The sequence below is a fragment of the Cinclus cinclus genome, chromosome 24 (assembly GCF_963662255.1).
Source record: "Cinclus cinclus chromosome 24, bCinCin1.1, whole genome shotgun sequence".
NCBI lineage: Eukaryota > Metazoa > Chordata > Aves > Passeriformes > Cinclidae > Cinclus > Cinclus cinclus.
This window is the reverse complement of record NC_085069.1, coordinates 3,660,535-3,731,240: the sequence shown is the minus strand read 5'-3', so window position 1 is coordinate 3,731,240 and position 70,706 is coordinate 3,660,535. Positions and strand designations below refer to the sequence as shown.

The following is a 70,706-nucleotide window of genomic DNA, read 5'->3' as shown; positions in this document are numbered from 1 at the left end:
GGTATAATATTCTTTGCAGAAGCTTGACATCTTTGATTTTAATCACATCTTATTTTGTACCAAAAAAATTATTATAACAGAAAATGCTGTCTCATACTTTTAATTTTTTAAATTTCAAATGCATTACAAAAAGAATGCATTGTTTTTTGTCATATTGCTTTATTGGCATTAAAGTTTCTCCCCTAGTCATATATGCTAGACTCCTTACAGCAGCATTCCTAGAGAATTGCACAACTGTGTATATTATGAAAGAAGTGATGAAGAGGGGAAACCCAAGTAAAAAAGCAGTGGGGATAAGAAAAGTGTAATTCATAAAACAAAAAAACAAACAAAAAGCCCGCAACCAAACAAAAAAAATGGTAAAATATAGTTCAGTAAAATGAAAGTAAGCATTAAAAACCTGGGAAGTTTCAGTCTGGTAAACCACCAGGCCCAATACATTCTTGATTGATTATGCAAAATTTGTGAGTTCTCAAGTTTGTGGACAACACTAAATCAGAGGGAGTAGACAATGTGCCAAAGGGCCCCCATGTTTTAATGAATCCAGAGGAAGGCTGGATGAGTTCCTTGAACAGAGAGCCCAGCTCTAGGTGTCCAAACCAGGTGGGATTCAGCTGCCTCTTCATGGCTTGATTTTGGGGGAGCTGCATCCATGGATTCACACTTGCCCATATTAAGTGTCTGGAATCTGAGCCTGAAGGATGGTTTCTATCAAAATGGAAATTAGCACTTCTAGGGCAGGGATCTTGTGCTTCAGAAGGAGTCTTTGCAGATGAGTGCTGTCCTCATGGCCTGGAATAGCAGGCATGCAGAAGAACTTACAGGACTGAGTCCCCTCCAGGGGAAGCTGCGTGTTCCTGGTCTCTGCTGGGGAAGAAAGGCTGGTGGTACCTTGGACAGGATGAGAAAGCAGAGAGTCAATGATAAAAACAAAAATCAACCTCTCCTTCACTTCCTTTCTGACTGAAACTGTAAAACAAAGCTCAGAGAACTCACATTTGTGGGATCAGTATGGTGACGAGGATTTGCAAATCTCAGCTGTTTCAAGAGAGGTGTTTAGCCCTCAAGTTACCTGAAGATCTATGAACCCTGAGGCTCTGTGAATGATTTCATTTGCCCGTGACTACTTGCACCGAACAAAATGAGTCTGCTTTACAACAGAGCTTGGTCTCAGCTGATGCTAGAAATCTGACTGTGCAGTTGCCTCTTGAAGCAAGGTGCTCACTTTGAGAGAAAGTGTACAGGTGAAAAACTTGTCCTAATTCCTCCAATTGGAACAGATCTTCAGTATTGTTCCAGAAAACTCTGAATTACCCCACCTGATCTGATTTCAGGCTCCAGAGCACTGAATGGGAAAGCCTTACTGTGACAGACAGGAGAGCCAGGGGAGAATCAAACCAACCATGGTGCAGAATAAACACAACTAAATCCAGTGCAGAGTTCCAGCTCTGTGCCAGGATCCTTGTGCTGGTCTGGAGCACAGAGGTGCGGGACGGAAACATGAAAACACACGCTTGGGCTCACAGGAATATCCAGAGACAATTAATCATCCTTTCAGAATTTCACAGAAGAGGTTAAAAGTGTCCACACCTTGCTTATTTTCATCTTTTGAATGGAAAAGGGGATTTTGAATTTAGCTTTCTGTAAATGCTTTCATTGTATCTGCTTAAGTATAGCTGGAAGAAACCTGACTCCGTCTGGCAATAGAAGTATATGCTACTTGGGAATAATTGTCATAGGTTAAACACCCAGCAGATTGCACCAGTGATTCCTGCTGTCACTAGAATAGCCAGCCCGTGGAATTTTGTGACTCTCATGCCCTTGGTGCTCCAGAAAACATTGTAAACTCTAGATTGGCAGTAAATTGGCAGTAAAAACAAAATAAAATAAAACACAAAAACAAAAAGGCAGAAAAGACTGTAGTTCTTAAATCTGAGTAAGTCTTTTGTTTTGCACTGCACGTCTAGACATAATGCGGTGAAAAATTAGTTTTTCTAGATAGAAAGTTTTACATCTAGGTATTTCTAATACGTACTACATCTTTACAAGGGATATGCTAGACACTGAGCTCTCATTTTAAAATAGTGCAGTAAAGCATGCTAAATTCTCCAAACCAATAATTGCCATTTCAGATTTTGTCTGAATCAGGTTTTATTCTTTGCCCAGCCAGTGCCCTCTCTGCTCTTTGTCTTTCTTTCCATCTTCCTCTGTCCTTTCTCTCTGTCTGTCTAACTAGCTCTTTTTTGACATCACTTCCTTGCATTCCTTGGGCTTTCTCCTCTGTCTCCCACTGCTGCAGCTCTCCTTTCTCAGCGGAAGGTCCCAATGCTTTTGTCTGCCTCAGGCTCTGCAGCCACCCAGCCCGGGGCTGTTCACACCCTGCTTTGTGCCAGCCTTCTCAAGCCCCTCGGTACGGTTCTGTTTGCCAGCACTGCCGTGCCCTGCTCCTCAGCACCTCCCAGCCGGGCCCCTGTGTCCGCCTGAGCCCGGCACTCAGCTGCGCTTCTCCAGCCCTCGGCAGCTCCCGCCTCCCTGCTCCCCCTCTCTGCTGTGCTCACACCCGGCAGAGCAGCACAGATCCGCCCCGTGCCCCAGCCCTGGCTCGGGGCCCGCCAGGAGCCTCCACCCTGCTCCTCACCTGCACCAGGTGTGCTGTCACCTGAGCAATGGCCAAACAACCGGGAGCCTGCAGCAGCCACTCATTCCCTGACACTGCAGCTGATGCCTCCATGGGCTTCCTAAAAGCACAGGCCACACAAAGCCAAGGGAATCAAAAGCAGATATATCTACTGAATAAATAAATTCCATACATCAGTATCAATATCAATATCGATATCAATATCAATATCAATATCAATATCAATATCAATATCAATATTTATTGAAGGGCCTTCAGGAACATTTCAGGCAGACAAAGCCTCCCAGGGGCTACACTCCAAAATGGACCGTGGGTCACGGGTTCTCATCCTTTTCTAAGTTTGGTCCATTTGCCTATTGGAGGTTTATTTCCAATGACAGCTTCGGGTAATGAAGTCATTTACCTTCAGTTTGTTCACCCCCAACTCACTTTTGTTTCCATTTCCTGGGGCCTGAGGCAGTGAGGGGTCCTTGATTGCCAGGCCTGGGCAGGAATTGCTGTGTCTGAGCAGAATGGGGAAGCAGCAGCTCACACTGTGCATGGAGTTTGGAGTCACACGCAGAAGAATGGCAGGATTGCAAATCTGTGAGAAATACAAAAGCTACAATCCTGAGGCATCAGGGGTGAATAGCAACCAGCTGCCTCTTTGGAGCCCGAGGAACAGCAACTGCCTGCCGCAAGGCCCAAAAGCTTGTTGGTCAAATGCAGCAGGAACAAAAGTGCCTCCAGCCATCCTGAGTGGGAATGTGGCTAAAGCTGTGTCGGATCCAAGGCAGCCTGGAGGAAGGAGTGAATGTGAAGCTGCTGAAGAGCTGCCCAGGAGAGGCTGGGGCCCTGGCAGCCAAGGCTCACCCAGTGCAGCCTCTGGGGGTCCCTTTGGTGGGGCCAGCCCAGGGTCAGCCTGTGGGTGCACCTTGGGGGCACACCAAACTCACTGGAAAGGACCCTCTGAGAGCTTGGGTGCCTTGCACAGGAGTCTCACAGGCACAGGCCAGTGGAAGAACAGAGTGCAGTGGAACAGAAATGCCCGGCAGCCTGAGGGCCAGACACAAGTGTGACCTGGCTTGTGACAGCTCTGGGCAGGGCTCTGCTCACTGGGCTCTGTGCTCTGGGGAAGGAGTTCACTGATCCTTCACTCAGGGGAGGCCCTGCCAGCCAGTGAACCCCTGTGCATCAGAGGACAGGGGGAGTCCCAGTGACTGCCACCTGGGAGAGGAGCCATTTGGTTCCAGGGCCCAGGAGCCATGTGCTTCTGTGACCTCAAGGGGATCCATCCCTGTGTGCCCCCATGTCACTGAGGGGCAGCGATGTGGCACCTCTCCAGTGATTGTGACTCACCTGCCCAGGGCTCAGTATCCTGAGAGCAGGCTAACGTGTCAGCAGGTCTTCAGGATAGCTCAGCTTAGTCCTGTGCTACGCACCTCTCTGCCTTTCAAGCAGATTTATTCTTTACTGTCCCCTTCAGCTTTTGTCCTCTCACAGGTAATTATGATTTGACTCTTGGGATAGATCATAGAGGAAGGAGAGAAAAGTCTAGGCTGCTTATACCTTCCTAGCTGAAGGCTGAGCTGTTGCCCCTTCGTAGGCTGTCCACATACAGGCTAGGCTGGAGTTCTTCTTTGCTGATTCTCTTTTCTTTACTATAGCCTAGGATAGGTAAGTAAGGGGTGAGTGCAGTCTGAGGGGCTGGGCTCAGCCCAGAGGGGCAAAAAGCCCACCTTGGATACTGCAGGAAGGAGTGGGACAGAAGGAGAGCAGCAAAGGCTGTAGTTAAGTTAGTGGCTGAAAGCTGGTCACTCCTGCAGAGGAGGGAAAAGCCAGAGAGCTCTGCTGTTGATGCTGTGACAGCAGCAGGGCCTCCTCAGAGAAGGTAACATGCACTGGAGCACTTCAGAAGGACCTTTGAAGCTCCTGGGGCTCTGTCACTGATCACAAAGGGCTGAGCCTGCAGTTCAGCAGCTGGCTCAAGCACCACTGAAACTCTTGATGGCAAATGCTGTTCTTTCCATAGGTTGTATTTCTTTGGAGTTTTTATTCCTTTGGTGAGATGTAGTCATTTCTTTGCAATCAGGTGAGGGGATTGATGCTGATCCCTTCCTGGAGCACGTCCTTGGTCATCCAGAGCTTTGCCCACTGCTCCTGAGAGGGACGATGGCCACAACAGGGAACAATTCCTGTGAGTACCAGCTTCACTGGCAGCTTTGGACTTTGTGACTCCCCACAGACAGCTGACATGACTGGTGCTCAGATCCCAGAATGATGTGCTCACAAGCTAGAGTGAAGTCTGGGATGTTTGCTGAGAATAGCCAGACTGACCCAGGTTGTTTAGTCCCAGGAAAACACCTTTTGTCATGATGAAGAAGACTTTGAAACATCATTGCTCATAGGGAGGTCTGACAGGTCCTTGAGTTGCCTTTTGTGCTCAGTACTTGCTTGTTTTCAAGAAGTTCCAGTCAGTTAGAATCAGGGAAAGCTTGACCTGATAATCCAGTCTAGAGCTCTGGTGAGAAGGGAAGGTACCCTGAGGCCCAGAAATCAGAGCTGGGGCTTGTTGGACTCTTGGCAAAGTAAGCAGGGGAACAGACTTTTCCAAATCAGGAAATTCCAATGGCAGTGCTAGGCTTCCCCTGATAGTGAGTTGAAGGTTTGAGCTGGTTGTCCTGACATCTTGTGTAGAAAACGCAAAGTTTAAATATGCTTTCTTTCCTCGCCTCATCTCTTTCCAAATGGAATTTCTCTGCAGTCATCGCCGAGGGAATAGCTCCTCCAAAAAGGATCCTCTTCCCACCAGAGAAGATTTGCATGGTCTGGCAGCAGAGACAGAGTGCTGGAGCAGGCCTCTTCAATGTGGGCAACACGTGCTTCCTCAACGCTGTCCTGCAGTGCCTGACCTACACCCCCCCACTGGCCAACTACCTGCTGTCCCAAGAGCACAGCCAGGCCTGTGAGTGCTTTTAGGAGCATCTCCTGAAAATCTCTTCATCAAGTCCCAGATTCCCAGAATGTAAAATTTGTTTTCAGACAACAGCAGCCCTTTGTCAGCCCCATGAGTCTGTACTCTTTGAACACTGGAGCCTAGAACCCACTTGTCCTAGCCTGCTGCCTTACCCTTAATGAAAACACCTCTTTCTCCCTGGCAGTCTTTATTCCTGCAAGTTAAACCCTCTGTGCTTATTGCACAGAAAGCTCTTGGTTTGCCATCCCTCTCTGAACATTTTCTGCACACTAAAATGCCCTGGGACCATTGGGACTTTGGGAGGAGTGGAGTATTGGAGTGGAGTGGCAGTGCAAGAGGAGGAGTATCCCACTGCTGTGGATGTTTTGCTAACCTAAGGACCTTCCCTGTGTCCCTCTTCAGGTCACCAGCAGGGTTTCTGCATGATGTGCATCATGGAAGCACACGTGAACAAGGTCCTGCGTTCCCCTGTCAGTGCCATCCTGCCTTTGGCTGTCCTCAAGGTTTTCAAACGTAAGTCGTACCAGGTGCTTGAACAGGTTTCCTTCCCTCCTTCTATGAGAGAACTGAAACCTTCTTTCTTAGGCATAGGAGAACATTTGGAGCCCGGCAGGGAGGAAGATGCCCATGACTTCTTGTGCTGTACTGTCAATGCCATGCAGACAGCTTGTCTGAGTGAAAGCAGCGAGTAAGCACAAGCAAATCACCCTCACAAAGTTCTGAGCCCTTTGCACTGCTTGGTGTGCTCCCATCAAGGGAAACCTAAACCCTGGGCTTTCAGGCCAAGCAAAACTCTTGCCGGAGATAATGCTCTGTCTTCCCACTTGTTTCCAGCTTGGACCTCTCATCTCAATCCACTACCATTGTCTCTCAAATCTTTGGAGGCTTTCTGAGATCCAGAGGTATGTTTCCTCAACTCTTACTCTCTTTGACATTGCCTGTGTCCTTCTGTCTGCCTGTGCCTGACAGTTGGTCTGCTGGGACAGGTACAATGTGTAAATGGGCAGTGTCAGTCAGCTTCCCATTGCTGAGCATTTGGATTTTTCCTTCCAGTCACCTGCGTCAGCTGCAAAGCCGTTTCTGACTCCTACGAGGCCTTCCTGGATATCCCTTTAGATATCAGAGTAAGAAGCTTTTGCAGTTGTGCTTCAAGACATGCCAAGGCCCTTGCAGCTTTCCAGAGTCAGCACATTTGTCTTAAAAATGTGTGCTGTGAGCACAAGAGATCTTGGTGGTGGGTGGGAAGGGGAATGGATGGTGTCCTCCTGCAGAGGCCATGGCACTGGTCTCTCTGTAGGTGCTGTCTTTAAGCTGGTCGAGCAGCATTATCCTCTCTGCACCCTCACTATATCCTCATCCTCCTTTGCTTTGCCCTCCCCTAACACTTGTCTGGCTCCCAGGCCGATGGGTTGGGTTGTTTGCACCACTGATGCCCCTGCATAGTGTCATGAGTTGATGTGAGTGGTGTGGTGGTACGGGGAGGGAGCTCTTGATGGCTCCGGGAGCCTCTGGGACACAGGGAGATGTTCAGCATCCCACTCTCTTTCTGTCTCCTTCTGGACAGCTTCATGGTGGGTCTCTTCAGCATCAGCTGCAGGGGTTTGCTTGTCAGCTCGTGGGAGTTGTTTGGGTGAGGCAATTTCCTGCAGCTCAGTGTGCTCATTTGTCACTCTTGCAGACAGCCTCGACCCTCACTGCAGCTCTGGAGGACTTTGTGAGACCCGAGCACCTGGATGGTGAAAACTGCTACAAATGTAACACGTAAGATGATTACTAAGCACATATTACCAGGAGATCCTGTGTGAGGGAGTTGCATGTCATTGAGCAGAAGTCATCTTCTCATGGAGCTTTGCTGCACACAGAGGAGATGCAGCTTCTTTAAAATAGAGCAGGGAATAGCCTTAGAATAGCAAAAGCTGTGTGAGACAGGACAGGTTGCCTGGCCACCCTGGGGGAGGATTGGGTGCATTTCAGCACTGGGTTCTGTGCTTGGTTTCAAGGTGTAAGAAGAATGTTGCTGCCTTCAAGAAGTTCACAGTCCATTGCGCACCCAAGGTTCTCACGGTGTGTCTAAAAAGGTTTGACTGTTTCACCGGTAGGAAGATCAGCAAGGTTTGTACACAGCCGGTGTGCAGCTTTCTCTTCCTGGAGCAGATTTCCCTGAGCTTGTGCCAAGGCACTGGTGTTGGGTTAGTCATGTTCCCTTCTGGGGAGAGAATTCCCTTGGGAAGACAGGCAAGCGCTCTTCTCCAGCAGAGCTGCTTTGGCCAAGAACAGTTTCCTGCCACTCAAAGCATTACACCTTTGTGATGGTGTGCTTTATGGAAAACCAGCTGCTTGTGAGCCCCAAAGATGTATTTACACACCTCTGGCCCCTGGATGTGGCAGGCTATTCTGTGTCATAGGTCAGGGTCACTTCTGAGCCCTGCTGGTGTCTGTGCAGGTTGTGAAGTACCCCGAGTACCTGGATCTTCGCCCGTACATGTCCCAGGCAGAGGGAGAACCCCTCCGTTACTCCTTGTATGCTGTCCTGGTGCACAGTGGGGTCAGCTGTCATACAGGACACTATTTCTGCTACACAAAGGTAATCAGCAATGTCCTTCATTCCTTCCTTCCTTCCTTCCTTCCTTCCTTCCTTCCTTCCTTCCTTCCTTCCTTCCTTCCTGCCTTCCTTCCTTCCTTGCCAATGGGGAAAATGTGTGTGGGGAAGAGAAACTTTACTGTCGGTGTTACTGACAGCCAAGGTTTTGGGGCAGGAGATGTCTTGAGGGGCTGGACTGGATTTGTTTTGACATACTCTTTGTTAGGTAGTTTTCTGCCTGTGTTTTTGGTGAGAAACCATGCAGAGATCCTTGTCCTTTTTTTTTCACAGGCCAGCAATGGGCTGTGGTACCTGATGGATGATGAGTCTGTGGAGCTTCGTTGCCTTGACACAGCTCTCAGGCAGCAAGCCTACCTGCTGTTTTATGCCAGGTAATAAGCAGCATTCAGATGCGTTCAGAAGATGTTTCCTTTTCCCTGTCTATTGGTTTGCTTCTCATAGTGCAGAGAATGCAGAGATTTCTCACCAAAGGCAATTACTACCAGCTTCATTCAGTGCTGTGGAACCTGTGCTGCCCCAAGTCTGTCCTTCAGGCGGCTGCCCTGATGTAGCCTGCTACTTGCCTGCTCTGTGATGCTAGACTTTTGTAGAAAAGAGTGAGGGAACTTAAAGGGACCTGCCAGGAAAGATGGGGAGGGAGCCTTTATCAGGAAGGGTTGGACAGGATGAAGGGTATCAGTTTTCAGCTGACCCATTATGGCAGGTTTCCATGAGATATTAGGAAGAAATGCTTGAGTGGAAGGGTGGTGAGAGCATGGAACAGGCTGCCCAAAGAAGCTGTGGGTGCCCCATCCTTGGAGGTTTTCAAGGCCAGGGTGGACAGGGCTTGCAGAGGCCTTGTCTATTGTGAGGTATTCCTGTCCATGACAGCGGGGTGGCACAAAATGAGCATTAAGATCCCTTCCAACCCAAGCAAGCGTGTGAATTTTCACATGAGGGTCTAGAAGGTATAAAGATGAGGTTTATCTGAGATCGGAGTAGACTTGGTGAGAAGACTCTAGCTAAAATTTCCATTAGTGGCCTTGGTTAAATCTTCTCTCTGTCATACAAACCTCTCCAAGGAAATGAGCGAATCCCAGAGAGGGCTGCAAAAACAGCCCCAAACTGAGACCATTCTTTTCTTTTCTCCAGGTGTTCGGATCTGAAATTTGGAGAAAGGGCTTCTTCCTCACTGGCACCACCGTATGCCCCTTCCTTCCTTCCTCAGTGGGCAGCCAGCAGCGAGCAGGTGGCTCCTGTTGGCCCACAGGGCTTGCCTGGCAGCACGAAGGTAACTCTGGGGAGGAGGGTCAGTGCACTAGAGGAGCAGTGGATCTCCTTCTAGCATCTCAGCATTTCTCCTTTTCCCCCTCTCAACATGCAGCACTCTTCACAGCCACAGTGCTGCCTCTTCTCCAAGCACCCCGGCTGCCTCCATCCCATTTGTGCCCCTTTGGCCCTTTGGCCTTGGCAGCCCTCCAGAAGAGCCTTTAGGAGGCTCAGAAAGGCCCCCTCCCAGAACTCCTGGGAGTTCCCCACTGACTCTGGTCCTTTCAGGAGAGAAGGGCAGGAACTCTCCACAGCTCTCTTTGCAGGACATGGCCCTGGGCATGGAAGGCACTGGCAGGGAGCAGGACCGGAGCAGATCCCCGCTGTCGGGCAGGGATGGCCACAGCTGCTCTGGGGTCAGCACGGACTGGGACCACACAGCAGGGAGGAGAACGGGCCCTCCGAGTTTTGGCGCCACTGCCAGGGATGGTGAAGCTTCAGGACCTTCCAACAGGAGCTTGCAGTGTGCTCCTGGCCCCGGGGTTGCTCAGGAGCAGGTCCTGCTGAGGCGGAGGGACATGAGCAGATCCGTGCAGGGCAGCTACAACCTCTGCAGCCCCTCTGTGCAGCACAAAGACTACGAGCCCTCAGCGAGGAAAAGGAGGAGGCTGACAACAAATTCCCCATGTTTTGATGAAATCCCTGTGGATAGAGCAGCTCCAGGGCCCCCCAGCTCCCGCTTGAAGCAGGCTCCCAAGCTCGGGGCTGCTCGGAGGCAAACCCGAGCGAGGTGCAGAGAGCAGAGGAGATCCCCACGGCGGGGCTCTGACCTGCACGGCCGCTTTGTGCAGTGCACAGACGAGCAGCACCCCTCTGTGAGCAAGAGGAAGAGGAGGAGAACAAGTTCTCCCCATTGTGACAGAGCCCCAGGGGATAATGCAGCTTCAGGGCCCTCCAACACCAGCTTCAAGCAGGCTCCTGTGCTCAGGGCTGCTCAGGAGCAATCCCAAGCGAGGCTGAGGGAGCGGAGGAGATCCCCAGAGCTGGGCTATGATCTCCACAGCCGGTTTGTGCAGCACGCAGCCCAGCGCCCTTCGGCGAGGAAGAGGAGGGTGCCCATGGCCTAGAGGGGCACGTCTGAGAAGAGCTCGGGGCACTCTGGGAGTGCTGCAGTCAGATTTTGGCCCTGGCTGAAGCAGAAGGGAAGATGAGCATTGAGTTTGTTAGCACAGGTTTCCTTGTTTTCTTCTCAAAGATGAAGAAGCAGTTGGTTTATATGGTGGATGATGCTTGTGACTAGAGTAATAGGCTTTAATTAGAATTCTTCATTCCACAGTGTAGATAGTTTTTGCTGCTAATATAGGTCAGTAGTTGAAATCAATATTGAAGCAATTTTTTAATTAAAGCTAGAAAAATAAATGTTAAGTACAGACTGATATTACCCTTGCCAATGTCTCTTTTTCTCAGTCTCAAGGTGAAATCTTGCTGGGTGTCCCCACTCAAAGGAGGAATCTCCAGCCACATTCTGAGAAGGGGAAGGGGGGTTAGACATCTGTCCTGTTGAAGAGTGGGGCTTTTCCAGAGTGAAGTGATGGACTGTGAGTGTCACAGTGCTCAGGGAGCTGTGCCAGCTGGGGCAGGATGCTCTGCCTGAGCAGGGATACAGCAGCTCCAGCTGTGTCCTGTCTACACCTTAGCAGGAATGGCTTGAGCAAGGAGGGCCTCCTGTTTGTAGTGTTAAAGAATGCTGAGACCAGCTTGACCAAACTATCATGTCACCACTGTCACTGAAAACATCAGGATAAATTAAGCTCTCTAATGCTACTTTTAGTGTCAGGAAGCACACATTCCTTTCTTAGAGTGCCCTTCTGGGCAACTCCTCCCACTTTATATTCCAGGCATGATGCTGTGTGGTGTGGATGTCCCTCTGGGCAGTTCAGGTCACCTGTCCCAGCTGTGCTCTCTGCCAGTTTCTTTTGTGAGCCTCCTCACAGGCAGAGCAGAAGATGAGAAAACAAAATGTCCCTGACTCAGGACAAACGTGACTGAGCAAAACCCCAAACTTCAGCGTATTATCAACACCATTCTCATTGCAAATCCAGAACACAGCACTGTAAGAGCTACCGAAATAAAGAAATTAACTCTACCCTGTCTGAAATGAGAACAGTGGCATTCCAGCACAATTGCTGAATTACCTTTGTTAGTTCCCTCTTTATCTCTGGGTTCTGCACAGTGTCCATGTGGTTCAGAAATTCTACATTCCTTGCGTCCAGCTTCAGCCATAAAATGCCTCTTCCAGGTCTGAGACCATTGATGAATATCAAGGTTAATTACAGTTGTTTTAGCAAAACGTAAAGCTTCAGGGCTTTTCCCAAGCTGTGTTCCCACTAGAGCAGCTTATGGCAAACCTTGCTAAATGTTGGCTACAGTGGCATATGACAGAGTGGAAAATTACACGGCTCATGATTAATTAAAAGAAGTAATTAGAAAACTGAATTAAAAGAATGAATTAGAAAAGGTATTTGTAAAGTTCTATCATTTCCAACACCATGAGGACATGCAAACAGAGAATCCCTGATCTGAGGGCAGGAGCAGCAAGGATGTCCAGGCCTTCACATGGAAGTGAGAGTCAGACGGGTCACATGGGAGAAACCAAAATGGTGCTAGTACCTTCTTCAGCAGCAAAGCCTATTTTGTTGAATAGACCTGCCAAAACCTAATGTAAAAATGTATCAGAGGCAGCCAGTCAGGTTATGCTATAGAAGGGCAGTCCCACTTTTGCATGGCAAGGATTTCTAGCATACCTCCCTAAGGTGTGTGAATATCCCTCCCTTGAGCAGGGAAAGCCCTGAAGGTCACTTCTCATGGCTGAGCAAAATAGGTTTGCTCATGGTTGTTGGATGAGTGACATCAATCTCTATGTAATTGTTTTGCCTGATTTCATAGAATTGCTTCTCTGTTGCTTCCAAGATAGTGCACTATACTGTAACACTAGTAGTTAGTTAGGGTGTGTTACTATGCTAGTTCCACTATGTTAGTTATGTTAGTAAGGCTGCTGATGCTATGTAACAAATACTTGTGATCAAGTTATTTTGCTTAATGATTGCAATCAATTTAAATGAATTCTTAATTTTATTTATATCAATAGATTTGGTTTGCCGTCTTTAATCCCACGGGGCAACGTTGTATACAGGCTCAATTACACCTCTGTAACCCTTTGCATAGAAACTGTTGAAGAGTCTGGGGCTGGGCTAGGACCCAGCTGCATGCAGACTTCTCTCTGAGGAGTTTAGAAAACAAAAGTGTCCTTCCTGTACCTGCTGACTTGACAGGAGGGCTTCTGTAGCAAACTTTGTCTGGAGTGGGTCTGTTCTCCACTCACTGATAACTTTTGCAAGGAGCAGGGAGTTGGACTGGATGAGCATTATGGGTCCCTTCCCACGTGAGATATTCGATGATCTGATGATTCTATTACATGGTGGAAGGGGAAAGGGATTTTCTTTTTGCCACCATGGAAGTTGGGAGAAGTATTAGTAAAAACACTGGTAAAGGGAGGGCTGCAGGGAGCAGTATCACCTTCCATCACTAAATTGGACTAGGATTTCATAAAATTAAATGAAGACCAACAGCCATGCCTGGCCTTGCTTATTGAGCCTTCTCCCAAGCACAATGGGAATATCTGCTGGTAGTGGATAACATTGAGTGAGTTGGTCTGTGCTGTGAAAGATGGTCTGACTGCTTGGTGGGCACATCTGTCAAATAAATCTTAGCCAAAGAAATAATTGGAATGCTAAATCCTTGTTTGCTGCAGCAGATGTGGCAAAGAAAGTGGGTGATTTTTGGTTGGTTGGTTGGATGGGGATTATTGTTGTTGCTGGTGTTCTTTTAATCTTTCTGATTAATGACAAACCTTCGGAAGAAGGAGTAGGGGAACCTAGATGTTAATTTGTGGGCAAGAATGATCTTCTTGGTGCAACTTTCTCCCAAAGTATATGTGAGGACTGGATCAATACACACTCCTTTGTCTTGGGTTCCTCTGCAGCAGAGTCACTGATGGTGTGACCCAGAAATGAAATATGGGTACAGACACCCAAATGGTTTAAAGTGGGCATGTTTCAGCAGACTGTAGTACACAGTAGCAGAAGCAGGGGAAGTATCTGGCAGCAGAGGATCATAAAGCCAAGGAGGATTAGCAGTGCCTTAGCAAAACCTATAGCCTGCATACTTCTTCATGATACCCTAAAAAGGGTCCTTCAAATCTGCGAGCGATGAGGTATGCCAGGAAATAGATCAAGGTAAACTAATTTTTAGTTGTAATGATCTGGACATCAACAGGGAAATAAAAATTAAGATTGGCAATGAGTGAATCTTTTCTCCCTTATCCCCAAGTGAATGTGGGCTGCATCTTTGTTTCACCTTCAAATTTTGCTGAGAAAGCATAAGTATGGTAAGCCTGTGTGGCAACTCTGTCATTAATCTGGCTGCATTATGAAGTAATAGTAATTACTGCAAAGTAAAACCAGATCTTGATATTTGTGTGGGATATCTGGGTTTATATAGAAATCATTTGCAAGTTCTGTAAAACTAGAGGTGGCTGTGAATCAGCTCATACACGTGCATCATATTTATCCAACCTCTTAACAACTATTCCTTATTGCTCCAATCAGCACTAGCCAGTCTCAGTGGACTTTATATAGATGTAGTATAAAGAGCTGTGGACAAACCTCTCTTCTGCTTCACTGCACAGTGCTCAGAGTTGAAAGTTTTCCTGGAGACCTCAACATTTAGGGTGTTTTTCCTATCCTCTCTCTTCTTCTACCACACTCCACAACAGGAGAAACTACCTTTGTTATATTCAAATGGTGCAACTGATGATTTTTGAGACTTGAACTGATTAGTCCATGAAAAGATCTCTGCCACAACAAGTTTCCTTTTTCTACAGAGTAAAAGTGGTAGCTGAGCGTTTGAAGAGAGTGGTGAATATACAGCCTTTGAAGGCAATGCTATGAAAGAAGAATCAGTCAAAAATAGACAGAAACAAAACGCATAAGACTGCCTCATTTTCTTTCGAAGCTTTTATAATCTTTTCAGAAGATCTTCTCAAAATCTGAGTAGTATCTAAATTCCAGTCCTCTTTCTGTCTGTTCAAGCAGGCAGTTGTATTCTGACTGCAGATTTGCCCGGCTGTTTGCAGCTTCATCGGCTGCTGGACACTAAAACGAGGAGAGCTCTGCAAGGCACCAGACAAGGATGATCCTTGGGAACCTCAGTGGATTGAGTGAATTCAGACTCCTGGGTTTTTCTGGAACCTCTCCTTTACACCCTTTGCTCTTTCTAGTTTTATTATCTCTTCATATTCTCACCTTGATGGCGAACACAGTGATAGCTTTGATAACAAACAGTGATAATCGCCTTCACACCCCGATGTATTTCTTCCTCACTCAGCTGTCCTGTTGGGATATCTGCTATTTGTCTGTCATTATCCCAAGTATTCTCGAGAACCTGATGGTGGGAACTGTGCGTATTTCCAAGACAAGATGTGCAATGCAAATGTTTTCCATCCTTTTCTTTGGAGTTGCTGAGTGTTTTCTCTTGGCGGCCATGTCCCTTGATGGTTATTTTGCAGTTTGCTCCCCCTTGCATTTCACAATTATCATGAGCAGCAGGGTCTGCAGAAGCCTGGTTGTTGGAGCTTACATCTGTGGAACTGCTGAGGGCTTAGTTCACACCCTCATCACCTTCAGCTCACCCTTGTGTGGTTGTGCCATTGACCACTTCTTCTGTGAGATTCAGCCTCTCCTGGACCTGCTCTGTGGCAACACTCTCCCAAGTGAAATCCAGGTCATTGTGGTGGCTGTCTTTGCTATTCTGAGTCCTTTCTCACTGGTCATTTATTCCTGTATTCCTATCGTTTCCGCAATTCTTCACATGGCATCAGCTGAGAGCCAGGAGAAGGCCTTTTCCACTTGCTCCTCACAGCTCCTGGTTGTGACTGTTTTTTATGGCACTGCAGGCTCCATGTACCTGCGGCCAAAATACAGCTACTGTGCATCTGTGGATAAATTCCTCTCCCTTTCTTATTCTCTGGTGACTCCTTTATTGAATCCCATCATTTGCAGTTTGAGGAATAAGGAGGTGAAAGGAGCCCTGAAGGAAAAAATGGAGCAAACCTAAGTTAGTGTGGAAATGAAATAGAAGATTTGGGTTGTTCCAGGTGTTTGTGGTGGAATTTTTCACTCTAAATTCTTGTTCAGGAAAATCAATTTCCTGATCTACTTCAGCTATTGGGGAGGAAGGAGGGAGAAGAGTGGAGATTTTTAGCTCTAAGAGGGAGTGTTAGAAGCTATGTTAACATTTTGGAAGGGAATTTCTTCCACATACTTAAGAAATTCTTCAAGAAACTTATTTTTTTCCTTTTCTTTTCCTTGCTATTTTTCAAAAGCTTGAAAATTGTGCTTTACATACTTCTGAATTTTTGAACCAAAGAGTAATATTCAAGAGCCTGACTTTACTGAAAGAACTGAAAAGAATTAGTTTTCACCTGTTTGCATTTATTTCCTGAAAATGTTTAGTAAATCTGTTGGGGGAAAGGAGAGGACAGAATTCAGGCAACAATGTGGAGCCCAGGATATTATTGAGTACTGATTTTAATTCTGAGATTGTTACTGGGGCAAAAAAAAAAAAAAAAAAAAAAAAAAGAGGTGTGCAAAATTGCATTCCTGCCCCACTGCCTCAAAGATATTTCTTCAATTTTAGAGTCATTGTTTTAAAAATGTTAGACCAAGTGTAGGCCTTTGAAGTACTTAACCACTGTAATCTTCTCTAACTATTAATACAACTCTTTATATTAAATGCTCAAAGCTTAAATGATATTGGAAAGATAAGGACATGCATTACTCCTTAAATTAATCCTTCATTCCAGGAAATCACTGAAAATATAAATATCATAAAAGTACATGTCCTGGTTTAAAAGACAGCTGTTTGCTAAGGAAAGCAGAAGCTTCCCTTTGGACTGAAAAATGTGACCCTTCCTTCCTTCTTTCCTTCCGATTATTAGGATTTTGAAATTAAGGGAGCTCTCAGGCAAAGATATGGGGGTAGGAATAACAGTTCTTTACTAGTATATCTACCAAGACAAACAAGAACAACAGCAGCTATGAAATTAGCCACAAACAGACCAGTAACTCAGTCCCAGTGTTTTTTGGCTGCAGGCACCTTTTCCCTGAGCTGCAGTTCCCGGTGCTGGGGGCGGGCAGGTCCTGCAGAGCTGCAGGAGGGCTGGGGGTGATGGCAGAGCTGTCCCAGGGAGAGACAGAGAGAGATGGAGAGAGCTCTCCGCTCACGGTGTGGGTCCTGGGGCTCAGCAGAGTGCTGGAAGGTGGCAGGTTCCAGCGAGAAGGCAGCAGGGCAGGGTCCCACAGCAGTGAGGATGGCTCCCGGCGATGGCATGGCAGGAATGCAACACAGGCGGCGATCGTCCTTCTCGTCCCAACTCCAAGGGGGAAATGGGACCCAGGCCCAGCCTTCCGCTTCCTCTTCTGCACGTTTCAATCTCGCGGAGTGTCCTTCTTCTCTCTCTCCTCCCCCTTGTCACCAGGGCCCAGTCAACAGGTATCTTAGCATGACAATGGGGAAAATTCCACAGAGGGAAAAGGGAAAGAAACAACCCCCAACAGTACAGGGTTCTTAATTGGATGTCATATGAATTTTTATCTTGAGCGTTTGTAAATCCACAAAAAAATTATAAGGTATAATATTCTTTGCAGAAGCTTGACATCTTTGATTTTAATCACATCTTATTTTGTACCAAAAAATTTATTATAACAGAAAATGCTGTCTCATACTTTTAATTTTTTAAATTTCAAATGCATTACAAAAAGAATGCATTGTTTTTTGTCATATTGCTTTATTGGCATTAAAGTTTCTCCCCTAGTCATATATGCTAGACTCCTTACAGCAGCATTCCTAGAGAATTGCACAACTGTGTATATTATGAAAGAAGTGATGAAGAGGGGAAACCCAAGTAAAAAAAGCAGTGGGGATAAGAAAAGTGTAATTCATAAAACAAAAAACAAACAAAAAGCCCCCAACCAAAGAAAAAAAATGGTAAAATATAGTTCAGTAAAATGAAAGTAAGCATTAAAAACCTGGGAAGTTTCAGTCTGGTAAACCACCAGGCCCAATTCTTTCTTGATTGATTATGCAAAATTTGTGAGTTCTCAAGTTTGTGGACAACACTAAATCAGAGGGAGTAGACAATGTGCCAAAGGGTCCCCATGTTTTAATGAATCCAGAGGAAGGCTGGATGAGTTCCTTGAACAGAGAGCCCAGCTCTAGGTGTCCAAACCAGGTGGGATTCAGCTGCCTCTTCATGGCTTGATTTTGGGGGAGCTGCATCCATGGATTCACACTTGCCCATCTTAAGTGTCTGGAATCTGAGCCTGAAGGATGGTTTCTATCAAAATGGAAATTAGCACTTCTAGGGCAGGGATCTTGTGCTTCAGAAGGACTCTTTGCAGATGAGTGCTGTCCTCATGGCCTGGAATAGCAGGCATGCAGAAGAACTTACAGGACTGAGTCCCCTCCAGGGGAAGCTGCGTGTTCCTGGTCTCTGCTGGGGAAGAAAGGCTGGTGGTACCTTGGACAGGATGAGAAAGCAGAGAGTCAATGATAAAAACAAAAATCAACCTCTCCTTCACTTCCTTTCTGACTGAAACTGTAAAACAAAGCTCAGAGAACTCACATTTGTGGGATCAGTATGGTGACGAGGATTTGCAAATCTCAGCTGTTTCAAGAGAGGTGTTTAGCCCTCAAGTTACCTGAAGATCTATGAACCCTGAGGCTCTGTGAATGAATTCATTTTCCCAAGACTACTTGCACGGAACAAAATGAGTCTGCTTTACAGCAGAGCTTGGTCTCAGCTGATGCTAGAAATCTGACTGTGCAGTTGCCTCTTGAAGCAAGGTGCTCACTTTGAGAGAAAGTGTACAGGTGAAAAACTTGTCTTAATTCCTCCAGTTGGAACAGATCTTCAGTATTGTTCCAGAAAACTCTGAATTACCCCACCTGATCTGATTTCAGGCTCCAGACCACTGAACGGGAAAGCCTTACTGTGACAGACAGGAGAGCCAGGGGAGAATCAAACCAACCATGGTGCAGAATAAACACAACTAAATCCAGTGCAGAGTTCCAGCTCTGTGCCAGGATCCTTGTGCTGGTCTGGAGCACAGAGGTGCGGGACGGAAACATGAAAACACACGCTTGGGCTCACAGGAATATCCAGAGACAATTAATCATCCTTTCAGAATTTCACGGAAGAGGTTAAAAGTGTCCACACCTTGCTTATTTTCATCTTTTGAATGGAAAAGGGGATTTTGAATTTAGCTTTTTGGAAATGCTTTCATTGTATCTGCTTAAGAATAGCTGGAAGAAACCTGACTCCGTCTGGCAATAGAAGCATATGCTACTTGGGAATAATTGTCATAGGTTAAACACCCGGCAGATTGCACCAGTGATTCCTGCTGTCACTAGAATAGCCAGCCCGTGGAATTTTGTGACTCTCATGCCCTTGGCGCTCCAGAAAACATTGTAAACTCTAGATTGGCAGTAAATTGGCAGTAAAAACAAAATAAAATAAAACACAAATACAAAAAGGCAGAAAAGACTGTAGTTCTTAAATCTGAGTAAGTCTTTTGTTTTGCACTGCACGTCTAGACATAAAGCGGTGAAAAATTAGTTTTTCTAGATAGAAAGTTTTACATCTTGGTATTTCTAATACGTACTTCATCTTTACAAGGGATATGCTAGACACTGAGCTCTCATTTTAAAATAGTGCAGTAAAGCATGCTAAATTCTCCAAACCAATAATTGCCATTTCAGATTTTGTCTGAATCAGGTTTTATTCTTTGCCCAGCCAGTGCCCTCTCTGCTCTTTGTCTTTCTTTCCATCTTCCTCTGTCCTTTCTCTCTGTCTGTCTAACTAGCTCTTTTTTGACATCACTTCCTTGCATTCCTTGGGCTTTCTCCTCTGTCTCCCACTGCTGCAGCTCTCCTTTCTCAGCGGAAGGTCCCAATGCTTTTGTCTGCCTCAGGCTCTGCAGCCACCCAGCCCGGGGCTGTTCACACCCTGCTTTGTGCCAGCCTTCTCAAGCCCCTCGGTACGGTTCTGTTTGCCAGCACTGCTGTGCCCTGCTCCTCAGCACCTCCCAGCCGGGCCCCTGTGTCCGCCTGAGCCCGGCACTCAGCTGCGCTTCTCCAGCCCTCGGCAGCTCCCGCCTCCCTGCTCCCCCTCTCTGCTGTGCTCACACCCGGCAGAGCAGCACAGATCCGCCCCGTGCCCCAGCCCTGGCTCGGGGCCCGCCAGGAGCCTCCACCCTGCTCCTCACCTGCACCAGGTGTGCTGTCACCTGAGCAATGGCCAAACAACCGGGAGCCTGCAGCAGCCACTCATTCCCTGACACTGCAGCTGATGCCTCCATGGGCTTCCTAAAAGCACAGGCCACACAAAGCCAAGGGAATCAAAAGCAGATATATCTACTGAATAAATAAATTCCATACATCAATATCAATATCAATATCAATATCAATATCAATATCAATATCAATATCAATATCAATATTTATTGAAGGGCCTTCAGGAACATTTCAGGCAGACAAAGCCTCCCAGGGGCTACACTCCAAAATGGACCGTGGGTCACGGCTTCTCATCCTTTTCTCAGTTTGGTCCATTTGCCTATTGGAGGTTTATTTCCAATGACAGCTTCGGGAATTGAAGTCATTTACCTTCAGTTTGTTCACCCCCAACTCACTTTTGTTTCCATTTCCTGGGGCATGAGGCAGTGAGGGGTCCTTGATTGCCAGGCCTGGGCAGGAATTGCTGTGTCTGAGCAGAATGGGGAAGCAGCAGCTCACACTGTGCATGGAGTTTGGAGTCACACGCATAAGAATGGCAGGATTGCAAATCTATGAAAAATACAAAAGCTACAATCCTGAGGCATCAGGGGTGAATAGCAACCAGCTGCCTCTTTGGAGCCCGAGGAACAGCAACTGCCTGCCGCAAGGCCCAAAAGCTTGTTGGTCAAATGCAGCAGGAACAAAAGTGCCTCCAGCCATCCTGAGTGGGAATGTGGCTAAAGCTGTGTCTGATCCAAGGCAGCCTGGAGGAAGGAGTGAATGTGAAGCTGCTGAAGAGCTGCCCAGGAGAGGCTGGGGCCCTGGCAGCCAAGGCTCACCCAGTGCAGCCTCTGGGGGTCCCTTTGGTGGGGCCAGCCCAGGGTCAGCCTGTGGGTGCACCTTGGGGGCACACCAAACTCACTGGAAAGGACCCTCTGAGAGCTTGGGTGCCTTGCACAGGAGTCTCACAGGCACAGGCCAGTGGAAGAACAGAGTGCAGTGGAACAGAAATGCCCGGCAGCCTGAGGGCCAGACACAAGTGTGACCTGGCTTGTGACAGCTCTGGGCAGGGCTCTGCTCACTGGGCTCTGTGCTCTGGGGAAGGAGTTCACTGATCCTTCACTCAGGGGAGGCCCTGCCAGCCAGTGAACCCCTGTGCATCAGAGGACAGGGGGAGTCCCAGTGACTGCCACCTGGGAGAGGAGCCATGTGGTTCCAGGGCCCAGGAGCCATGTGCTTCTGTGACCTCAAGGGGATCCATCCCTGTGTGCCCCCATGTCACTGAGGGGCAGCGATGTGGCACCTCTCCAGTGATTGTGACTCACCTGCCCAGGGCTCAGTATCCTGAGAGCAGGCTAACGTGTCAGCAGGTCTTCAGGATAGCTCAGCTTAGTCCTGTGCTACGCACCTCTCTGCCTTTCAAGCAGATTTATTGTTTACTGTCCCCTTCAGCTTTTGTCCTCTCACAGGTAATTATGATTTGACTCTTGGGATAGATCATAGAGGAAGGAGAGAAAAGTCTAGGCTGCTTATACCTTCCTAGCTGAAGGCTGAGCTGTTGCCCCTTCGTAGGCTGTCCACATACAGGCTAGGCTAGAGTTCTTCTTTGCTGATTCTCTTTTCTTTACTATAGCCTAGGATAGGTAAGTAAGGGGTGAGTGCAGTCTGAGGGGCTGGGCTCAGCCCAGAGTGGCAAAAAGCCCACCTTGGAAACTGCAGGAAGGAGTGGGACAGAAGGAGAGCAGCAAAGGCTGTAGTTAAGTTAGTGGCTGAAAGCTGGTCACTCCTGCAGAGGAGGGAAAAGGCAGAGAGCTCTGCTGTTGATGCTGTGACAGCAGCAGGGCCTCCTCAGAGAAGGTAACATGCACTGGAGCACTTCAGAAGGACCTTTGAAGCTCCTGGGGCTCTGTCACTGATCACAAAGGGGTGAGCCTGCACTTCAGCAGCTGGCTCAAGCACCACTGAAACTCTTGATGGCAAATGCTGTTCTTTCCATAGGTTGTATTTCTTTGGAGTTTTTATTCCTTTGGTGAGATGTAGTCATTTCTTTGCAATCAGGTGAGGGGATTGATGCTGATCCCTTCCTGGAGCACGTCCTTGGTCATCCAGAGCTTTGCCCGCTGCTCCTGAGAGGGACGATGGCCACAACAGGGAACAATTCCTGTGAGTACCAGCTTCACTGGCAGCTTTGGACTTTGTGACTCCCCACAGACAGCTGACATGACTGGTGCTCAGATCCCAGAAGGATGTGCTCACAAGCTAGAGTGAAGTCTGGGATGTTTGCTGAGAATAGCCAGACTGACCCAGGTTGTTTAGTCCCAGGAAAACACCTTTTGTCACGATGAAGAAGACTTTGAAACATCATTGCTCATAGGGAGGTCTGACAGGTCCTTGAGTTGCCTTTTGTGCTCAGTACTTGCTTGTTTTCAAGAAGTTCCAGTCAGTTAGAATCAGGGAAAGCTTGACCTGATAATCCAGTCTAGAGCTCTGGTGAGAAGGCAAGGTACCCTGAGGCCCAGAAATCAGAGCTGGGGCTTGTTGGACTCTTGGCAAAGTAAGCAGGGGAACAGACTTTTCCAAATCAGGAAATTCCAATGGCAGTGCTAGGCTTCCCCTGATAGTGAGTTGAAGGTTTGAGCTGGTTGTCCTGACAGCTTGTGTAGAAAACTCAAAGTTTAAATATGCTTTCTTTCCTCGCCTCATCTCTTTCCAAATGGAATTTCTCTGCAGTCATCGCCGAGGGAATAGCTCCTCCAAAAAGGATCCTCTTCCCACCAGAGAAGATTTGCATGGTCTGGCAGCAGAGACAGAGTGCTGGAGCAGGGCTCTTCAATGTGGGCAACACGTGCTTCCTCAACGCTGTCCTGCAGTGCCTGACCTACACCCCCCCACTGGCCAACTACCTGCTGTCCCAAGAGCACAGCCAGGCCTGTGAGTGCTTTTAGGAGCATCTCCTGAAAATCTCTTCATCAAGTCCCAGATTCCCAGAATGTAAAATTTGATTTCAGACAACAGCAGCCCTTTGTCAGCCCCATGAGTCTGTACTCTTTGAACACTGGAGCCTAGAACCCACTTGTCCTAGCCTGCTGTCTTACCCTTAATGAAAACACCTCTTTCTCCCTGGCAGTCTTTATTCCTGCAAGTTCAACCCTCTGTGCTTATTGCACAGAAAGCTCTTGGTTTACCATCCCTCTCTGAAGATTTTCTGCACACTAAAATGCCCTGGGACCATTGGGACTTTGGGAGGAGTGGAGTATTGGAGTGGAGTGGCAGTGCAAGAGGAGGAGTATCCCACTGCTGTGGATGTTTTGCTAACCTAAGGACCTTCCCTGTGTCCCTCTTCAGGTCACCAGCAGGGTTTCTGCATGATGTGCATCATGGAAGCACACGTGAACAAGGTCCTGCGTTCCCCTGTCAGTGCCATCCTGCCTTTGGCTGTCCTCAAGGTTTTCAAACGTAAGTCGTACCAGGTGCTTGAACAGGTTTCCTTCCCTCCTTCTATGAGAGAACTGAAACCTTCTTTCTTAGGCATAGGAGAACATTTGGAGCCCGGCAGGGAGGAAGATGCCCATGACTTCTTGTGCTGTACTGTCAATGCCATGCAGACAGCTTGTCTGAGTGAAAGCAGCGAGTAAGCACAAGCAAATCACCCTCACAAAGTTCTGAGCCCTTTGCACTGCTTGGTGTGCTCCCATCAAGGGAAACCTAAACCCTGGGCTTTCAGGCCAAGCAAAACTCTTGCCGGAGATAATGCTCTGTCTTCCCACTTGTTTCCAGCTTGGACCTCTCATCTCAATCCACTACCATTGTCTCTCAAATCTTTGGAGGCTTTCTGAGATCCAGAGGTATGTTTCCTCAACTCTTACTCTCTTTGACATTGCCTGTGTCCTTCTGTCTGCCTGTGCCTGACAGTTGGTCTGCTGGGACAGGTACAATGTGTAAATGGGCAGTGTCAGTCAGCTTCCCATTGCTGAGCATTTGGATTTTTCCTTCCAGTCACCTGCGTCAGCTGCAAAGCCGTTTCTGACTCCTACGAGGCCTTCCTGGATATCCCTTTGGATATCAGAGTAAGAAGCTTTTGCAGTTGTGCTTCAAGACATGCCAAGGCCCTTGCAGCTTTCCAGAGTCAGCACATTTGTCTTCAAAATGTGTGCTGTGAGCACAAGAGATCTTGGTGGTGGGTGGGAAGGGGAATGGATGGTGTCCTCCTGCAGAGGCCATGGCACTGGTCTCTCTGTAGGTGCTGTCTTTAAGCTGGTCGAGCAGCATTATCCTCTCTGCACCCTCAATATATCCTCATCCCCCTTTGCTTTGCCCTCCCCTAACACTTGTCTGGCTCCCAGGCCGATGGGTTGGGTTGTTTGCACCACTGATGCCCCTGCATAGTGTCATGAGTTGATGTGAGTGGTGTGGTGGTACGGGGAGGGAGCTCTTGATGGCTCCGGGAGCCTCTGGGACACAGGGAGATGTTCAGCATCCCACTCTCTTTCTGTCTCCTTCTGGACAGCTTCATGGTGGGTCTCTCCAGCATCAGCTGCAGGGGTTTGCTTGTCAGCTCGTGGGAGTTGTTTGGGTGAGGCAATTTCCTGCAGCTCAGTGTGCTCATTTGTCACTCTTGCAGACAGCCTCGACCCTCACTGCAGCTCTGGAGGACTTTGTGAGACCCGAGCACCTGGATGGTGAAAACTGCTACAAATGTAACACGTAAGATGATTACTAAGCACATATTACCAGGAGATCCTGTGTGAGGGAGTTGCATGTCATTGAGCAGAAGTCATCTTCTCATGGAGCTTTGCTGCACACAGAGGAGATGCAGCTTCTTTAAAATAGAGCAGGGAATAGCCTTAGAATAGCAAAAGCTGTGTGAGACAGGACAGGTTGCCTGGCCACCCTGGGGGAGGATTGGGTGCATTTCAGCACTGGGTTCTGTGCTTGGTTTCAAGGTGTAAGAAGAATGTTGCTGCCTTCAAGAAGTTCACAGTCCATTGCGCACCCAAGGTTCTCACAGTGTGTCTAAAAAGGTTTGACTGTTTCACCGGTAGGAAGATCAGCAAGGTTTGTACACAGCCGGTGTGCAGCTTTCTCTTCCTGGAGCAGATTTCCCTGAGCTTGTGCCAAGGCACTGGTCTTGGGTTCGTCATGTTCCCTTCTGGGGAGAGAATTCCCTTGGGAAGACAGGCAAGCGCTCTTCTCCAGCAGAGCTGCTTTGGCCAAGAACAGTTTCCTGCCACTCAAAGCATTACACCTTTGTGATGGTGTGCTTTATGGAAAACCAGCTGCTTGTGAGCCCCAAAGATGTATTTACACACCTCTGGCCCCTGGATGTGGCAGGCTATTCTGAGTCATAGGTCAGGGTCACTTCTGAGCCCTGCTGGTGTCTGTGCAGGTTGTGAAGTACCCCGAGTACCTGGATCTTCGCCCGTACATGTCCCAGGCAGAGGGAGAACCCCTCCGTTACTCCTTGTATGCTGTCCTGGTGCACAGTGGGGTCAGCTGTCATACAGGACACTATTTCTGCTACACAAAGGTAGTCAGCAATGTCCTTCCTTCCTTTTTTCTTTCCTTGCCAATGGGGAAAATGTGTGTGGGGAAGACAACTTTGCTGTCGGTGTTACTGACAGCCAAGGTTTTGGGGCAGGAGATGTCTTGAGGGGCTGGACTGGATTTGTTTTGGCATACTGTTTGTTAGGTAGTTTTCTGCCTGTGTTTTTGGTGAGAAACCATGCAGAGATCCTTGTCCTTTCTTTTTCACAGGCTAGCAATGGGCTGTGGTACCTGATGGATGATGAGTCTGTGGAGCTTCGTTGCCTTGACACAGCTCTCAGGCAGCAAGCCTACCTGCTGTTTTATGCCAGGTAATAAGCAACATTCAGATACGTTCAGAAGATGTGTCCTTTTCCCTGTTTATTGGTTTGCTTCTCATAGTGCAGAGAATGCAGAGATTTCTCACCAAATGCAATTACTACCAGCTTCATTCAATGCTGTGGAACCTGTGCTGCCCCAAGTCTGTCCTTCAGGCTGCTGCCCTGATGTAGCCTGCTACTTGCCTGCTCTGTGATGCTAGACTTTTGTAGAAAAGAGTGAGGGAACTTAAAGGGACCTGCCAGGAAAGATGGGGAGGGAGCCTTTATCAGGAAGGGCTGGACAGGATGAAGGGTATCGGTTTTCAGCTGACCCATTATGGCAGGTTTCCATGAGATATTAGGAAGAAATGCTTGAGTGGAAGGGTGGTGAGAGCATGGAACAGGCTGCCCAAAGAAGCTGTGGGTGCCCACATCCTTGGAGGTTTTCAAGGCCAGGGTGGACAGGGCTTGCAGAGGCCTTGTCTATTGTGAGGTATTCCTGTCCATGACAGCGGGGTGGCACAAAATGAGCATTAAGACCCCTTCCAACCCAAGCAAGAGTGTGAATTTGTGCAATTCACACGAGGGTCTAGAAGGTATAAAGATGAGGTTTATCTGAGACAGGAGTAGACTTGGTGGGAAGACTCTAGCTAAAATTTCCATTAGTGGCCTTGGTTAAATCTTCTCTCTGTCATACAAACCTCTCCAAGGAAATGAGCGAATCCCAGAGAGGGCTGCAAAAACAGCCCCAAACTGAGATCTTTCTTTTCTTTTCTCCAGGTGTTCTGATCTGAAAATTGGAGAAAGGGCTTCTTCCTCACTGGCACCAAAGTATGCCCCTTCCTTCCTTCCTCAGTGGGAAGCTTCAGGACCTTTCAACAGGAGCTTGCAGTGTGCTCCTGGCCCCGGGGTTGCTCAGGAGCAGGTCCTGCTGAGGCGGAGGGACATGAGCAGATCCGTGCAGGGCAGATACAACCTCTGCAGCCCCTCTGTGCAGCACACAGACTATGAGCCCTCAGCGAGGAAGAGGAGGAGGCTGACAACAAATTCCCCGTGTTGTGATCAAACCCCTGTGGATAGAGCAACTCCAGGGCCCCCCAGCTCCCGCTTGAAGCAGGCTCCCAAGCTCAGGGCTGCTCGGAGGCAAACCCGAGCGAGGTTCAGAGAGCAGAGGAGATCCCCACGGCGGGGCTCTGACCTGCACGGCCGCTTTGTGCAGTGCACAGACGACCAGCAGCCCTCTGTGAGCAAGAGGAAGAGGAGGAGAACAAGTTCTTCCCGTTGTGACAGAGCCCCAGGGGATAACGCAGCTTCAGGGCCCTCCAACACCAGCTTCAAGCAGGCTCCTGTGCTCAGGGCTGCTCAGGAGCAATCCCGAGCGAGGCTGAGGGAGCGGAGGAGATCCCCAGAGCTGGGCTATGATCTCCACAGCCGGTTTGTGCAGCACGCAGCCCAGCGCCCTTCGGCGAGGAAGAGGAGGGTGCCCATGGCCTAGAGGGGCACGTCTGAGAAGAGCTCGGGGCACTCTGGGAGTGCTGCAGTCAGATTTTGGCCCTGGCTGAAGCAGAAGGGAAGATGAGCACTGAGGTTTTTATCACAGGTGTCCTTTTTTTCTTCTCAAAGATGAAGAAACAGTTGGTTTATATGGTGGATGATGCTTGTGACTAGAGTAATAGGCTTTAATTAGAATTCTTCATTCCACAGTGTAGATAGTTTTTGCTGCTAATATAGGTCAGTAGTTGAAAGCAATATTGATGCAATTTTTTAATTAAAGCTAGAAAAATAAATGTTAAGTACAGACTGATATTACCCTTGCCAATGTCTCTTTTTCTCAGTCTCAAGGTGAAATCTTGCTGGGTGTCCCCACTCAAAGGAGGAATCTCCAGCCACATTCTGAGAAGGGGAGGGGGGGTTAGACGTCTGTCCTGTTGAAGAGTGGGGCTTTTCCAGAGTGAAGTGATGGACTGTGAGTGTCACAGTGCTCAGGGAGCTGTGCCAGCTGGGGCAGGATGCTCTGCCTGAGCAGGGATACAGCAGCTCCAGCTGTGTCCTGTCTACACCTTAGCAGGAATGGCTTGAGCAAGGAGGGCCTCCTGTTTGTAGTGTTAAAGAATGCTGAGACCAGCTTGACCAAACTATCATGTCACCACTGTCACTGAAAACATCAGGATAAATTAAGCTCTCTAATGCTACTTTTAGTGTCAGGAAGCACACATTCCTTTCTTAGAGTGCCCTTCTGGGCAACTCCTCCCACTTTATATTCCAGGCAGGATGCTGTGTGGTGTGGATGTCCCTCTGGGCAGTTCAGGTCACCTGTCCCAGCTGTGCTCTCTGCCAGTTTCTTTTGTGAGCCTCCTCACAGGCAGAGCAGAAGATGAGAAATCAAAATGTCCCTGACTCAGGACAAACGTGACTGAGCAAAACCCCAAACTTCAGCGTATTATCAACACCATTCTCATTGCAAATCCAGAACACAGCACTGTAAGAGCTACCGAAATAAAGAAATTAATTCTACCCTGTCTGAAATGAGAACAGTGGCATTCCAGCACAATTGCTGAATTACCTTTGTTAGTTCCCTCTTTATCTCTGGGTTCTGCACAGTGTCCATGTGGTTCAGAAATTCTACATTCCTTGAGTCCATATTCAGCCATAAAATGCCTCTTCCAGGTCTGAGACCATTGATGCATATCAAGGTTAATTACAGTTGTTTTAGCAAAACGTAAAGCTTCAGGGCTTTTCCCAAGCTGTGTTCCCACTAGAGCAGCTTATGACAAACCTTGCTAAATGTTGGCTACAGTGGCATATGACAGAGTGGAAAATTACACTGCTCATGATTAATTAAAAGAAGTAATTAGAAAACTGAATTAAAAGAATGAATTAGAAAAGGTATTTGTAAAGTTCTATCATTTCCAACACCATGAGGACATGCCAACAGAGAATCCCTGATCTGAGGGCAGGAGCAGCAAGGATGTCCAGGCCTTCACATGGAAGTGAGAGTCAGACGGGTCACATGGGAGAAACCAAAGTGGTGCTAGTACCTTCTTCAGCAGCAAAGCCTATTTTGTTGAATAGACCTGCCAAAACCTAATGTAAAAATGTATCAGAGGCAGCCAGTCAGGTTATGCTATAGAAGGGCAGTCCCACTTTTGCATGACAAGGATTTCTAGCATACCTCCCTAAGGTGTGTGAATATCCCTCCCTTGAGCAGGGAAAGCCCTGAAGGTCACTTCTCATGGCTGAGCAAAATAGGTTTGCTCATGGTTGTTGGATGAGTGACATCAATCTCTATGTAATTGTTTTGCCTGATATCATAGAATTGCTTCTCTGTTGCTTCCAAGATAGTGCACTATACTGTAACACTAGTAGTTAGTTAGGGTGTGTTACTATGCTAGTTCCACTATGTTAGTTATGTTAGTAAGGCTGCCGATGCTATGTAACAAATTGTTGTGATCAAGTTATTTTGCTTAATGATTGCAATCAATTTAAATGAATTCTTAATTTTATTTATATCAATAGATTTGGTTTGCCGTCTTTAATCCCACGGGGCAACGTTGTATACAGGCTCAATTACACCTCTGTAACCCTTTGCATAGAAACTGTTGAAGAGTCTGGGGCTGGGCTAGGATCCAGCTGCATGCAGACTTCTCTCTGAGGAGTTTAGAAAACAAAAGTGTCCTTCCTGTACCTGCTGACTTGACAGGAGGGCTTCTGTAGCAAACTTTGTCTGGAGTGGGTCTGTTCTCCACTCACTGATAACTTTTGCAAGGAGCAGGGAGTTGGACTGGATGAGCATTATGGGTCCCTTCCCACGTGAGATATTCGATGATCTGATGATTCTATTACATGGTGGAAGGGGAAAGGGATTTTCTTTTTGCCACCATGGAAGTTGGGAGAAGTATTAGTAAAAACACTGGTAAAGGGAGGGCTGCAGGGAGCAGTATCACCTTCCATCACTAAATTGGACTAGGATTTCATAAAATTAAATGAAGACCAACAGCCGTGCCTGGCCTTGCTTATTGAGCCTTCTCCCAAGCACAATGGGAATATCTGCTGGTAGTGGATAACATTGAGTGAGTTGGTCTGTGCTGTGAAAGATGGTCTGACTGCTTGGTGGGCACATCTGTCAAATAAATCTTAGCCAAAGAAATAATTGGAATGCTAAATCCTTGTTTGCTGCAGCAGATGTGGCAAAGAAAGTGGGTGATTTTTGGTTGGTTGATTAGTTGGTTGGATGGGGATTACTGGTGTTGTTGGTGTTCTTTTAATCTTTCTGATTAATGACAAACCTTCGGAAGAAGGAGTAGGGGAACCTAGATGTTAATTTGTGGGCAAGAATGATCTTTTTGGTGCAACTTTCTCCCAAAGTATATGTGAGGACTGCATCAATACACACTCCTTTGTCTTGGGTTCCTCTACGGCAGAGTCACTGATGATGTGACCCAGAAAGGAAATATGGGTACAGACACCCAAATGGTTTAAAGTGGGCATGTTTCAGCAGAGTGTAGTACACAGTAGCAGAAGCAGGGGAAGTATCTGGCAGCAGAGGATCATAAAGCCAAGGAGGATTAGCAGTGCCTTAGCAAAACCTATAGCCTGCATACTTCTTCATGATACCCTAAAAAGGGTCCTTCAAATCTGCGAGCGATGAGGTATGCCAGGAAATAGATCAAGGTAAACTAATTTTTAGTTGTAATGATCTGGACATCAACAGGGAAATAAAAATCAAGATTGGCAATGAGTGAATCTTTTGTCCCTTATCCCCAAGTGAATGTGGGCTGCATCTTTGTTTCACCTTCAAATTTTGCTGAGAAAGCATAAGTATGGTAAGCCTGTGTGGCAACTCTGTCATTAATCTGGCTGCATTATGAAGTAATAGTAATTACTGCAAAGTAAAACCAGATCTTGATATTTGTGTGGGATATCTGGGTTTATATAGAAATCATTTGCAAGTTCTGTAAAACTAGAGGTGGCTGTGAATCAGCTCATACACGTGCATCATATTTATCCAACCTCTTAACAACTATTCCTTATTGCTCCAATCAGCACTAGCCAGTCTCAGTGGACTTTATATAGATGTAGTATAAAGAGCTGTGGACAAACCTCTCTTCTGCTTCACTGCACAGTGCTCAGAGTTGAAAGCTTTCCTGGAGACCTCAACATTTAGGGGTTTTTTCCTATCCTCTCTCTTCTTCTACCACACTCCACAACAGGAGAAACTACCTTTGTTATATTCAAATGGTGCAACTGATGATTTTTGAGACTTGAACTGATTAGTCCATGAAAAGATATCTGCCACAACAATTTTTCTTTTTCTACAGAGTAAAAGTTGTAGCTGAGCATTTGAAGAGAGTAGTGAATATACAGCCTTTGAAGGCAATGCTATGAAAGAAGAATCAGTCAAAAATAGACAGAAACAAAACGCATAAGACTGCCTCATTTTCTTTAGAAGCTTTTATAATCTTTTCAGAAGATCTTCTCAAAATCTGAGTAGTATCTAAATTCCAGTCCTCTTTCTGTCTGTTCAAGCAGGCAGTTGTATTCTGACTGCAGATTTGCCCGGCTGTTTGCAGCTTCATCGGCTGCTGGACACTAAAACGAGGAGAGCTCTGCAAGGCACCAGACAAGGATGATCCTTGGGAACCTCAGTGGATTGAGTGAATTCAGACTCCTGGGTTTTTCTGGAACCTCTCCTTTACACCCTTTGCTCTTTGTAGTTTTATTATCTCTTCATATTCTCACCTTGATGGCGAACACAGTGATAGCTTTGATAACAAACAGTGATAATCGCCTTCACACCCCGATGTATTTCTTCCTCACTCAGCTGTCCTGTTGGGATATCTGCTATTTGTCTGTCATTATCCCAAGTATTCTCGAGAACCTGATGGTGGGAACAGTGCGTATTTCCAAGACAAGATGTGCAATGCAGATGCTTTCCTTCCTTTTCTTTGGAGTTGCTGAGTGTTTTCTCTTGGCCGGCATGTCCCTTGATGGTTATTTTGCAGTTTGCTGCCCCTTGCATTACACAATTATCATGAGCAGCAGGGTCTGCAGAAGCCTGGTTGTTGGAGCTTACATCTGTGGAACTGCTGAGGGCTTAGTTCATACCCTCATCACCTTCAGCTCACCCTTGTGTGGTTGTGCCATTGACCACTTCTTCTGTGAGATTCAGCCTCTCCTGGACGTGCTCTGTGGCAACACTCTCCCAAGTGAAATCCAGGTCATTGTGGTGGCTGTCTTTGCTATTCTGAGTCCTTTCTCACTGGTCATTTATTCCTATATTCATGTCGTTTCCACAGTTCTTCACATGGCATCAGCTGAGAGCCAGGAGAAGGCGTTTTCCACTTGCTCCTCACAGCTCCTGGTAGTGACTGTTTTTTATGGCACTGCAGGCTCCATGTACCTGCGGCCAAAATACAGCTACTGTGCATCTGTGGATAAATTCCTCTCCCTTTCTTATTCTCTGGTGACTCCTTTATTGAATCCCATCATTTGCAGTTTGAGGAATAAGGAGGTGAAAGGAGCCCTGAAGAAAAAATGGAGCAAACCTAAGTTAGTGTGGAAATGAAATAGAAGATTTGGGTTGTTCCAGGTGTTTGTGGTGGAATTTTTCACTCTAAATTCTTGTTCAGGAAAATCAATTTCCAGATCTACTTCAGCTATTGGGGAGGAAGGAGGGAGAAGAGTGGAGATTTTTAGCTCTAAGAGGGAGTGTTAGAAGCTATGTTAACATTTAGGAAGGGAATTTCTTCCACATACTTAAGAAATTCTTCAATAAACTTATTTTTTTCCTTTTCTTTTCCTTGCTATTTTTCAAAAACTTGAAAACTGTGCTTTACATACTTCTGAATTTTTGAACCAAAGAGTAATATTCAAGAGCCTGACTTTACTGAAAGAACTGAAAAGAATGAGTTTTCACCTGTTTGCATTTATTTCCTGAATCTGTTTAGTAAATCTGTTGGGGGAAAGGAGAGGACATAGTTCAGGCAACAATGTGGAGCCCAGGATATTATTGAGTACTGATTTTAATTCTGAGATTGTTACTGGGGAAAAAAAAAAAAAAAAAAAAAAAAGAGGTGTGCAGAATTGCATTCCTCCCCCACTGCCTCAAAGATATTTCTTCAATTTTAGAGTCATTGTTTTAAACATGTTAGACCAAGTGTAGGCATTTGAAGTACCTAACCACTGTAATCTTCTGTAACTATTAATACAATTCTTTATATTAAATGCTCAAAGCGTAAATGATATTGGAAAGATAAGGACATGCATTAGTCCTTAAATTAATCCTTCATTCCAGGAAATCACTGAAAATATAAATATCATGAAAGTAGATGTCCTGGTTTGAAAGACAGCTGTTTGCTAAGGAAAGCAGAAGCTTCCCTTTGGACTGAAAAATGTGATCCTTCCTTCCTTCCTTCCGATTATTAGGATTTTGAAATTAAGGGAGCTCTCAGGCAAAGATATGGGGGTAGGAATAACAGTTCTTTACTAGTGCAACTAACAAGACAAACAAGAACAACAGTAGCTATGGAATTAGCCACAAACAGACCAGTAACTCAGTCCCAGTGTTTTTTGGCTGCAGGCACCTTTTCCCTGAGCTGCAGTTCCCGGTGCTGGGGGCGGGCAGGTCCCGCAGAGCTGCAGGAGGGCTGGGGGTGATGGCAGAGCTGTCCCAGGGAGAGACAGAGAGAGATGGAGAGAGCTCTCCGCTCACGGTGTGGGTCCTGGGGCTCAGCAGAGTGCTGGAAGGTGGCAGGTTCCAGCGAGAAGGCAGCAGGGCAGGGTCCCACAGCAGTGAGGATGGCTCCCGGCGATGGCATGGCAGGAATGCAACACAGGCGGCGATCGTCCTTCTCGTCCCAACTCCAAGGGGGAAATGGGACCCAGGCCCAGCCTTCCGCTTCCTCTTCTGCATGTTTCAATCTCGCGGGGTTTCCCTCTTCTCTCTCTCCTCCCCCTTGTCACCAGGGCCCAGTCAACAGGTATCTTAGCATGACAATGGGGAAAATTCCACAGAGGGAAAAGGGAAAGAAACAACCCCCAACAGTACAGGGTTCTTAATTGGATGTCATATGAATTTTTATCTTGAGAGTTTGTAAATCCACAAAAAAATTATAAGGTATAATATTCTTTGCAGAAGCTTGACATCTTTGATTTTAATCACATCTTATTTTGTACCAAAAAATTTATTATAACAGAAAATGCTGTCTCATACTTTTAATTTTTTAAATTTCAAATGCATTACAAAAAGAATGCATTGTTTTTTGTCATATTGATTTATTGGCATTAAAGTTTCTCCCCTAGTCATATATGCTAGACTCCTTACAGCAGCATTCCTAGAGAATTGCACAACTGTGTGTATTATGAAAGAAGTGATGAAGAGGGGAAACCCAAGTAAAAAAAGCAGTGGGGATAAGAAAAGTGTAATTCATAAAACAAAAAACAAATAAAAAGCCCCCAACCAAAAAAAAAAATGGTAAAATATAGTTCAGTAAAATGAAAGTAAGCATTAAAAACCTGGGAAGTTTCAGTCTGGTAAACCACCAGGTCCAATTCTTTCTTGATTGATTATGCAAAATTTGTGAGTTCTCAAGTTTGTGGACAACACTAAATCAGAGGGAGTAGACAATGTGCCAAAGGGCCCCCATGTTTTAATGAATCCAGAGGAAGGCTGGATGAGTTCCTTGAACAGAGAGCCCAGCTCTAGGTGTCCAAACCAGGTGGGATTCAGCTGCCTCTTCATGGCTTGATTTTGGGGGAGCTGCATCCATGGATTCACACTTGCCCATATTAAGTGTCTGGAATCTGAGCCTGAAGGATGGTTTCTATCAAAATGGAAATTAGCACTTCTAGGGCAGGGATCTTGTGCTTCAGAAGGAGTCTTTGCAGATGAGTGCTGTCCTCATGGCCTGGAATAGCAGGCATGCAGAAGAACTTACAGGACTGAGTCCCCTCCAGGGGAAGCTGCGTGTTCCTGGTCTCTGCTGGGGAAGAAAGGCTGGTGGTACCTTGGACAGGATGAGAAAGCAGAGAGTCAATGATAAAAACAAAAATCAACCTCTCCTTCACTTCCTTTCTGACTGAAACTGTAAAACAAAGCTCAGAGAACTCACATTTGTGGGATCAGTATGGTGACGAGGATTTGCAAATCTCAGCTGTTTCAAGAGAGGTGTTTAGCCCTCAAGTTACCTGAAGATCTATGAACCCTGAGGCTCTGTGAATGATTTCATTTGCCCAAGACTACTTGCACCGAACAAAATGAGTCTGCTCTACAGCAGAGCTTGGTCTCAGCTGATGCTAGAAATCTGACTGTGCAGTTGCCTCTTGAAGCAAGGTGCTCACTTTGAGAGAAAGTGTACAGGTGAAAAACTTGTCCTAATTCCTCCAGTTGGAACAGATCTTCAGTATTGTTCCAGAAAACTCTGAATTAACCCCACCTGATCTGATTTCAGGCTCCAGAGCACTGAATGGGAAAGCCTTACTGTGACAGACAGGAGAGCCAGGGGAGAATCAAACCAACCATGGTGCAGAATAAACACAACTAAATCCAGTGCAGAGTTCCAGCTCTGTGCCAGGATCCTTGTGCTGGTCTGGAGCACAGAGGTGCGGGACGGAAACATGAAAACACACGCTTGGGCTCACAGGAATATCCAGAGACAATTAATCATCCTTTCAGAATTTCACAGAAGAGGTTAAAAGTGTCCACACCTTGCTTATTTTCATCTTTTGAATGGAAAAGGGGATTTTGAATTTAGCCTTCTGGAAATGCTTACATTGTATCTGCATAACTACAGCTGGAAGAAACCTGACTCCGTCTGGCAATAGAAGTATATGCTACTTGGGAATAATTGTCATAGGTTAAACACCCAGCAGATTGCACCAGTGATTCCTGCTGTCACTAGAATAGCCAGCCCGTGTAATTTTGTGATTCCCATGCCCTTGGTGCTCCAGAAAGATTTTAACTGTAGATTGGCAGTAAATTGGAAAGAAGCCAAAATAAAATAAAACACAAATACAAAAAGGCAGAAAAGACTGTAGTTCTTAAATCTGAGTAAGTCTTTTGTTTTGCACTGCAGGTCTAGACATAAAGCGGTGAAAAATTAGTTTTTCTAGATAGAAAGTTTTACATCTAGGTATTTCTAATACATACTACATCTTTACAAGGGATATGCTAGACACTGAGCTCTCATTTTAAAATAGTGCAGTAAACCATGCTAAATTCTCCAAACCAATAATTGCCATTTCAGATTTTGTCTGAATCAGGTTTTATTCTTTCCCCAGCCAGTGCCCTCTCTGCTCTTTGTCTTTCTTTCCATCTTCCTCTGTCCTTTCTCTCTGTCTGTCTAACTAGCTCTTTTTTGACATCACTTCCTTGCATTCCTTGGGCTTTCTCCTCTGTCTCCCACTGCTGCAGCTCTCCTTTCTCAGCGGAAGGTCCCAATGCTTTTGTCTGCCTCAGGCTCTGCAGCCACCCAGCCCGGGGGTGTTCACACCCTGCTTTGTGCCAGCCTTCTCAAGCCCCTCGGTACGGTTCTGTTTGCCAGCACTGCCGTGCCCTGCTCCTCAGCACCTCCCAGCCGGGCCCCTGTGTCCGCCTGAGCCCGGCACTCAGCTGCGCTTCTCCAGCCCTCGGCAGCTCCCGCCTCCCTGCTCCCCCTCTCTGCTGTGCTCACACCCGGCAGAGCAGCACAGATCCGCCCCGTGCCCCAGCCCTGGCTCGGGGCCCGCCAGGAGCCTCCACCCTGCTCCTCACCTGCACCAGGTGTGCTGTCACCTGAGCAATGGCCAAACAACCGGGAGCCTGCAGCAGCCACTCATTCCCTGACACTGCAGCTGATGCCTCCATGGGCTTCCTAAAAGCACAGGCCACACAAAGCCAAGGGAATCAAAAGCAGATATATCTACTGAATAAATAAATTCCATACATCTATATCAATATCGATATCAATATCAATATCAATATCAATATCAATATCAATATCAATATCAATATTTATTGAAGGGCCTTCAGGAACATTTCAGGCAGACAAAGCCTCCCAGGGGCTACACTCCAAAATGGACCGTGGGTCACGGCTTCTCATCCTTTTCTAAGTTTGGTCCATTTCCCTATTGGAGGTTTATTTCCAATGACAGCTTCGGGAATTGAAGTCATTTACCTTCAGTTTGTTCACCCCCAACTCACTTTTGTTTCCATTTCCTGGGGCCTGAGGCAGTGAGGGGTCCTTGATTGCCAGGCCTGGGCAGGAATTGCTGTGTCTGAGCAGAATGGGGAAGCAGCAGCTCACACTGTGCATGGAGTTTGGAGTCACACGCATAAGAATGGCAAGATTGCAAATCTACGAAAAATACAAAAGCTACAATCCTGGGGCATCAGGGGTGAATAGCAACCAGCTGCCTCTTTGGAGCCCGAGGAACAGCAACTGCCTGCCGCAAGGCCCAAAAGCTTGTTGGTCAAATGCAGCAGGAACAAAAGTGCCTCCAGCCATCCTGAGTGGGAATGTGGCTAAAGCTGTGTCGGATCCAAGGCAGCCTGGAGGAAGGAGTGAATGTGAAGCTGCTGAAGAGCTGCCCAGGAGAGGCTGGGGCCCTGGCAGCCAAGGCTCACCCAGTGCAGCCTCTGGGGGTCCCTTTGGTGGGGCCAGCCCAGGGTCAGCCTGTGGGTGCACCTTGGGGGCACACCAAACTCACTGGAAAGGACCCTCTGAGAGCTTGGGTGCCTTGCACAGGAGTCTCACAGGCACAGGCCAGTGGAAGAACAGAGTGCAGTGGAACAGAAATGCCCGGCAGCCTGAGGGCCAGACACAAGTGTGACCTGGCTTGTGACAGCTCTGGGCAGGGCTCTGCTCACTGGGCTCTGTGCTCTGGGGAAGGAGTTCACTGATCCTTCACTCAGGGGAGGCCCTGCCAGCCAGTGAACCCCTGTGCATCAGAGGACAGGGGGAGTCCCAGTGACTGCCACCTGGGAGAGGAGCCATGTGGTTCCAGGGCCCAGGAGCCATGTGCTTCTGTGACCTCAAGGGGATCCATCCCTGTGTGCCCCCATGTCACTGAGGGGCAGCGATGTGGCACCTCTCCAGTGATTGTGACTCACCTGCCCAGGGCTCAGTATCCTGAGAGCAGGCTAACGTGTCAGCAGGTCTTCAGGATAGCTCAGCTTAGTCCTGTGCTACGCACCTCTCTGCCTTTCAAGCAGATTTACTGTTTACTGTCCCCTTCAGCTTTTGTCCTCTCACAGGTAATTATGACTTGACTCTTGGGATAGATCATAGAGGAAGGAGAGAAAAGTCTAGGCTGCTTATGCCTTCCTAGCTGAAGGCTGAGCTGTTGCCCCTTCGTAGGCTGTCCACATACAGGCTAGGCTAGAGTTCCTCTTTGCTGATTCTCTTTCCTTTACTATAGCCTAGGATAGGTAATTAAGGGCTGACTGCAGTCTGAGGGGCTGGGCTCAGCCCAGAGTGGCAAAAAGCCCACCTTGGATACTGCAGGAAGGAGTGGGAGAGAATGGGGAGCAGCAAAGGCTGTAGTTAAGTTAGTGGCTGAAAGCTGGTCACTCCTGCAGAGGAGGGAAAAGGCAGAGAGCTCTGCTGTTGATGCTGTGACAGCAGCAGGGCCTCCTCAGAGAAGGTAACATGCACTGGAGCACTTCAGAAGGACCTTTGAAGCTCCTGGGGCTCTGTCACTGATCACAAAGGGGTGAGCCTGCAGTTCAGCAGCTGGCTCAAGCACCACTGAAACTCTTGATGGCAAATGCTGTTCTTTCCATAGGTTGTATTTCTTTGGAGTTTTTATTCCTTTGGTGAGATGTAGTCATTTCTTTGCAATCAGGTGAGGGGATTGATGCTGATCCCTTCCTGGAGCACGTCCTTGGTCATCCAGAGCTTTGCCCGCTGCTCCTGAGAGGGACGATGGCCACAACAGGGAACAATTCCTGTGAGTACCAGCTTCACTGGCAGCTTTGGACTTTGTGACTCCCCACAGACAGCTGACATGACTGGTGCTCAGATCCCAGAATGATGTGCTCACAAGCTAGAGTGAAGTCTGGGATGTTTGCTGAGAATAGCCAGACTGCCCCAGGTTGTTTAGTCCCAGGAAAACACCTTTTGTCACTGTGAAGAAGACTTTGAAACATCATTGCTCATAGGGAGGTCTGACAGGTCCTTGAGTTGCCTTTTGTGCTCAGTACTTGCTTGTTTTCAAGAAGTTCCAGTCAGTTAGAATCAGGGAAAGCTTGACCTGATAATCCAGTCTAGAGCTCTGGTGAGAAGGCAAGGTACCCTGAGGCCCAGAAATCAGAGCTGGGGCTTGTTGGACTCTTGGCAAAGTAAGCAGGGGAACAGACTTTTCCAAATCAGGAAATTTCAATGGCAGTGCTAGGCTTCCCCTGATAGTGAGTTGAAGGTTTGAGCTGGTTGTCCTGACTGCTTGTGTAGAAAACTCAAAGTTTAAATATGCTTTCTTTCCTCGCCTCATCTCTTTCCAAATGGAATTTCTCTGCAGTCATCGCCGAGGGAATAGCTCCTCCAAAAAGGATCCTCTTCCCACCAGAGAAGATTTGCATGGTCTGGCAGCAGAGACAGAGTGCTGGAGCAGGCCTCTTCAATGTGGGCAACACGTGCTTCCTCAACGCTGTCCTGCAGTGCCTGACCTACACCCCCCCACTGGCCAACTACCTGCTGTCCCAAGAGCACAGCCAGGCCTGTGAGTGCTTTTAGGAGCATCTCCTGAAAATCTCTTCATCAAGTCCCAGATTCCCAGAATGTAAAATTTGTTTTCAGACAACAGCAGCCCTTTGTCAGCCCCATGAGTCTGTACTCTTTGAACACTGGAGCCTAGAACCCACTTGTCCTAGCCTGCTGCCTTACCCTTAATGAAAACACCTCTTTCTCCCTGGCAGTCTTTATTCCTGCAAGTTAAACCCTCTGTGCTTATTGCACAGAAAGCTGTTGGTTTACCATCCCTCTCTGAAGATTTTCTGCACACTAAAATGCCCTGGGACCATTGGGACATTGGGAGGAGTGGAGTATTGGACTGGAGTGGCAGTGCAAGAGGAGGAGTATCCCACTGCTGTGGATGTTTTGCTAACCTAAGGACCTTCCCTGTGTCCCTCTTCAGGTCACCAGCAGGGTTTCTGCATGATGTGCATCATGGAAGCACACGTGAACAAGGTCCTGCGTTCCCCTGTCAGTGCCATCCTGCCTTTGGCTGTCCTCAAGGTTTTCAAACGTAAGTCGTACCAGGTGCTTGAACAGGTTTCCTTCCCTCCTTCTATGAGAGAACTGAAACCTTCTTTCTTAGGCATAGGAGAACATTTGGAGCCCGGCAGGGAGGAAGATGCCCATGACTTCTTGTGCTGTACTGTCAATGCCATGCAGACAGCTTGTCTGAGTGAAAGCAGCGAGTAAGCACAAGCAAATCACCCTCACAAAGTTCTGAGCCCTTTGCACTGCTTGGTGTGCTCCCATCAAGGGAAACCTAAACCCTGGGCTTTCAGGCCAAGCAAAACTCTTGCCGGAGATAATGCTCTGTCTTCCCACTTGTTTCCAGCTTGGACCTCTCATCTCAATCCACTACCATTGTCTCTCAAATCTTTGGAGGCTTTCTGAGATCCAGAGGTATGTTTCCTCAACTCTTACTCTCTTTGACATTGCCTGTGTCCTTCTGTCTGCCTGTGCCTGACAGTTGGTCTGCTGGGACAGGTACAATGTGTAAATGGGCAGTGTCAGTCAGCTTCCCATTGCTGAGCATTTGGATTTTTCCTTCCAGTCACCTGTGTCAGCTGCAAAGCCGTTTCTGACTCCTACGAGGCCTTCCTGGATATCCCTTTGGATATCAGAGTAAGAAGCTTTTGCAGTTGTGCTTCAAGACATGCCAAGGCCCTTGCAGCTTTCCAGAGTCAGCACATTTGTCTTAAAAATGTGTGCTGTGAGCACAAGAGATCTTGGTGGTGGGTGGGAAGGGGAATGGATGGTGTCCTCCTGCAGAGGCCATGGCACTGGTCTCTCTGTAGGTGCTGTCTTTAAGCTGGTCGAGCAGCATTATCCTCTCTGCACCCTCAATATATCCTCATCCTCCTTTGCTTTGCCCTCCCCTAACACTTGTCTGGCTCCCAGGCCGATGGGTTGGGTTGTTTGCACCACTGATGCCCCTGCATAGTGTCATGAGTTGATGTGAGTGGTGTGGTGGTACGGGGAGGGAGCTCTTGATGGCTCCGGGAGCCTCTGGGACACAGGGAGATGTTCAGCATCCCACTCTCTTTCTGTCTCCTTCTGGACAGCTTCATGGTGGGTCTCTCCAGCATCAGCTGCAGGGGTTTGCTTGTCAGCTCGTGGGAGTTGTTTGGGTGAGGCAATTTCCTGCAGCTCAGTGTGCTCATTTGTCACTCTTGCAGACAGCCTCGACCCTCACTGCAGCTCTGGAGGACTTTGTGAGACCCGAGCACCTGGATGGTGAAAACTGCTACAAATGTAACACGTAAGATGATTACTAAGCACATATTACCAGGAGATCCTGTGTGAGGGAGTTGCATGTCATTGAGCAGAAGTCATCGCCTCATGGAGCTTTGCTGCACACAGAGGAGATGCAGCTTCTTTAAAATAGAGCAGGGAATAGCCTTAGAATAGCAAAAGCTGTGTGAGACAGGACAGGTTGCCTGGCCACCCTGGGGGAGGATTGGGTGCATTTCAGCACTGGGTTCTGTGCTTGGTTTCAAGGTGTAAGAAGAATGTTGCTGCCTTCAAGAAGTTCACAGTCCATTGCGCACCCAAGGTTCTCACGGTGTGTCTAAAAAGGTTTGACTGTTTCACCGGTAGGAAGATCAGCAAGGTTTGTACACAGCCGGTGTGCAGCTTTCTCTTCCTGGAGCAGATTTCCCTGAGCTTGTCCCATGGCACTGGTCTTGGGTTCGTCATGTTCCCTTCTGGGGAGAGAATTCCCTTGGGAAGACAGGCAAGCGCTCTTCTCCAGCAGAGCTGCTTTGGCCAAGAACAGTTTCCTGCCACTCAAAGCATTACACCTTTGTGATGGTGTGCTTTATGGAAAACCAGCTGCTTGTGAGCCCCAAAGATGTATTTACACACCTCTGGCCCCTGGATGTGGCAGGCTATTCTGTGTCATAGGTCAGGGTCACTTCTGAGCCCTGCTGGTGTCTGTGCAGGTTGTGAAGTACCCCGAGTACCTGGATCTTCGCCCGTACATGTCCCAGGCAGAGGGAGAACCCCTCCGTTACTCCTTGTATGCTGTCCTGGTGCACAGTGGGGTCAGCTGTCATACAGGACACTATTTCTGCTACACAAAGGTAGTCAGCAATGTCCTTCCTTCCTTTTTTCTTTCCTTGCCAATGGGGAAAATGTGTGTGGGGAAGACAACTTTGCTGTCGGTGTTACTGACAGCCAAGGTTTTGGGGCAGGAGATGTCTTGAGGGGCTGGACTGGATTTGTTTTGACATACTCTTTGTTAGGTAGATTTCTGCCTGTGTTTTTGGTGAGAAACCATGCAGAGATCTTTGTCCTTTTTTTTTCCACAGGCCAGCAATGGGCTGTGGTACCTGATGGATGATGAGTCTGTGGAGCTTCGTTGCCTTGACACAGCTCTCAGGCAGCAAGCCTACCTGCTGTTTTATGCCAGGTAATAAGCAACATTCAGATGCGTTCAGAAGATGTGTCCTTTTCCCTGTCTATTGGTTTGCTTCTCATAGTGCAGAGAATGCAGAGATTTCTCACCAAAGGCAATTACTACCAGCTTCATTCAGTGCTGTGGAACCTGTGCTGCCCCAAGTCTGTCCTTCAGGCTGCTGCCCTGATGTAGCCTGCTACTTACCTGCTCTGTGATGCTAGACTTTTGTAGAAAAGAGTGAGGGAACTTAAAGGGACCTGCCAGGAAAGATGGGGAGGGAGCCTTTATCAGGAAGGGCTGGACAGGATGAAGGGTATCGGTTTTCAGCTGACCCATTATGGCAGGTTTCCATGAGATATTAGGAAGAAATGCTTGAGTGGAAGGGTGGTGAGAGCATGGAACAGGCTGCCCAAAGAAGCAGTGGGTGCCCCATCCTTGGAGGTTTTCAAGGCCAGGGTGGACAGGGCTTGCAGAGGCCTTGTCTATTGTGAGGTATTCCTGTCCATGACAGCGGGGTGGCACAAAATGAGCATTAAGATCACTTCCAACCCAAGCAAGCGTGTGAATTTTGTGCAATTCACATGAGGGTCTAGAAGGTATAAAGATGAGGTTTATCTGAGACAGGAGTAGACTTGGTGAGAAGACTCTAGCTAAAATTTCCTTAGTGGACTTGGTTAAATCTTCTCTCTGTCATACAAACCTCTCCAAGGAAATGAGCGAATCCCAGAGAGGGCTGCAAAAACAGCCCCAAACGGAGATCTTTCTTTTCTTTTCTCCAGGTGTTCGGATCTGAAAATTGGAGAAAGGGCTTCTTCCTCACTGGCACCACCGTATGCCCCTTCCTTCCTTCCTCAGTGGGCAGCCAGCAGCGAGCAGGTGGCTCCTGTTGGCCCACAGGGCTTGCCTGGCAGCACGAAGGTAACTCTGGGGAGGAGGGTCAGTGCACTAGAGGAGCAGTGGATCTCTTTCTAGCATCTGAGCATTTGTCCTCTTCCCCCTCTCAACATGCAGCACTCTTCACAGCCACAGTGCTGCCTCTTCTCCAAGCACCCCGGCTGCCTCCATCCCATTTGTGCCCCTTTGGCCCTTTGGCCTTGGCAGCCCTCCAGAAGAGCCTTTAGGAGGCTCAGAAATGTCCCCTCCCAGAACTCCTGGGGGTTCCCTACTGACTCTGGTCCTTTCAGGAGAGAAGGGCAGGAACTCTCCACAGCTCTCTTTGCAGGACATGGCCCTGGGCATGGAAGGCACTGGCAGGGAGCAGGACCGGAGCAGATCCCCGCTGTCGGGCAGGGATGGCCACAGCTGCTCTGGGGTCAGCACGGACTGGGACCACACAGCAGGGAGGAGAACGGGCCCTCCGAGTTGTAGCACCACTGCCAGGGATGGTGAAGCTTCAGGACCTTCCAACAGGAGCTTGCAGTGTGCTCCTGGCCCCGGGGTTGCTCAGGAGCAGGTCCTGCTGAGGCGGAGGGACATGAGCAGATCCGTGCAGGGCAGCTACAACCTCTGCAGCCCCTCTGTGCAGCACACAGACTACGAGCCCTCAGCGAGGAAGAGGAGGAGGCTGACAACACATTCCCCGTGTTGTGATCAAACCCCTGTGGATAGAGCAGCTCCAGGGCCCCCCAGCTCCCGCTTGAAGCAGGCTCCCAAGCTCAGGGCTGCTCGGAGGCAAACCCGAGCGAGGTGCAGAGAGCAGAGGAGATCCCCACGGCGGGGCTCTGACCTGCACGGCCGCTTTGTGCAGTGCACAGACGACCAGCACCCCTCTCTGAGCAAGAGGAAGAGGAGGAGAACAAGTTCTTCCCGTTGTGACAGAGCCCCAGGGGATTGCGCAACTTCAGGGCCCTCCAACACCAGCTTCAAGCAGGCTCCTGTGCTCAGGGCTGCTCAGGAGCAATCCCGAGCGAGGCTGAGGGAGCGGAGGAGATCCCCAGAGCTGGGCTATGATCTCCACAGCCGGTTTGTGCAGCACGCAGCCCAGCGCCCTTCGGCGAGGAAGAGGAGGGTGCCCATGGCCTAGAGGGGCACGTCTGAGAAGAGCTCCGGGCACTCTGGGAGTGCTGCAGTCAGATTTTGGCCCTGGCTGAAACAGAAGGGAAGATTAGCACTGAGATTTTTATCACAGGTGTCCTTTTTTTCTTCTCAAAGATGAAGAAACAGTTGGTTTATATGGTGGATGATGCTTGTGAATAGAGTAATAGGCTTTAATTAGAATTCTTCATTCCACAGTGTAGATAGATTTTGCTGCTAATATAGGTCAGTAGTTGAAATCAATATTGTAGCAATTTTTTAATTAAAGCTAGAAAAATAAATGTTAAGTACAGACTGATATTACCCTTGCCAATGTCTCTTTTTCTCAGTCTCGAGGTGAAATCTTGCTGGGTGTCCCCACTCAAAGGAGGAATCTCCAGGCACATTCTGAGAAGGGGAAGGGGGGTTAGACGTCTGTCCTGTTGAAGAGTGGGGCTTTTCCAGAGTGAAGTGATGGACTGTGAGTGTCACAGTGCTCAGGGAGCTGTGCCAGCTGGGGCAGGATGCTCTGCCTGAGCAGGGATACAGCAGCTCCAGCTGTGTCCTGTCTACACCTTAGCAGGAATGGCTTGAGCAAGGAGGGCCTCCTGTTTGTAGTGTTAAAGAATGCTGAGACCAGCTTGACCAGACTATCATGTCACCACTGTCACTGAAAACATCAGGATAAATTAAGCTCTCTAATGCTACTTTTAGTGTCAGGAAGCACACATTCCTTTCTTAGAGTGCCCTTCTGGGCAACTCCTCCCACTTTATATTCCAGGCATGATGCTGTGTGGTGTGGATGTCCCTCTGGGCAGTTCAGGTCACCTGTCCCAGCTGTGCTCTCTGCCAGTTTCTTTTGTGAGCCTCCTCACAGGCAGAGCAGAAGATGAGAAAACAAAATGTCCCTGACTCAGGACAAACGTGACTTAGCAAAACCCCAAACTTCAGCGTATTATCAACACCATTCTCATTGCAAATCCAGAACACAGCACTGTAAGAGCTACCGAAATAAAGAAATTAACTCTACCCTGTCTGAAATGAGAACAGTGGCATTCCAGCACAATTGCTGAATTACCTTTGTTAGTTCCCTCTTTATCTCTGGGTTCTGCACAGTGTCCATGGGGTTCAGAAATTCTACATTCCTTGAGTCCATATTCAGCCATAAAATGTCTCTTCCAGGTCTGAGACCATTGATGCATATCAAGGTTAATTACAGTTGTTTTAGCAAAACGTAAAGCTTCAGGGCTTTTCCCAAGCTGTGTTCCCACTAGAGCAGCTTATGACAAACCTTGCTAAATGTTGGCTACAGTGGCATATGACAGAGTGGAAAATTACACGGCTCATGATTAATTAAAAGAAGTAATTAGAAAACTGAATTAAAAGAATGAATTAGAAAAGGTATTTGTAAAGTTCTATCATTTCCAACACCATGAGGACATGCAAACAGAGAATCCCTGATCTGAGGGCAGGAGCAGCAAGGATGTCCAGGCGTTCACATGGAAGTGAGAGTCAGACGGGTCACATGGGAGAAACCAAAGTGGTGCTAGTACCTTCTTCAGCAGCAAAGCCCATTTTGTTGAATAGACCTGCCAAAACCTAATGTAAAAATGTATCAGAGGCAGCCAGTCAGGTTATGCTATAGAAGGGCAGTCCCACTTTTGCATGACAAGGATTTCTAGCATACCTCCCTAAGGTGTGTGAATATCCCTCCCTTGAGCAGGGAAAGCCCTGAAGGTCACTTCTCATGGCTGAGCAAAATAGGTTTGCTCATGGTTGTTGGATGAGTGACATCAATCTCTACGTAATTGTTTTGCCTGATTTCATAGAATTGCTTCTCTGTTGCTTCCAAGATAGTGCACTATACTGTAACACTAGTAGTTAGTTAGGGTGTGTTACTATGCTAGTTCCACTATGCTAGTTATGTTAGTAAGGCTGCCGATGCAATGTGACAAATACTTGTGATCAAGTTATTTTGCTTAATGATTGCAATCAATTTAAATGAATTCTTAATTTTATTTATATCAATAGATTTGGTTTGCCGTCTTTAATCCCACGGGGCACAGTTGTATACAGGCTCAATTACACCTCTGTAACCCTTTGCATAGAAACTGTTGAAGAGTCTGGGGCTGGGCTAGGACCCAGCTGCATGCAGACCTCTCTCTGAGGAGTTTAGAAAACAAAAGTGTCCTTCCTGTACCTGCTGACTTGACAGGAGGGCTTCTGTAGCAAACTTTGTCTGGAGTGGGTCTGTTCTCCACTGACTGATAACTTTTGCAAGGAGCAGGGAGTTGGACTGGATGAGCATTATGGGTCCCTTCCCACGTGAGATATTCGATGATCTGATGATTCTATTACATGGTGGAAGGGGAAAGGGATTTTCTTTTTGCCACCATGGAAGTTGGGAGAAGTATTAGCAAAAACACTGGTAAAGGGAGGGCTGCAGGGAGCAGTATCACCTTCCATCACTAAATTGGACTAGGATTTCATAAAATTAAATGAAGACCAACAGCCATGCCTGGCCTTGCTTATTGAGCCTTCTCCCAAGCACAATGGGAATATCTGCTGGTAGAGGATAACATTGAGTGAGTTGGTCTGTGCTGTGAAAGATGGTCTGACTGCTTGGTGGGCACATCTGTCAAATAAATCTTAGCCAAAGAAATAATTGGAATGCTAAATCCTTGTTTGCTGCAGCAGATGTGGCAAAGAAAGTGGGTGATTTTTGGTTGGTTGGTTGGATGGGGATTATTGTTGTTGCTGGTGTTCTTTTAATCTTTCTGATTAATGACAAACCTTAGGAAGAAGGAGTAGGGGAACCTAGATGTTAATTTGTGGGCAAGAATGATCTTTTTGGTGCAACTTTCTCCCAAAATATATGTGAGGACTGGATCAATACACACTCCTTTGTCTTGGGTTCCTCTACGGCAGAGTCACTGATGGTGTGACCCAGAAAGGAAATATGGGTACAGACACCCAAATGGTTGAAAGTGGGCATGTTTCAGCAGGCTGTAGTACACAGTAGCAGAAGCAGGGGAAGTATCTGGCAGCAGAGGATCATAAAGCCAAGGAGGATTAGCCGTGCCTTAGCAAAACCTATAGCCTGCATACTTCTTCATGATACCCTAAAAAGGGTCCTTCAAATCTGCGAGCGATGAGGTATGCCAGGAAATAGATCAAGGTAAACTAATTTTTAGTTGTAATGATCTGGACATCAACAGGGAAATAAAAATCAAGATTGGCAATGAGTGAATCTTTTGTCCCTTATCCCCAAGTGAATGTGGGCTGCATCTTTGTTTCACCTTCAAATTTTGCTGAGAAAGCATAAGTATGGTAAGCCTGTGTGGCAACTCTGTCATTAATCTGGCTGCATTATGAAGTAATAGTAATTACTGCAAAGTAAAACCAGATCTTGATATTTGTGTGGGATATCTGGGTTTATATAGAAATCATTTGCAAGTTCTGTAAAACTAGAGGTGGCTGTGAATCAGCTCATACACGTGCATCATATTTATCCAACCTCTTAACAACTATTCCTTATTGCTCCAATCAGCACTAGCCAGTCTCAGTGGACTTTATATAGATGTAGTATAAAGAGCTGTGGACAAACCTCTCTTCTGCTTCACTGCAGAGTGCTCAGAGTTGAAAGCTTTCCTGGAGACCTCAACATTTAGGGTGTTTTTCCTATCCTCTCTCTTCTTCTACCACACTCCACAACAGGAGAAACTACCTTTGTTATATTCAAATGTTGCAACTGATGATTTTTGAGACTTGAACTGATGAGTCCATGAAAAGATCTCTGCCACAACAATTTTTCTTTTTCTACAGAGTAAAAGTGGTAGCTGAGCGTTTGAAGAGAGTGGTGAATATACAGCCTTTGAAGGCAATGCTATGAAAGAAGAATCCGTCAAAAATAGACAGAAACAAAACGCATAAGACTGCCTCATTTTCTTTAGAAGCTTTTATAATCTTTTCAGAAGATCTTCTCAAAATCTGAGTAGTATCTAAATTCCAGTCCTCTTTCTGTCTGTTCAAGCAGGCAGTTGTATTCTGACTGCAGATTTGCCCGGCTGTTTGCAGCTTCATCGGCTGCTGGACACTAAAACGAGGAGAGCTCTGCAAGGCACCAGACAAGGATGATCCTTGGGAACCTCAGTGGATTGAGTGAATTCAGACTCCTGGGTTTTTCTGGAACCTCTCCTTTACACCCTTTGCTCTTTGTAGTTTTATTATCTCTTCATATTCTCACCTTGATGGCGAACACAGTGATAGCTTTGATAACAAACAGTGATAATCGCCTTCACACCCCGATGTATTTCTTCCTCATTCAGCTGTCCTGTTGGGATATCTGCTATTTGTCAGTCATTATCCCAAGTATTCTCGAGAACCTGATGGTGGGAACAGTGAGTATTTCCAAGACCAGATGTGCAATGCAGATGTTTTCCTTCCTTTTCTTTGGAGTTGCTGAGTGTTTTCTCTTGGCCGCCATGTCCCTTGATGGTTATTTTGCAGTTTGCTCCCCCTTGCATTACACAATGATCATGAGCAGCAGGGTCTGCAGAAGCCTGGTTGTTGGAGCTTACATCTGTGGAACTGCTGAGGGCTTAGTTCACACCCTCATCACCTTCAGCTCACCCTTGTGTGGTTGTGCCATTGACCACTTCTTCTGTGAGATTCAGCCTCTCCTGGACGTGCTCTGTGGCAACACTCTCCCAAGTGAAATCCAGGTCATTGTGGTGGCTGTCTTTGCTATTCTGAGTCCTTTCTCACTGGTCATTTATTCCTATATTGGTATCGTTTCCACATTTCTTCACATGGCATCAGCTGAGAGCCAGGAGAAGGCCTTTTCCACTTGCTCCTCACAGCTCCTGGTTGTGACTGTTTTTTATGGCGCTGCAGGCTCCATGTACCTGCGGCCAAAATACAGCTACTGTGCATCTGTGGATAAATTCGTCTCCCTTTCTTATTCTCTGGTGACTCCTTTATTGAATCCCATCATTTGCAGTTTGAGGAATAAGGAGGTGAAAGGAGCCCTGAAGGAAAAAATGGAGCAAACCTAAGTTAGTGTGGAAATGAAATAGAAGATTTGGGTTGTTCCAGGTGTTTGTGGTGGAATTTTTCACTCTAAATTCTTGTTCAGGAAAATCAATTTCCTGATCTACTTCAGCTATTGGGGAGGAAGGAGGGAGAAGAGTGGAGATTTTTAGCTCTAAGAGGGAGTGTTAGAAGCTATGTTAACATTTAGGAAGGGAATTTCTTCCACATACTTAAGAAATTCTTCAATAAACTTATTTTTTTCCTTTTCTTTTCCTTGCTATTTTTCAAAAGCTTGAAAATTGTGCTTTACATACTTCTGAATTTTTGAACCAAAGAGTAATATTCAAGAGCCTGACTTTACTGAAAGAACTGAAAAGAATTAGTTTTCACCTGTTTGCATTTATTTCCTGAAAATGTTTAGTAAATCTGTTTGGGGAAAGGAGAGGACATAGTTCAGGCAATAATGTGGAGCCCAAGAAATTACTGAGGACTGATTTTTAATTCTGAGATTGTTACTGGGGCAAAAAAAAAAAAAAAAAAAAAAAAAAAAGAGGTGTGCAAAATTGCATTCCTGCCCCACTGCCTCAAAGACATTTCTTCAATTTTAGAGTCATTGTTTTAAACATGTTAGACCAAGTGTAGGCCTTTGAAGTACTTAACCACTGTAATCTTCTGCAACTATTAATACAAATCTTTATATTAAATGCTCAAAGTGTAAATGATATTGGAAAGATAAGGACATGCATTACTCCTTAAATTAATCCTTCATTCCTGGAAATAACTGTATATATAAATATCATGAAAGTACATGTCCTGGTTTGAAAGACAGCTGTTTGCTAAGGAAAGCAGAAGCTTCCCTTTGGACTGAAAAATGTGATCCTTCCTTCCTTCCTTCCTTCCTTCCTTCCTTCCTTCCTTCCTTCCTTCCTTCCTTCCTTCCTTCCTTCCTTCCTTCCTTCCATCCTTCCTTTCTTCCTTCCGATTATTAGGATTTTGAAATTAAGGGAGCTCTCAGGCAAAGATATGGGGGTAGGAATAACATTTCTTTACTAGTGTAACTAACAAGACAAACAAGAACAACAGTAGCTATGGAATTAGCCACAAACAGACCAGTAACTCAGTCCCAGTGTTTTTTGGCTGCAGGCACCTTTTCCCTGAGCTGCAGTTCCCGGTGCTGGGGGCGGGCAGGTCCCGCAGAGCTGCAGGAGGGCTGGGGGTGATGGCAGAGCTGTCCCAGGGAGAGACAGAGAGAGATGGAGAGAGCTCTCCGCTCACGGTGTGGGTCCTGGGGCTCAGCAGAGTGCTGGAAGGTGGCAGGTTCCAGCGAGAAGGCAGCAGGGCAGGGTCCCACAGCAGTGAGGATGGCTCCCGGCGATGGCATGGCAGGAATGCAACACAGGCGGCGATCGTCCTTCTCGTCCCAACTCCAAGGGGGAAATGGGACCCAGGCCCAGCCTTCCGCTTCCTCTTCTGCATGTTTCAATCTCGCGGGGTTTCCCTCTTCTCTCTCTCCTCCCCCTTGTCACCAGGGCCCAGTCAACAGGTATCTTAGCATGACAATGGGGAAAATTCCACAGAGGGAAAAGGGAAAGAAACAACCCCCAACAGTACAGGGTTCTTAATTGGATGTCATATGAATTTTTATCTTGAGAGTTTGTAAATCCACAAAAAAATTATAAGGTATAATATTCTTTGCAGAAGCTTGACATCTTTGATTTTAATCACATCTTATTTTGGACCAAAAAATTTATTATAACAGAAAATGCTGTCTCATACTTTTAATTTTTTAAATTTCAAATGCATTACAAAAAGAATGCATTGTTTTTTGTCATATTGCTTTATTGGCATTAAAGTTTCTCCCCTAGTCATATATGCTAGACTCCTTACAGCAGCATTCCTAGAGAATTGCACAACTGTGTGTATTATGAAAGAAGTGATGAAGAGGGGAAACCCAAGTAAAAAAAGCAGTGCGGATAAGAAAAGTGTAATTCTTTAAAAAAAAAAAAACAACATAAAACGAAAAACCACCCAACCAAACAAAAAAACAAAGGTAAAATATGGTTCACTTAAATGAAAGTAGGTATTAAAAACCTGGGAAGTTTCAGTCTGGTAAACCACCAGGTCCAATTCTTTCTTGATTGATTATGCAAAATTTGTGAGTTCTCAAGTTTGTGGACAGCACTAAATCAGAGGGAGTAGACTATGTGCCAAAGGGCCCCCATGTTTTAATGAATCCAGAGGAAGGCTGGATGAGTTCCTTGAACAGAGAGCCCAGCTCTAGGTGTCCAAACCAGGTGGGATTCAGCTGCCTCTTCATGGCTTGATTTTGGGGGAGCTGCATCCATGGATTCACACTTGCCCATCTTAAGTGTCTGGAATCTGAGCCTGAAGGATGGTTTCTATCAAAATGGAAATTAGCACTTCTAGGGCACGGATCTTGTGCTTCAGAAGGAGTCTTTGCAGATGAGTGCTGTCCTCATGGCCTGGAATAGCAGGCATGCAGAAGAACTTACAGGACTGAGTCCCCTCCAGGGGAAGCTGCGTGTTCCTGGTCTCTGCTGGGGAAGAAAGGCTGGTGGTACCTTGGACAGGATGAGAAAGCAGAGAGTCAATGATAAAAACAAAAATCAACCTCTCCTTCACTTCCTTTCTGACTGAAACTGTAAAACAAAGCTCAGAGAACTCACATTTGTGGGATCAGTATGGTGACGAGGATTTGCAAATCTCAGCTGTTTCAAGAGAGGTGTTTAGCCCTCAAGTTACCTGAAGATCTATGAACCCTGAGGCTCTGTGAATGATTTCATTTGCCCAAGACTACTTGCACCGAACAAAATGAGTCTGCTTTACAACACAGCTTGGTCTCAGCTGATGCTAGAAATCTGACTGTGCAGTTGCCTCTTGAAGCAAGGTGCTCACTTTGAGAGAAAGTGTACAGGTGAAAAACTTGTCCTAATTCCTCCAATTGGAACAGATCTTCAGTATTGTTCCAGAAAACTCTGAATTACCCCACCTGATCTGATTTCAGGCTCCAGAGCACTGAATGGGAAAGCCTTACTGTGACAGACAGGAGAGCCAGGGGAGAATCAAACCAACCATGGTGCAGAATAAACACAACTAAATCCAGTGCAGAGTTCCAGCTCTGTGCCAGGATCCTTGTGCTGGTCTGGAGCACAGAGGTGCGGGACGGAAACATGAAAACACACGCTTGGGCTCACAGGAATATCCAGAGACAATTAATCATCCTTTCAGAATTTCACGGAAGAGGTTAAAAGTGTCCACACCTTGCTTATTTTCATCTTTTGAATGGAAAAGGGGATTTTGAATTTAGCTTTCTGTAAATGCTTACATTGTATCTGCATAAGTACAGCTGGAAGAAACCTGACTCAGTCTGGCAATAGAAGTATATGCTACTTGGGAATAATTGTCATAGGTTAAACACCCAGCAGATTGCACCAGTGATTCCTGCTGTCACTAGAATAGCCAGCCCGTGTAATTTTGTGATTCTTATGCCCTTGGTGCTCCAGAAAGATTTTAACTGTAGATTGGCAGGAAATTGGAAAGAAGCCAAAATAAAATAAAACACAAAAACAAAAAGGCAGAAAAGACTGTAGTTCTTAAATCTGAGTAAGTCTTTTGTTTTGCACTGCAGGTCTGGACATAATACGGTGAAAAATTATTTTTTCTAGATAGAAAGTTTTACATCTAGGTATTTCTAGTACATACTACATCTTTACAAGGGATATGCTAGACACTGAGCTCTCATTTTAAAATAGTGCAGTAAACCATGCTAAATTCTCCAAACCAATAATTGCCATTTCAGATTTTGTCTGAATCAGGTTTTATTCTTTCCCCAGCCAGTGCCCTCTCTGCTCTTTGTCTTTCTTTCCATCTTCCTCTGTCCTTTCTGTCTGTCTGTCTAACTAGCTCTTTTTTGACATCACTTCCTTGCATTCCTTGGGCTTTCTCCTCTGTCTCCCACTGCTGCAGCTCTCCTTTCTCAGCGGAAGGTCCCAATGCTTTTGTCTGCCTCAGGCTCTGCAGCCACCCAGCCCGGGGGTGTTCACACCCTGCTTTGTGCCAGCCTTCTCAAGCCCCTCGGTACGGTTCTGTTTGCCAGCACTGCCGTGCCCTGCTCCTCAGCACCTCCCAGCCGGGCCCCTGTGTCCGCCTGAGCCCGGCACTCAGCTGCGCTTCTCCAGCCCTCGGCAGCTCCCGCCTCCCTGCTCCCCCTCTCTGCTGTGCTCACACCCGGCAGAGCAGCACAGATCCGCCCCGTGCCCCAGCCCTGGCTCGGGGCCCGCCAGGAGCCTCCACCCTGCTCCTCACCTGCACCAGGTGTGCTGTCACCTGAGCAATGGCCAAACAACCGGGAGCCTGCAGCAGCCACTCATTCCCTGACACTGCAGCTGATGCCTCCATGGGCTTCCTAAAAGCACAGGCCACACAAAGCCAAGGGAATCAAAAGCAGATATATCTACTGAATAAATAAATTCCATACATCAGTATCAATATCAATATCAATATCAATATCAATATCAATATCAATATCAATATCAATATTTATTGAAGGGCCTTCAGGAACATTTCAGGCAGACAAAGCCTCCCAGGGGCTACACTCCAAAATGGACCGTGGGTCACGGGTTCTCATCCTTTTCTAAGTTTGGTCCATTTGCCTATTGGAGGTTCATCTTCCAATGACAGCTTCGGGAATTGAAGTCATTTACCTTCAGTTTGTTCACCCCCAACTCACTTTTGTTTCCATTTCCTGGGGCCTGGGGCAGTGAGGGGTCCTTGATTGCCAGGCCTGGGCAGGAATTGCTGTGTCTGAGCAGAATGGGGAAGCAGCAGCTCACACTGTGCATGGAGTTTGGAGTCACACGCATAAGAATGGCAGGATTGCAAATCTACGAAAAATACAAAAGCTACAATCCTGGGGCATCAGGGGTGAATAGCAACCAGCTGCCTCTTTGGAGCCCGAGGAACAGCAACTGCCTGCCGCAAGGCCCAGAAGCTTGTTGGTCAAATGCAGCAGGAACAAAAGTGCCTCCAGCCATCCTGAGTGGGAATGTGGCTAAAGCTGTGTCGGATCCAAGGCAGCCTGGAGGAAGGAGTGAATGTGAAGCTGCTGAAGAGCTGCCCAGGAGAGGCTGGGGCCCTGGCAGCCAAGGCTCACCCAGTGCAGCCTCTGGGGGTCCCTTTGGTGGGGCCAGCCCAGGGTCAGCCTGTGGGTGCACCTTGGGGGCACACCAAACTCACTGGAAAGGACCCTCTGAGAGCTTGGGTGCCTTGCACAGGAGTCTCACAGGCACAGGCCAGTGGAAGAACAGAGTGCAGTGGAACAGAAATGCCCGGCAGCCTGAGGGCCAGACACAAGTGTGACCTGGCTTGTGACAGCTCTGGGCAGGGCTCTGCTCACTGGGCTCTGTGCTCTGGGGAAGGAGTTCACTGATCCTTCACTCAGGGGAGGCCCTGCCAGCCAGTGAACCCCTGTGCATCAGAGGACAGGGGGAGTCCCAGTGACTGCCACCTGGGAGAGGAGCCATGTGGTTCCAGGGCCCAGGAGCCATGTGCTTCTGTGACCTCAAGGGGATCCATCCCTGTGTGCCCCCATGTCACTGAGGGGCAGCGATGTGGCACCTCTCCAGTGATTGTGACTCACCTGCCCAGGGCTCAGTATCCTGAGAGCAGGCTAACGTGTCAGCAGGTCTTCAGGATAGCTCAGCTTAGTCCTGTGCTACGCACCTCTCTGCCTTTCAAGCAGATTTATTCTTTACTGTCCCCTTCAGCTTTTGTCCTCTCACAGGTAATTATGATTTGACTCTTGGGATAGATCATAGAGGAAGGAGAGAAAAGTCTAGGCTGCTTATACCTTCCTAGCTGAAGGCTGAGCTGTTGCCCCTTCGTAGGCTGTCCACATACAGGCTAGGCTAGAGTTCCTCTTTGCTGATTCTCTTTTCTTTACTATAGCCTAGGATAGGTAAGTAAGGGGTGAGTGCAGTCTGAGGGGCTGGGCTGAGCCCAGAGTGGCAAAAAGCCCACCTTGGATACTGCAGGAAGGAGTGGGACAGAAGGAGAGCAGCAAAGGCTGTAGTTAAGTTAGTGGCTGAAAGCTGGTCACTCCTGCAGAGGAGGGAAAAGCCAGAGAGCTCTGCTGTTGATGCTGTGACAGCAGCAGGGCCTCCTCAGAGAAGGTAACATGCACTGGAGCACTTCAGAAGGACCTTTGAAGCTCCTGGGGCTCTGTCACTGATCACAAAGGGGTGAGCCTGCAGTTCAGCAGCTGGCACAAGCACCACTGAAACTCTTGATGGCAAATGCTGTTCTTTCCATAGGTTGTATTTCTTTGGAGTTTTTATTCCTTTGGTGAGATGTAGTCATTTCTTTGCAATCAGGTGAGGGGATTGATGCTGATCCCTTCCTGGAGCACGTCCTTGGTCATCCAGAGCTTTGCCCGCTGCTCCTGAGAGGGACGATGGCCACAACAGGGAACAATTCCTGTGAGTACCAGCTTCACTGGCAGCTTTGGACTTTGTGACTCCCCACAGACAGCTGACATGACTGGTGCTCAGATCCCAGAATGATGTGCTCACAAGCTAGAGTGAAGTCTGGGATGTTTGCTGAGAATAGCCAGACTGACCCAGGTTGTTTAGTCCCAGGAAAACACCTTTTGTCACTGTGAAGGAGACTTTGAAACATCATTGCTCATAGGGAGGTCTGACAGGTCCTTGAGTTGCCTTTTGTGCTCAGTACTTGCTTGTTTTCAAGAAGTTCCAGTCAGTTAGAATCAGGGAAAGCTTGACCTGATAATCCAGTCTAGAGCTCTGGTGAGAAGGCAAGGTACCCTGAGGCCCAGAAATCAGAGCTGGGGCTTGTTGGACTCTTGGCAAAGTAAGCAGGGGAACAGACTTTTCCAAATCAGGAAATTTCAATGGCAGTGCTAGGCTTCCCCTGATAGTGAGTTGAAGGTTTGAGCTGGTTGTCCTGACTGCTTGTGTAGAAAGCTCAAAGTTTAAATATGCTTTCTTTCCTCGCCTCATCTCTTTCCAAATGGAATTTCTCTGCAGTCATCGCCGAGGGAATAGCTCCTCCAAAAAGGATCCTCTTCCCACCAGAGAAGATTTGCATGGTCTGGCAGCAGAGACAGAGTGCTGGAGCAGGGCTCTTCAATGTGGGCAACACGTGCTTCCTCAACGCTGTCCTGCAGTGCCTGACCTACACCCCCCCACTGGCCAACTACCTGCTGTCCCAAGAGCACAGCCAGGCCTGTGAGTGCTTTTAGGAGCATCTCCTGAAAATCTCTTCATCAAGTCCCAGATTCCCAGAATGTAAAATTTGTTTTCAGACAACAGCAGCCCTTTGTCAGCCCCATGAGTCTGTACTCTTTGAACACTGGAGCCTAGAACCCACTTGTCCTAGCCTGCTGCCTTACCCTTAATGAAAACACCTCTTTCTCCCTGGCAGTCTTTATTCCTGCAAGTTAAACCCTCTGTGCTTATTGCGCAGAAATCTGTTGGTTTGCCATCCCTCTCTGAAGATTTTCTGCACACTAAAATGCCCTGGGACCATTGGGACATTGGGAGGAGTGGAGTATTGGACTGGAGTGGCAGTGCAAGAGGAGGAGTATCCCATTGCTGTGGATGTTTTGCTAACCTAAGGACCTTCCCTGTGTCCCTCTTCAGGTCACCAGCAGGGTTTCTGCATGATGTGCATCATGGAAGCACACGTGAACAAGGTCCTGCGTTCCCCTGTCAGTGCCATCCTGCCTTTGGCTGTCCTCAAGGTTTTCAAACGTAAGTCGTACCAGGTGCTTGAACAGGTTTCCTTCCCTCCTTCTATGAGAGAACTGAAACCTTCTTTCTTAGGCATAGGAGAACATTTGGAGCCCGGCAGGGAGGAAGATGCCCATGACTTCTTGTGCTGTACTGTCAATGCCATGCAGACAGCTTGTCTGAGTGAAAGCAGCGAGTAAGCACAAGCAAATCACCCTCACAAAGTTCTGAGCCCTTTGCACTGCTTGGTGTGCTCCCATCAAGGGAAACCTAAACCCTGGGCTTTCAGGCCAAGCAAAACTCTTGCCGGAGATAATGCTCTGTCTTCCCACTTGTTTCCAGCTTGGACCTCTCATCTCAATCCACTACCATTGTCTCTCAAATCTTTGGAGGCTTTCTGAGATCCAGAGGTATGTTTCCTCAACTCTTACTCTCTTTGACATTGCCTGTGTCCTTCTGTCTGCCTGTGCCTGACAGTTGGTCTGCTGGGACAGGTACAATGTGTAAATGGGCAGTGTCAGTCAGCTTCCCATTGCTGAGCATTTGGATTTTTCCTTCCAGTCACCTGCGTCAGCTGCAAAGCCGTTTCTGACTCCTACGAGGCCTTCCTGGATATCCCTTTGGATATCAGAGTAAGAAGCTTTTGCAGTTGTGCTTCAAGACATGCCAAGGCCCTTGCAGCTTTCCAGAGTCAGCACATTTGTCTTAAAAATGTGTGCTGTGAGCACAAGAGATCTTGGTGGTGGGTGGGAAGGGGAATGGATGGTGTCCTCCTGCAGAGGCCATGGCACTGGTCTCTCTGTAGGTGCTGTCTTTAAGCTGGTCGAGCAGCATTATCCTCTCTGCACCCTCAATATATCCTCATCCTCCTTTGCTTTGCCCTCCCCTAACACTTGTCTGGCTCCCAGGCCGATGGGTTGGGTTGTTTGCACCACTGATGCCCCTGCATAGTGTCATGAGTTGATGTGAGTGGTGTGGTGGTACGGGGAGGGAGCTCTTGATGGCTCCGGGAGCCTCTGGGACACAGGGAGATGTTCAGCATCCCACTCTCTTTCTGTCTCCTTCTGGACAGCTTCATGGTGGGTCTCTTCAGCATCAGCTGCAGGGGTTTGCTTGTCAGCTCGTGGGAGTTGTTTGGGTGAGGCAATTTCCTGCAGCTCAGTGTGCTCATTTGTCACTCTTGCAGACAGCCTCGACCCTCACTGCAGCTCTGGAGGACTTTGTGAGACCCGAGCACCTGGATGGTGAAAACTGCTACAAATGTAACACGTAAGATGATTACTAAGCACATATTACCAGGAGATCCTGTGTGAGGGAGTTGCATGTCATTGAGCAGAAGTCATCTTCTCATGGAGCTTTGCTGCACACAGAGGAGATGCAGCTCCTTTAAAATAGAGCAGGGAATAGCCTTAGAATAGCAAAAGCTGTGTGAGACAGGACAGGTTGCCTGGCCACCCTGGGGGAGGATTGGGTGCATTTCAGCACTGGGTTCTGTGCTTGGTTTCAAGGTGTAAGAAGAATGTTGCTGCCTTCAAGAAGTTCACAGTCCATTGCGCACCCAAGGTTCTCACGGTGTGTCTAAAAAGGTTTGACTGTTTCACCGGTAGGAAGATCAGCAAGGTTTGTACACAGCCGGTGTGCAGCTTTCTCTTCCTGGAGCAGATTTCCCTGAGCTTGTCCCAAGGCACTGGTCTTGGGTTCGTCATGTTCCCTTCTGGGGAGAGAATTCCCTTGGGAAGACAGGCAAGCGCTCTTCTCCAGCACAGCTGCTTTGGCCAAGAACAGTTTCCTGCCACTCAAAGCATTACACCTTTGTGATGGTGTGCTTTATGGAAAACCAGCTGCTTGTGAGCCCCAAAGATGTATTTACACACCTCTGGCCCCTGGATGTGGCAGGCTATTCTGTGTCATAAGTCAGGGTCACTTCTGAGCCCTGCTGGTGTCTGTGCAGGTTGTGAAGTACCCCGAGTACCTGGATCTTCGCCCGTACATGTCCCAGGCAGAGGGAGAACCCCTCCGTTACTCCTTGTATGCTGTCCTGGTGCACAGTGGGGTCAGCTGTCATACAGGACACTATTTCTGCTACACAAAGGTAGTCAGCAATGTCCTTCATTCCTTCCTTCCTTCCTTCATTCCTTCCTTCCTGCCTTCCTTCCTTCCTTGCCAATGGGGAAAATGTGTGTGGGGAAGAGAAACTTTACTGTCGGTGTTACTGACAGCCAAGGTTTTGGGGCAGGAGATGTCTTGAGGGGCTGGACTGGATTTGTTTTGACATACTCTTTGTTAGGTAGTTTTCTGCCTGTGTTTTTGGTGAGAAACCATGCAGAGATCCTTGTCCTTTTTTTTTCACAGGCCAGCAATGGGCTGTGGTACCTGATGGATGATGAGTCTGTGGAGCTTCGTTGCCTTGACACAGCTCTCAGGCAGCAAGCCTACCTACTGTTTTATGCCAGGTAATAAGCAGCATTCAGATACGTTCAGAAGATGTGTCCTTTTCCCTGTTTATTGGTTTGCTTCTTATAGTGCAGAGAATGCAGAGATTTCTCACCAAAGGCAATTACTACCAGCTTCATTCAGTGCTGTGGAACCTGTGCTGCCCCAAGTCTGTGCTTCAGGCTGCTGCCCTGATGTAGCCTGCTACTTGCCTGCTCTGTGATGCTAGACTTTTGTAGAAAAGAGTGAGGGAACTTAAAGGGACCTGCCAGGAAAGATGGGGAGGGAGCCTTTATCAGGCAGGGTTGGACAGGATGAAGGGTATCAGTTTTCAGCTGACCCATTATGGCAGGTTTCCATGAGATATTAGGAAGAAATGCTTGAGTGGAAGGCTGGTGAGAGCATGGAACAGGCTGCCCAAAGAAGCTGTGGGTGCCCCATCCTTGGAGGTTTTCAAGGCCAGGGTGGACAGGGCTTGCAGAGGCCTTGTCTATTGTGAGGTGTTCCTGTCCATGACAGCGGGGTGGCACAAAATGAGCATTAAGATCCCTTCCAACCCAAGCAAGCGTGTGAATTTGTGCAATACACATGAGGGTCTAGAAGGTATAAAGATGAGGTTTATCTGAGACAGGAGTAGACTTGGTGGGAAGACTCTAGCTAAAATTTCCATTAGTGGCCTTGGTTAAATCTTCTCTCTGTCATAGAAACCTCTCCAAGGAAATGAGCGAATCCCAGAGAGGGCTGCAAAACAGCCCCAAACTGAGATCATTCTTTTCTTTTCTCCAGGTGTTCTGATCTGAAAAGTGGAGAAAGGGCTTCTTCCTCACTGGCACCACCGTATGCCCCTTCCTTCCTTCCTCAGTGGGAAGCTTCAGGACCTTCCAACAGGAGCTTGCAGTGTGCTTCTGGCCCCGGGGTTGCTCAGGAGCAGGTCCTGCTGAGGCGGAGGGACATGAGCAGATCCGTGCAGGGCAGCTACAACCTCTGCAGCCCCTCTGTGCAGCACACAGACTACGAGCCCTCAGCGAGGAAGAGGAGGAGGCTGACAACACATTCCCCGTGTTGTGATCAAACCCCTGTGGATAGAGCAACTCCAGGGCCCCCCAGCTCCCACTTGAAGCAGGCTCCCAAGCTCAGGGCTGCTCGGAGGCAAACCCGAGCGAGGTGCAGAGAGCAGAGGAGATCCCCACGGCGGGGCTCTGACCTGCACGGCCGCTTTGTGCAGTGCACAGACGACCAGCAGCCCTCTGTGAGCAAGAGGAAGAGGAGGAGAACAAGTTCTTCCCGTTGTGACAGAGCCCCAGGGGATAATGCAACTTCAGGGCTCTCCAACACCAGCTTCAAGCAGGCTCCTGTGCTCAGGGCTGCTCAGGAGCAATCCTAAGCGAGGCTGAGGGAGCGGATGAGATCCCCAGAGCTGGGCTATGATCTCCACAGCCGGTTTGTGCAGCACGCAGCCCAGCGCCCTTCGGCGAGGAAGAGGAGGGTGCCCACGGCATAGAGGTGCACGTCTGAGAAGAGCTCGGGGCACTCTGGGAGTGCTGCAGTCAGATTTTGGCCCTGGCTGAAGCAGAAGGGAAGATGAGCACTGAGGTTTTTATCACAGGTGTCTTTGTTTTCTTCTCAAAGATGAAGAAACAGTTGGTTTATATGGGCGATGATGCTTGTGAATAGAGTAATAGGCTTTAATTAGAATTCTTCATTCCACAGTGTAGATAGTTTTTGCTGCTAATATAGGTCAGTAGTTGAAAGCAATATTGATGCAATTTTTTAATTAAAGCTAGAAAAATAAATGTTAAGTACAGACTGATATTACCCTTGCCAATGTCTCTTTTTCTCAGTCTCAAGGTGAAATCTTGCTGGGTGTCCCCACTCAAAGGAGGAATCTCCAGCCACATTCTGAGAAGGGGAGGGGGGGTTAGACGTCTGTCCTGTTGAAGAGTGGGGCTTTTCCAGAGTGAAGTGATGGACTGTGAGTGTCACAGTGCTCAGGGAGCTGTGCCAGCTGGGGCAGGTTGCTCTGCCTGAGCAGGGATACAGCAGCTCCAGCTGTGTCCTGTCTACACCTTAGCAGGAATGGCTTGAGCAAGGAGGGCCTCCTGTTTGTAGTGTTAAAGAATGCTGAGACCAGCTTGACCAAACTATCATGTCACCACTGTCACTGAAAACATCAGGATAAATTAAGCTCTCTAATGCTACTTTTAGTGTCAGGAAGCACACATTCCTTTCTTAGAGTGCCCTTCTGGGCAACTCCTCCCACTTTATATTCCAGGCATGATGCTGTGTGGTGTGGATGTCCCTCTGGGCAGTTCAGGTCACCTGTCCCAGCTCTGCTCTCTGCCAGTTTCTTTTGTGAGCCTCCTCACAGGCAGAGCAGAAGATGAGAAAACAAAATGTCCCTGACTCAGGACAAACGTGACTGAGCAAAACCTCAAACTTCAGTGTATTATCAACACCATTCTCATTGCAAATCCAGAACACAGCACTGTAAGAGCTACCGAAATAAAGAAATTAACTCTACCCTGTCTGAAATGAGAACAGTGGCATTCCAGCACAATTGCTGAATTACCTTTGTTAGTTCCCTCTTTATCTCTGGGTTCTGCACAGTGTCCATGTGGTTCAGAAATTCTACATTCCTTGCGTCCAGCTTCGGCCATAAAATGCCTCTTCCAGGTCTGAGACCATTGATGCATATCAAGGTTAATTACAGTTGTTTTAGCAAAACGTAAAGCTTCAGGGCTTTTCCCAAGCTGTGTTCCCACTAGAGCAGCTTATGGCAAACCTTGCTAAATGTTGGCTACAGTGGCATATGACAGAGTGGAAAATTACACGGCTCATGATTAATTAAAAGAAGTAATTAGAAAACTGAATTAAAAGAATGAATTAGAAAAGGTATTTGTAAAGTTCTATCATTTCCAACACCATGAGGACATGCAAACAGAGAATCCCTGATCTGAGGGCAGGAGCAGCAAGGATGTCCAGGCGTTCACATGGAATTGAGAGTCAGACGGGTCACATGGGAGAAACCAAAGTGGTGCTAGTACCTTCTTCAGCAGCAAAGCCTATTTTGTTGAATAGACCTGCCAAAACCTAATGTAAAAATGTATCAGAGGCAGCCAGTCAGGTTATGCTATAGAAGGGCAGTCCCACTTTTGCATGACAAGGATTTCTAGCATACCTCCCTAAGGTGTGTGAATATCCCTCCCTTGAGCAGGGAAAGCCCTGAAGGTCACTTCTCATGGCTGAGCAAAATAGGTTTGCTCATGGTTGTTGGATGAGTGACACCAATCTCTACGTAATTGTTTTGCCTGATTTCATAGAATTGCTTCTCTGTTGCTTCCAAGATAGTGCACTATACTGTAACACTAGTAGTTAGTTAGGGTGTGTTACTATGCTAGTTCCACTATGTTAGTTATGTTAGCAAGGCTGCCGATGCTATGTAACAAATACTTGTGATCAAGTTATTTTGCTTAATGATTGCAATCAATTTAAATGAATTCTTAATTTTATTTATATCAATAGATTTGGTTTGCTGTCTGTAATCCCACGGGGCACAGTTGTATACAGGCTCAAGTACACCTCTGTAACCCTTTGCATAGAAACTGTTGAAGAGTCTGGGGCTGGGCTAGGATCCAGCTGCATGCAGACTTCTCTCTGAGGAGTTTAGAAAACAAAAGTGTCCTTCCTGTACCTGCTGACTTGACAGGAGGGCTTCTGTAACAAACTTTGTCTGGAGTGGGTCTGTTCTCCACTCACTGATAACTTTTGCAAGGAGCAGGGAGTTGGACTGCATGAGCATTATGGGTCCCTTCCCACGTGAGATATTCGATGATCTGATGATTCTATTACATGGTGGAAGGGGAAAGGGATTTTCTTTTTGCCACCATGGAAGCTGGGAGAAGTATTAGTAAAAACACTGGTAAAGGGAGGGCTGCAGGGAGCAGTATCACCTTCCATCACTAAATTGGACTAGGATTTCATAAAATTAAATGAAGACCAACAGCCATGCCTGGCCTTGCTTATTGAGCCTTCTCCCAAGCACAATGGGAATATCTGCTGGTAGTGGATAACATTGAGTGAGTTGGTCTGTGCTGTGAAAGATGGTCTGACTGCTTGGTGGGCACATCTGTCAAATAAATCTTAGCCAAAGAAATAATTGGAATGCTAAATCCTTGTTTGCTGCAGCAGATGTGGCAAAGAAAGTGGGTGATTTTTGGTTGGTTGGTTGGATGGGGATTATTGTTGTTGCTGGTGTTCTTTTAATCTTTCTGATTAATGACAAACCTTAGGAAGAAGGAGTAGGGGAACCTAGATGTTAATTTGTGGGCAAGAATGATCTTTTTGGTGCAACTTTATCCCAAAGTATATGTGAGGACTGGATCAATACACACTCCTTTGTCTTGGGTTCCTCTACGGCAGAGTCACTGATGGTGTGACCCAGAAAGGAAATATGGGTACAGACACCCAAATGGTTTAAAGTGGGCATGTTTCAGCAGACTGTAGTACACAGTAGCAGAAGCAGGGGAAGTATCTGGCAGCAGAGGATCATAAAGCCAAGGAGGATTAGCAGTGCCTTAGCAAAAGCTATAGCCTGCATACTTCTTCATGATACCCTAAAAAGGGTCCTTCAAATCTGCGAGCGATGAGGTATGCCAGGAAATAGATCAAGGTAAACTAATTTTTAGTTGTAATGATCTGGACATCAACAGGGAAATAAAAATCAAGATTGGCAATGAGTGAATCTTTTGTCCCTTATCCCCAAGTGAATGTGGGCTGCATCTTTGTTTCACCTTCAAATTTTGCTGAGAAAGCATAAGTATGGTAAGCCTGTGTGGCAACTCTGTCATTAATCTGGCTGCATTATGAAGTAATAGTAATTACTGCAAAGTAAAACCAGATCTTAATATTTGTGTAGGATATCTGGGTTTATATAGAAATCATTTGCAAGTTCTGTAAAACTAGAGGTGGCTGTGAATCAGCTCATACACGTGCATCATATTTATCCAACCTCTTAACAACTATTCCTTATTGCTCCAATCAGCACTAGCCAGTCTCAGTGGACTTTATATAGATGTAGTATAAAGAGCTGTGGACAAACCTCTCTTCTGCTTCACTGCACAGTGCTCAGAGTTGAAAGCTTTCCTGGAGACCTCAACATTTAGGGGTTTTTTCCTATCCTCTCTCTTCTTCTACCACACTCCACAACAGGAGAAACTACCTTTGTTATATTCAAATGGTGCAACTGATGATTTTTGAGACTTGAACTGATTAGTCCATGAAAAGATCTCTGCCACAACAAGTTTTCTTTTTCTACAGAGTAAAAGTGGTAGCTGAGCGTTTGAAGAGAGTGGTGAATATACAGCCTTTGAAGGCAATGCTATGAAAGAAGAATCAGTCAAAAATAGACAGAAACAAAACGCATAAGACTGCCTCATTTTCTTTCGAAGCTTTTATAATCTTTTCAGAAGATCTTCTCAAAATCTGAGTAGTATCTAAATTCCAGTCCTCTTTCTGTCTGTTCAAGCAGGCAGTTGTATTCTGACTGCAGATTTGCCCGGCTGTTTGCAGCTTCATCGGCTGCTGGACACTAAAACGAGGAGAGCTCTGCAAGGCACCAGACAAGGATGATCCTTGGGAACCTCAGTGGATTGAGTGAATTCAGACTCCTGGGTTTTTCTGGAACCTCTCCTTTACACCCTTTGCTCTTTGTAGTTTTATTATCTCTTCATATTCTCACCTTGATGGCGAACACAGTGATAGCTTTGATAACAAACAGTGATAATCACCTTCACACCCCGATGTATTTCTTCCTCACTCAGCTGTCCTGTTGGGATATCTGCTATTTTCAGTCATTATCCCAAGTATTCTCGAGAACCTGATGGTGGGAACAGTGCGTATTTCCAAGACAAGATGTGCAATGCAAGTATTTTCCATCCTTTTCTTTGGAGCTGCTGAGTGTTTTCTCTTGGCCGCCATGTCCCTTGATGGTTATTTTGCAGTTTGCTCCCCCTTGCATTTCACAATTATCATGAGCAGCAGGGTCTGCAGAAGCCTGGTTGTTGGAGCTTACATCTGTGGAACTGCTGAGGGCTTAGTTCACACCCTCATCACCTTCAGCTCACCCTTGTGTGGTTGTGCCATTGACCACTTCTTCTGTGAGATTCAGCCTCTCCTGGACGTGCTCTGTGGCAACACTCTCCCAAGTGAAATCCAGGTCATTGTGGTGGCTGTCTTTGCTATTCTGAGTCCTTTCTCACTGGTCATTTATTCCTGTATTCCTATCGTTTCCACAATTCTTCACATGGCATCAGCTGAGAGCCAGGAGAAGGCGTTTTCCACTTGCTTCTCACAGCTCCTGGTTGTGACTGTTTTTTATGGCACTGCAGGCTCCATGTACCTGCGGCCAAAATACAGCTACTGTGCATCTGTGGATAAATTCCTCTCCCTTTCTTATTCTCTGGTGACTCCTTTATTGAATCCCATCATTTGCAGTTTGAGGAATAAGGAGGTGAAAGGAGCCCTGAAGGAAAAAATGGAGCAAACCTAAGTTAGTGTGGAAATGAAATAGAAGATTTGGGTTGTTCCAGGTGTTTGTGGTGGAATTTTTCACTCTAAATTCTTGTTCAGGAAAATCAATTTCCAGATCTACTTCATCTGTTGGGGAGGAAGGAGGGAGAAGAGTGGAGATTTTTAGCTCTAAGAGGGAGTGTTAGAAGCTATGTTAACATTTTGGAAGGGAATTTCTTCCACATACTTAAGAAATTCTTCAATCAACTTATTTTTTTCCTTTTCTTTTCCTTGCTATTTTTCAAAAGCTTGAAAATTGTGCTTTACATACTTCTGAATTTTTGAACCAAAGAGTAATATTCAAGAGCCTGACTTTATTGAAAGAACTGAAAAGAATGAGTTTTCACCTGTTTGCATTTATTTCCTGAAACTGTTTAGTAAATCTGTTGGGGGAAAGGAGAGGACAGAATTCAGAAACAATGTGGAGCCCAGGATATTATTGACTATTGATTTTAATTCTGAGATTGTCACTCGGGCAAAAAAAAAAAAAAAAAAAAAAAAAAAAAAAAGAGGTGTGCAGAATTGCATTCCTGCCCCACTGCCTCAAAGATATTTCTTCAATTTTAGAGTCATTGTTTTAAACATGTTAGACCAAGTGTAGGCCTTTGAGGTACTTAACCACTGTAATCTTCTCTAACTATTAATACAACTCTTTATATTAAATGCTCAAAGCGTAAATGATATTGGAAAGATAAGGACATGCATTACTCCTTAAATTAATCCTTCATTCCTGGAAATAACTGTAAATATAAATATCATAAAAGTACATGTCCTGGTTTGAAAGACAGCTGTTTGCTAAGGAAAGCAGAAGCTTCCCTTTGGACTGAAAAATGTGATCCTTCCTTCCTTCCTTCCGATTATTAGGATTTTGAAATTAAGGGAGCTCTCAGGCAAAGATATGGGGGTAGGAATAACATTTCTTTACTAGTGTAACTAACAAGACAAACAAGAACAACAGTAGCTATGGAATTACCCACAAACAGAACAGTAACTCAGTCCCAGTGTTTTTTGGCTGCAGGCACCTTTTCCCTGAGCTGCAGTTCCCGGTGCTGGGGGCGGGCAGGTCCCGCAGAGCTGCAGGAGGGCTGGGGGTGATGGCAGAGCTGTCCCAGGGAGAGACAGAGAGAGATGGAGAGAGCTCTCCGCTCACGGTGTGGGTCCTGGGGCTCAGCAGAGTGCTGGAAGGTGGCAGGTTCCAGCGAGAAGGCAGCAGGGCAGGGTCCCACAGCAGTGAGGATGGCTCCCGGCGATGGCATGGCAGGAATGCAACACAGGCGGCGATCGTCCTTCTCGTCCCAACTCCAAGGGGGAAATGGGACCCAGGCCCAGCCTTCCGCTTCCTCTTCTGCATGTTTCAATCTCGCGGGGTGTCCTTCTTCTCTCTCTCCTCCCCCTTGTCACCAGGGCCCAGTCAACAGGTATCTTAGCATGACAATGGGGAAAATTCCACAGAGGGAAAAGGGAAAGAAACAACCCCCAACAGTACAGGGTTCTTAATTGGATGTCATATGAATTTTTATCTTGAGCGTTTGTAAATCCACAAAAAAATTATAAGGTATAATATTCTTTGCAGAAGCTTGACATCTTTGATTTTAATCACATCTTATTTTGTACCAAAAAATTTATTATAACAGAAAATGCTGTCTCATACTTTTAATTTTTTAAATTTCAAATGCATTACAAAAAGAATGCATTGTTTTTTGTCATATTGCTTTATTGGCATTAAAGTTTCTCCCCTAGTCATATATGCTAGACTCCTTACAGCAGCATTCCTAGAGAATTGCACAACTGTGTGTATTATGAAAGAAGTGATGAAGAGGGGAAACCCAAGTAAAAAAAGCAGTGCGGATAAGAAAAGTGTAATTCATAAAACAAAAAAAAACCAAATAAACAAAACCCGAAACCAACAAAAAATATGGTAAAATATGGTTCAGTTAAATGAAAGTAGGTATTAAAAACCTGGGAAGTTTCAGTCTGGTAAACCACCAGGTCCAATTCTTTCCTGATTGATTATGCAAAATTTGTGAGTTCTCAAGTTTGTGGACAACACTAAATCAGAGGGAGTAGACAATGTGCCAAAGGGCCCCCATGTTTTAATGAATCCAGAGGAAGGCTGGATGAGTTCCTTGAACAGAGAGCCCAGCTCTAGGTGTCCAAACCAGGTGGGATTCAGCTGCCTCTTCATGGCTTGATTTTGGGGGAGCTGCATCCATGGATTCACACTTGCCCATCTTAAGTGTCTGGAATCTGAGCCTGAAGGATGGTTTCTATCAAAATGGAAATTAGCACTTCTAGGGCACGGATCTTGTGCTTCAGAAGGACTCTTTGCAGATGAGTGCTGTCCTCATGGCCTGGAATAGCAGGCATGCAGAAGAACTTACAGGACTGAGTCCCCTCCAGGGGAAGCTGTGTGTTCCTGGTCTCTGCTGGGGAAGAAAGGCTGGTGGTACCTTGGACAGGATGAGAAAGCAGAGAGTCAATGATAAAAACAAAAATCAACCTCTCCTTCACTTCCTTTCTGACTGAAACTGTAAAACAAAGCTCAGAGAACTCACATTTGTGGGATCAGTATGGTGACGAGGATTTGCAAATCTCAGCTGTTTCAAGAGAGGTGTTTAGCCCTCAAGTTACCTGAAGATCTATGAACCCTGAGGCTCTGTGAATGATTTCATTTGCCCAAGACTACTTGCACCGAACAAAATGAGTCTGCTTTACAGCAGAGCTTGGTCTCAGCTGATGCTAGAAATCTGACTGTGCAGTTGCCTCTTGAAGCAAGGTGCTCACTTTGAGAGAAAGTGTACAGGTGAAAAACTTGTCCTAATTCCTCCAGTTGGAACAGATCTTCAGTATTGTTCCAGAAAACTCTGAATTAACCCCACCTGATCTGATTTCAGGCTCCAGACCACTGAATGGGAAAGCCTTACTGTGACAGACAGGAGAGCCAGGGGGAGAATCAAACCAACCATGGTGCAGAATAAACACAACTAAATCCAGTGCAGAGTTCCAGCTCTGTGCCAGGATCCTTGTGCTGGTCTGGAGCACAGAGGTGTGGGACGGAAACATGAAAACACACGCTTGGGCTCACAGGAATATCCAGAGACAATTAATCATCCTTTCAGAATTTCACGGAAGAGGTTAAAAGTGTCCACACCTTGCTTATTTTCATCTTTTGAATGGAAAAGGGGATTTTGAATTTAGCTTTCTGTAAATGCTTACATTGTATCTGCATAAGTACAGCTGGAAGAAACCTGCCTCCTTCTGGCAATAGAAGTATATGCTACTTGGGAATAATTGTCATAGGCTAAACACCCGGCAGATTGCACCAGGATTCCTGCTGTCACTAGAATAGCCAGCCCGTGGAATTTTGTGATTCCCATGCCCTTGGTGCTCCAGAAAGATTTTAACTGTAGATTGGCAGTAAATTGGAAAGAAGCAAAAATAAAATAAAACACAAATACAAAAAGGCAGAAAAGACTGTAGTTCTTAAATCTGAGTAAGTCTTTTGTTTTGCACTGCAGGTCTAGACATAATACGGTGAAAAATTAGTTTTTCTAGATAGAAAGTTTTACATCTAGGTATTTCTAATACGTACTACATCTTTACAAGGGATATGCTAGACACTGAGCTCTCATTTTAAAATAGTACAGTAAACCATGCTAAATTCTCCAAACCAATAATTGCCATTTCAGATTTTGTCTGAATCAGGTTTTATTCTTTGCCCAGCCAGTGCCCTCTCTGCTCTTTGTCTTTCTTTCCATCTTCCTCTGTCCTTTCTCTCTGTCTGTCTAACTAGCTCTTTTTTGACATCACTTCCTTGCATTCCTTGGGCTTTCTCCTCTGTCTCCCACTGCTGCAGCTCTCCTTTCTCAGCGGAAGGTCCCAATGCTTTTGTCTGCCTCAGGCTCTGCAGCCACCCAGCCCGGGGCTGTTCACACCCTGCTTTGTGCCAGCCTTCTCAAGCCCCTCGGTACGGTTCTGTTTGCCAGCACTGCCGTGCCCTGCTCCTCAGCACCTCCCAGCCGGGCCCCTGTGTCCGCCTGAGCCCGGCACTCAGCTGCGCTTCTCCAGCCCTCGGCAGCTCCCGCCTCCCTGCTCCCCCTCTCTGCTGTGCTCACACCCGGCAGAGCAGCACAGATCCGCCCCGTGCCCCAGCCCTGGCTCGGGGCCCGCCAGGAGCCTCCACCCTGCTCCTCACCTGCACCAGGTGTGCTGTCACCTGAGCAATGGCCAAACAACCGGGAGCCTGCAGCAGCCACTCATTCCCTGACACTGCAGCTGATGCCTCCATGGGCTTCCTAAAAGCACAGGCCACACAAAGCCAAGGGAATCAAAAGCAGATATATCTACTGAATAAATAAATTCCATACATCAATATCAATATCGATATCAATATCAATATCAATATCAATATCAATATCAATATCAATATCAATATTTATTGAAGGGCCTTCAGGAACATTTCAGGCAGACAAAGCCTCCCAGGGGCGACACTCCAAAATGGACCGTGGGTCACGGCTTCTCGTCCTTTTCTAAGTCTGGTCCATTTGCCTATTGGACGTTTATTTCCAATGACAGCTTCAGGTAATGAAGTCATTTACCTTCA

The 70,706-nt window shown here is 47.0% G+C and overlaps 2 protein-coding genes across 2 annotated transcripts; both read left to right on the top strand.

The window, feature by feature from the left end:
• Positions 1 to 31,305: 31,305 nt before the first annotated feature.
• Positions 31,306 to 32,214, top strand: LOC134053292 (olfactory receptor 10C1-like; the record flags this gene model as incomplete). Its single annotated transcript, XM_062508222.1, has 1 exon — positions 31,306 to 32,214. A coding segment is annotated over exon 1 (909 nt), but the record flags the coding sequence as incomplete, so codon positions are not given.
• Positions 32,215 to 47,259: 15,045 nt separating this feature from the next.
• Positions 47,260 to 61,210, top strand: LOC134053471 (olfactory receptor 2G6-like). Its single transcript, XM_062508484.1, has 4 exons — positions 47,260 to 47,263; positions 48,522 to 48,646; positions 49,142 to 49,327; positions 61,166 to 61,210. The coding sequence occupies exons 1-4, from the start codon at positions 47,260 to 47,262 to the stop codon at positions 61,208 to 61,210; spliced, it is 360 nt and encodes a 119-aa protein (XP_062364468.1).
• The last annotated feature ends 9,496 nt before the right edge of the window (positions 61,211 to 70,706 follow it).

Excerpts from the sequence above, each read along its gene's own strand:
- LOC134053471 (XM_062508484.1), top strand. Across the intron at positions 48,647-49,141 it reads AGCTGTCCTGTTGGGATATC|TTTTCCACTTGCTCCTCACA; the intron begins TGCTATTTGTCA and ends CAGGAGAAGGCC. Across the intron at positions 49,328-61,165 it reads GGAATAAGGAGGTGAAAGGA|ATGAAGAAACAGTTGGTTTA; the intron begins GCCCTGAAGGAA and ends TTCTTCTCAAAG.